General features: G+C 42.9%; 1 protein-coding gene across 1 annotated transcript; it reads left to right on the top strand.

The window, feature by feature from the left end:
- The first annotated feature begins 10,326 nt into the window (after positions 1-10,326).
- Positions 10,327-32,641, top strand: FASLG (Fas ligand). Its single transcript, XM_068239886.1, has 4 exons — positions 10,327-10,882; positions 23,588-23,639; positions 23,726-23,773; positions 32,200-32,641. Exons 1-4 carry the CDS (start codon positions 10,640-10,642, stop codon positions 32,595-32,597), a joined length of 741 nt encoding a protein of 246 aa, XP_068095987.1. The 5' UTR covers positions 10,327-10,639; the 3' UTR covers positions 32,598-32,641.
- The last annotated feature ends 28,307 nt before the right edge of the window (positions 32,642-60,948 follow it).

Below are 60,948 nucleotides of genomic sequence, written 5' to 3'. Positions count from 1 at the left end.
GGGCAAAGTAATAAATAAACCACCAACTCGGTTTGGCAGTTAACATAATGTTTTAAGGTGTGAAGTTTGCCATTGGGTAAGGTGACTGTCCTTCCCACCTTGATAAATTGACAATACGAGCAACCGCCGCAGGTGTAGGATCCCAAAATAATGCAGTGGCGTCTGGGGTTGACCCCTCCAAAGTGACTCTGCACTAAGATGTCTCGGAGGGATGTCGCCCTTTTAAATGTAACAATCAGGCGTTCTGGGAACACATGACCTACCGCTGGGTCGTTCTGCAACAGATACCAGTGTTTCTGTAGAATGTATCTCAAATTGGAATGTTGGGCACAGTACTTGGTCACAAAACGTAAGTCAGATCCTTGCTGTTTGATTTTATAATTAGGACGTTGAACAAGGAGACTTGAGCGATCCCTTTTCTTGACCCTATTAAATGCGTGTCGCAGCGTTACGTCAGAATAGCCTCGACTTCTGAATCTTGTTCGTAACGCCTTGGCCTGAGAGTAGAATGCTTCATCCGAAGAACAATTTCGTCTCACTCTCATATATTGGCCAGTGGGGATCCCTCTGATAGTATGGGATGGGTGGAAGCTAGAAGCATGTAACAGGGCGTTCGTCACGGTTTCCTTTCTGTACAGATCAGTGGAAAGGTGGCCATTCATATCAATGGATATGCATATGTCTAGAAAAGGGATCGCCTTCTGGTCACATGTCATAGTAAACATAAGATTGCGGGTGTTGTCATTAACCACCCTGGCGTTCTATTAAGATCGCCAGGGCGGCTGCGGGAGGGTTTTTTTTCAATAAAAAAAAAACTATTTCATGCAGCCAACTGAAAGTTGGCTGCATGAAAGCCCACTAGAGGGCGCTCCGGATGCGTTCTTCTGATCGCCTCCGGCGGCCAGAAGTAACACGGAAGGCCGCAATGAGCAGCCTTCCGTGTTTCGCTTACCTCGTCGCCATGGCGACGAGCGGAGTGACGTCATGGACGTCAGCCGACGTCCTGACGTCAGCCACCTCCGATCCAGCCCTTAGCGCTGGCCGGAACTTTTTGTTCCGGCTACGATGGGCTCAGGCGGCTGGGGGGACCCTCTTTCGCCGCTGCACGCGGTGGATCGCCGCGCTGCAGCGGCGATCAGGCAGCACACGCGGCTGGCAAAGTGCCGGCTGCGTGTGCTGCTTTTTATTTGATGAAAATCCGCCCAGCAGGGCCTGAGCGGCAGCCTCCGGCGGTGATGGACGAGCTGAGCTCGTCCAGACCGCTCAGCTGGTTAATGCTGGCAACAAAATTGTCCAACTCCAAAGCAGTGCCCGTCCACAGAACGAGAATGTCATCGATGTACCTGTGCCACGACAAGATGTGGCACAGGTACATCTCCAGACCCTCGTCTGCGAAGATGGCCCGCTCCCACTCCCCCAGGTACAGATTGGCGTAGGACGGAGCACACGTCGTGCCCATCGCTGTGCCCTGCACCTGGAGGTAGTGGGCGCCATCAAAAACAAAGATGTTATTGGTAAGAAGTAGCCTCAAAAGACCCAGCAAGAAATCATTGTGTCCCTTTTCCGTATATGCCCGCTCGCTTAAAAATGTGGCTACTGCCTTGATCCCTCCGTCGTGCGGGATGCTGGTATAGAGGGCCTCCACATCCAAAGACACCAAAAGGGTGCCAGGTGGTACCATCACTCCATCCAGCACGCACAATTATGTAATTTGGCTGCCAGCTATTGCTGGTGGCCTAATTACAGTAACTTCAACTCTGTCTTCTGGTGGCGCCAAAGTTACATACTGTGTGCGCTATAGCCATAATTCCTATTACGGTCTATGATGGCGCTGGCTGCGCCCAAATCTCCTGTGCTGTGTTCAACATGTTCGAACTGGAACTGCCTGGCAAACTAGCTTTTCCACAATGTATTGAGCATAATGATATTATGATTCACATGAATGGAGAATACAACCGGATGGTTGCAAGACAAAAGAGGCAAGAAGCAGCCAGGAGACAAGGTATGAGGTAGGGAAGCATAGGGGAGCAAGATAAGGCTTAAAATGTGTTGTTGTGGTCTTCCAGGATCTCCAAACCTTCCAGGAAGATAGAAAAACACAAAGACAAAAGTGGGAGCCCTTAACGTGTAGTGTATTCAGGCAATGGGCCTATGGATAGTGAGCAATGAAATAATACTCACAAAGGAGGGTTGCAAAACCAGCAACCACAGTATGAAGGCCTGTGAGGAAGTCCTGTCCTCGCTTGTGTTCGTTAGTAATTGGTAGTCAGGTCACATTTTAAAAAATAGGTGTTTTTCTAAAACGTTCAACGAAGTAGGACAAAAAATGTACAACCTCCATGCACTGGGGCTGTAAATGGTTACAATAGGAATAGAGGAGACACCCCAAAACTAATAATTTTGCCAAAATCTTTTGGCAATATTATTACTTTTGGGGCTCCTCCTACCCTATTCGAATAAGGCTTACTCAGTTCATTCTTACTAAACGTTGGAGCACAACTGATGCATTTTCAAGTACACTTTTAATTTATTTCACCTAAACATGCACAATAATTAACTGCTTCCCGACCGCCATATAGACAAATGGCGGCCGGGAAGCTGACGCCGCAAGGACCGCCGTATAGACAAAATGCGGCGGTCCTTGTATGGGCGTGGGCGGAGCGATCGCGTCATCCGTGACGCGATCCTCCGCCGGGAGTCGGAAGCCCGGCATTTTGCCTCTGCTCGCCGGCCACTTAGCAGCGCCGGCGAGCGGAGGGATCTCGGGGATCCGCCAATCAGAAGGTATAAGGCACTTTGTTAAGTAAACAAAGTGCCTTATACGTGCTTCCTCCTCGCCTCGTGGTCTCATTGTTGCAGAGACCACTAGCGAGGAGGAAGCACTTTGTGAGTATCACAGCACACACGTTTTTTTTTGCCTACAGCCCCCCTGATCTCCCACCCCAGGCCTCATACCCCCCCTGATCACCCCAGCAGACCCCTGCCAGCACCCTTGCACCCCTTTAAAAACCCCAACCCCCCCACCTATCACTAACTTTAAACGCTATCCCCTGCGTTAGGTCCCTAACTGCCTCCTAGTCACCCCTGATCCCCCCCCTACCTTTAGATCACCCCCAGACCCCATCCCAGACTACCCCCCTGTATACTGTATACATCTGTATACAGCTACCTTACCCTCTGATCCCCCTCTGATCACCTGTCTATCACCTGTCCATCACCCCTTGGCACCCCCACCCATCAGAGCAGACCCTAACTGCCCCGCGGGGGTAACCGATCACCTGCCCAGGCCCTCGATTGCCCTCATACCCCCCTTCTGATTACATCCCCTGCTCTTTGTTTACATCTGTCCTCCCCAGCAATCACTAACTGATCTGCGATCAGTAACCCCCTGTGTCTGCCTCTCATCAGATCAGGACTCAGTCTGCCCCGTGCAGGCTCCTGATCAACCCCCCACCCCCTCAAATCGCCCTCAGACCCCCCCCCCTAATCACCGTCCAAGTGCATTGTTTTTGACTGTGCTGCGCTTGTATTCGATTGTGCTGCGCTTGTATTTGATTGGGCTGCGATTGTATTTGATTGTCCCGTGATCTGCTTCGATTGTCCCGTGATTGTTTGATTGCCTGAGACCCCACTTCCCACCACACCCAACCCCACCCTCCCCCCCCCCCCACACCACACCCAACCCCACCCTCCCCCCACCACCTCCAACCACCACCTTCCGAGTGCATCAGATTTGCTTGTGCTGTGATTGGAGTCGATTGTGCTGTAATTGTATTTGATTGTCCCGTGATCGGCTTCGATTGCCCCGTGATTGTTTGATTGCCTGAGACCCCACTTCCCGCCACACCCAATCCCACCCTCCCCCCATCACCTTCCGAGTGCATCAGATTTGATTGGGCTGTGATTGGAGTCGATTGTGCTGTAATTGTATTTGATTGTCCCGTGATCGGCTTCGATTGCCCCGTGATTGTTTGATTGCCTGAGACCCCACTTCCCGCCACACCCAATCCCACCCTCCCCCCATCACCTTCCGAGTGCATCAGATTTGATTGTGCTGTGATTGGAGTCGATTGTGCTGTAATTGTATTTGATTGTCCTCTGAGACCCCACTTCCCACCAACCCCAATACCTCTCAAATACTCCCTTTTTGCTAGGTAGGTGCTCTTTTTTTCTGGGTAGTCTCGGAGGAAAACCCCATAAATTTAGCAATCCAAAATGGCAAGAAGGGGGCTTTCCGATGACGAGGTATACAGGTACATGGACCAGTCGGATGAGTTCTTTTGGGAAGAATCATCCGTCGAATCTTCCGGGTCCGAATTTGAACCTGTAGAAAGCAGTGGTTCCCTGACCGATAGTGATGACGAGGCTATGGTCCCGGCTAGAGCCAGGCGTACCAGACCCCAAGTCGATAGACCGCAGGTGGCGCAGGATCCGCCTCAAGGGCAGCAGGGTGGTGCTAGCGCTGTTGATAGTTTTCTTGGTGAGGCAGGCACCAGCAGCGCAGCATCTCCTGGACTTAGTGCCAGTGCTTCCGTAGACCCTGGCGAAGTGGTGAGCGTCAGCATGGAAGTGGAAACTGGTACGGTGGCAAGTGCAATAGTACCCCCGTCGCAGCCACCAAGAAGAAGACGGGCCCGTAGTACCCATAGACTCCCAGAGGTGCTGGCACAACCAGATTGGCAATCCCCTGATTCCGCCGCACCCGTAGTGCCCCCTTTCACCGCCCAGTCTGGAGTCCAGGTGGCGACAGCTCATCTAGGAACGGCCCTAGACTTTTTGCAGCTGTTCATCACCCAGGTTCCCCTGGACTTAATTGTGGTTGAGACCAATCGTAAAGCCACACAATTCATCACCGAGCACCCGGAGAGCATGTATGCCCAGCCTTTCGGGTGGAAACCAGTCCAAGTTTCCGACATTAAAATCTTTTTGGCCCTTATCCTTCACTTGGGACTAATGAAACAAAATGTATTGCGGTCGTATTGGTCTACGAACCCAGTACATCATGTTCCCTTGTACCCTGCTGCCATGTCCAGGACACGATTTGAGTCCATCCTGCGCTTCCTGCACTTCAACGACGACGAAACCTGTCTTGAAAGGGGAGACCCTGCTTATGACCGGCTCCACAAAATTCGGCCCCTCATAGACCACCTGTCCTCAACATTTGCAGATGCTTATATCCCTGAACAGAACATCTGCGTAGACGAGTCCCTCTTACGCTTTACCGGGCGCCTTGGCATCAAACAGTACATCCCAAGCAAGCGCGCCCGGTATGGGGTGAAACTGTATAAGCTCTGTGAAAGGGCCACAGGCTATACATGTCGTTTTAGGGTCTATGAGGGAAAAGACTCAAAATTGGAGCCGGTCGGATGCCCTGACTACCTGGGGAGCAGTGGAAAGGTTGTGTGGGACTTGGTGTCACCCTTGTTCCGGAAGGGGTACCATCTTTTTGTGGACAATTATTACACAAGTGTGGCCCTCTTTCAGCACTTAAAGTTAGAAGGAATCCGATGCTGTGGCACTGCGCGGCCTAGTCGCCAGGGCTTCCCCCAACGGCTCGTTACCACCAGACTTCAACGGGGGCAGAGGGCCGCCTTGCGTACTGAAGACCTGCTCGCGGTGAAATGGAAGGACAAGAGGGACGTTTACTTTCTGTCCACCATTCACACAGACACGACAGTCCAAATTCAACGGGCAACTAAGGTCATTGAAAAGCCCCTTGTCGTCCACGAATATAATGTCAACATGGGAGGGGTGGACTTCAATGACCAGAGGTTAGCGCCCTATTTAGTTACCCGGAAAACAAGACGCTGGTATAAGAAAGTGTCTTTTTATCTGATTCAATTGGCAGTTTACAACAGCTTTGTTCTCTACAGTAAGGCTGGGAGAACTGGATCTTTCCTCCAATTTCAGGAACAGATCATTCTGGACATCCTGTATCCAGGAGGTGCCAGGCCCCCCCCCCAGATGCAACTAGCCGACTGCATGGTAGGCATTACGCCTATCAGATTCCGTGTGCCCCAGGTCAACGCATCCGAAGAAAACGTTGTCGTGTCTGCAGCAGGACTGGAAGAAGGAATGACACCAGTTTTTATTGTCCCCGCTGTCCTGACCAGCCTGGCCTATGCGTAGGGCCGTGTTTTGAGAGGTACCACGAGCAGGTACACTATTAGAACCTAGGGAACTCCAGACACAGGAGTAGGCACACACTCAGTGGTCTTTTGCACATTGTCGCAGGGAGAGGAGAGGTAAGCTTGAAAACCAAACGGGTAAGCATAAAAGTCGGAAGAAGGATCGGTTTCCATGCTTGATATTGCTGATCTGTCCTGGGTTGGCGATATAAGACGGCATGTTTGAATTTCCCTTGAGTGTGGACACCCCCGGTTTATATGTGATTTGGGCCTATGATGATGCTTTAATGCCACACAGAGTCATCTCTATTGGCAGGCATATTGCTGTATCCTACAGGCATAATGCTGTACACTAAAGTTCTGAGGCCCAGTCACAAAAGTTGGTGGCTCACCCTGAGTGCAGGGTGGCACGGGGTGTCTCTCTCCTGAGGTTATCACTGCCATTGATGTGGAGCAAGGTATGTTTGCCGTTCATTTTTCCTTTCAGCCCAGAGTGCATTACTTGTATACCCAATATAAGGAGTATAGCAGAAACTCCTAATACTGGCCATACATGTAATGATTGCAGAGACCCTAAAATGCCAGGACAGACTCCACAAATGACCCCATTTTGGAAAGAGGACACCCTAAAGTATTATGTGAGGTGCACGGTGAGTTCATAAAAGATTTTAGTTTTTGTCACAAGTTAGCAGAATTTTTTTTTTATTTTTTTTTTTTAACAAAGTGTCATTTTCCGTTTACTTGTGACAAAAAATAAAATTTTCAATGACCTCACCATTACCCTCATGGAATACCTTGTTGTGTATTCTTTCCAAAATGGGGTCATTTGTGGGGTTTGTTAACTGTCCTGGCAAGTGGGCGGGGTGCTAAATTGTGAGCACCCCTGTAAAGCCTAAAGGTACTCATTGGACTCTGGGCCCCTTAGAGCAGTTAGGGTGCAAAAAAGTGCCACACATGTGGTATCGCCGTACTCGGGAGAAGTACTATAATGTGTTTTGGGGTGTATTTTTACACATACCCATGCTGGGTGGGAGAAATACCTCTGTAAATGACAATCTTTTGATTTTTTTACACACAATTGTCCATTTACAGAGATATTTCTCCCACCCAGCATGGGTATGTGTAAAAATTCACCCCAAAACACATTGTACTACTTCTCCCGAGTACGGTGATACCACATGTGTGGCACTTTTTTGCACCCTAACTGCGCTAAAGGGCCCAAAGTCCAATGAGCACCTTTAGGCTTTCACAGGTCATTTTGCGGAATTTGATTTCCAGACTACTCCTCACGGTTTAGGGCCCCTAAAATGCCAGGGCAGTATAGGAACCCCACAAATGACCCCATTTTAGAAAGAAGACACCCCAAGGTATTCCGTTAGTAGCATAGCGAGTTCATAGAAGATTTTATTTTTTGTCAAAAGTTAGTGGAAAATGACACTTTGTGAAAAAAAACAATAAAAATCAATTTTCCGCTAACTTTTGACAAAAAATAAAATCTTCTATGAACTCGCTATGCTACTAACGGAATACCTTGGGGTGTCTTCTTTCTAAAATGGGGTCATTTGTGGGGTTCCTATACTGCCCTGGCATTTTAGGGGCCCTAAACCGTGAGGAGTAGTCTGGAAATCAAATTCCGCAAAATGACCTGTGAAAGCCTAAAGGTGCTCATTGGACTTTGGGCCCTTTAGCGCAGTTAGGGTGCAAAAAAGTGCCACACATGTGGTATCACCGTACTCGGGAGAAGTAGTACAATGTGTTTTGGGGTGAATTTTTACACATACCCATGCTGGGTGGGAGAAATATCTCTGTAAATGGACAATTGTGTGTAAAAAAATCAAAAGATTGTCATTTACAGAGGTATTTCTCCCACCCAGCATAGGTATGTGTAAAAATACACCCCAAAACACATTGTACTACTTCTCCCGAGTACGGCGATACCACATGTGTGGCACTTTTTTGCACCCTAACTGCGCTAAAGGGCCCAAAGTCCAATGAGCACCTTTAGGCTTTCACAGGTCATTTTGCGGAATTTGATTTCCAGACTACTCCTCACGGTTTAGGGCCCCTAAAATGCCAGGGCAGTATAGGAACCCCACAAATGACCCCATTTTAGAAAGAAGACACCCCAAGGTATTCCGTTAGTAGCATAGCGAGTTCATAGAAGATTTTATTTTTTGTCAAAAGTTAGTGGAAAATGACACTTTGTGAAAAAAAACAATAAAAATCAATTTTCCGCTAACTTTTGACAAAAAATAAAATCTTCTATGAACTCGCTATGCTACTAACGGAATACCTTGGGGTGTCTTCTTTCTAAAATGGGGTCATTTGTGGGGTTCCTATACTGCCCTGGCATTTTAGGGGCCCTAAACCGTGAGGAGTAGTCTGGAAATCAAATTCCGCAAAATGACCTGTGAAAGCCTAAAGGTGCTCATTGGACTTTGGGCCCTTTAGCGCAGTTAGGGTGCAAAAAAGTGCCACACATGTGGTATCACCGTACTCGGGAGAAGTAGTACAATGTGTTTTGGGGTGTATTTTTACACATACCCATGCTGGGTGGGAGAAATAACTCTGTAAATGGACAATTGTGTGTAAAAAAAATTAAAAAATTGTCATTTACAGAGCTATTTCTCCCACCCAGCATGGGTATGTGTAAAAATACACCCCAAAACACATTATACTACTTCTCCTGAGTACGGCAATACCACATGTGTGGCACTTTTTTGCAGCCTAACTGCGCTAAGGGGTCCAAAGTCCAATGAGCACCTTTAGGCTTTACAGGGGTGCTTACAATTTAGCACCCCCCAAAATGTCAGGACAGTAAACACACCCCACAAATGACCCCATTTTGGAAAGTAGACCCTTCAAGGTATTCAGAGAGGGGCATGGTGAGTCGGTGGCAGATTTCATTTTTTTTTTGTCGCAAGTTAGAAGAAATGGAAACTTTTTTTTTTTTTTTTTTTTTCTCACAAAGTGTCATTTTCCGCTTACTTGTGACAAAAAATAATATCTTCTATGAACTCACTATGCCTCTCAGTGAATACTTTGGGATGTATTCTTTCCAAAATGGGGTCATTTGGGGGGTATTTATACTATCCTGGAATTCTAGCTCCTCATGAAACATGACACAGGGTCAGAAAAGTCATAGATGCGTGAAAATGGGAAAATTCACTTTTTGCACCATAGTTTGTAAACGCTATAACTTTTACCCAAACCAATACATATACGCTGAATGGGTTTTTTTTTTATCCAAAACATGTTTGTCCACATTTTTCGCGCTGCATGTATACAGAAATTTTACTTTATTTGAAAACTGTCAGCACAGAAAGTTAAAAAAATCATTTTTTTGCCAAAATTCATGTCTTTTTTGCTGAATTAAATAAAAAGTAAAAATCGCAGGAGCAATCAAATAGCACCAAAAGAAAGCTTTATTAGTGACAAGAAAAGGAGCCAAAATTCATTTAGGTGGTAGGTTGTATGAGCGAGCAATAAACCGTGAAAGCTGCAGTGGTCTGAATGGAAAAAAAGTGGCCGGTCCTTAAGGGGTAGAAAGCCCTAGGTCCTCAAGTGGTTAAACTTTTTTTTTGCAATTTGAAATTCAAATCAGACCAAATATTCTGAAATCCTTATGTTCTTTTGTCTCCTTCAGATCACCAAAAGCTCAACAAATCAAATAATAATAATCCGAACATTTATATAGTGCTTTTCTCCTTTCGGACTCAAAGCGCTTTAAGAGCTGCAGCCACTGGGACGCGCTCAGGAGCCCACCCTGCAGTGTTAGGGAGTCTTGCCTTGAGCTCCTTACTGAATAGGTACTGACCCTAGCCAGGATTCGAACCCTGGTCTCCCATGTCAAAGGCAGTGCCCTTAACCAGTACTCTATTCAGCCACTAATCCATTCTTTGAGAGACTAAACGGGTCACTCTGTAAGAGAAGTGAGGGCATTGCAGTAGTTTAGGAATGCGTTACACTGCAAATCGCATTTGCAAATGCAACTTTACAATGCGATTTTGATGCAATTGCATTTTGCGATTTTTACCAGTGGCTAGGAACACAAAGAGAAACGCAGAAGAAATGCCGCATGCAAGACATTTGCAATCATGCAAAATTGGATCGCAAATGGATCCCACCAGTGTAAAACATGCCCTGAATTTCTATTTCTTTTTTGCATTCTTGTAGGAAAGCGCAAATGAATGGCAAAACACAGTGTTTCTCCCTCAAGCGTTTCTTCCTCCAGCACACATCCCATCAAACACACAAGGCTGTGTGCTTAGTTTATTAATACAAATCAAACGGATGTTGCAGGTCTTCAGTTTTGTGTATGAAAGGAAACAAAGGCGGTGAGTTGGTGGAACAGAAAGGGAGGTGTGAGAAGGCAGGGAGAACGAAGACTAATACTTTATAGCTGTTAAAACTGAGAGCAAAGAACCACAACTTCTTCTTCTTCCTCTTGCGAAACATATATCACCTGAAGACTTGAGCTAGTGACACACTTTACATTTGCAGCAGCCAACATGCAGCAGAACATGGGCTACCCCGTCTTCTGGACAAACCAGCCTGAACGACCTCCAGTTTTGACCCGTATCCCCATGTACCCACCACCACCTTTTGTAGACTTCAAGAGGAAGAAACGCAAAGATGGGACTTGTGTTTACCTCCTCATCATGTTTCTTCTGGTTCTCCTGGCACTGACTGGAGTGGGAATGGGCACATATAAAATCTTCCTGCTCCAGAAAGAACTCAATCACGTCAAAGAGGTACAGAAAACTGTGTGTATTATTTTTAATGTGTGTATTTATTTTTAATGCATTGTCCATAGATTTTTTTTTTGTGTAAACTACTAAAGGTGCCCACTAATGGTACAATTTTTAGCAAAGAATCGCCCGAGTGATCAGATACATGCAATCATATTGACAGAAAATAAACCTCATTGATGTCCCAAATTGACTGTGAACTCTTGGTGATCGTTCAACGCCAATTTAGTCAATAGGAAAAACAGGTTTTAGAATCGGTTGTGATGTAGAAGTACAAATTGTTTGTAGATGGTGAAAAAAATCGTTGTATTATGACATTTTATTTCTGCATTTATCTGATCGCTTAGGTGATTCTTCGCTGATAATTGTACTATTAGTGGGCACAAGAAATTTAATTTTGTTTGAGGAGCTTGGGTTAGAATTCTGTCAAAAAGTGCTCGCCAGATCTGAGTAGTGCATTATGTTCTTTTCTGATATCTATGTTGTTTTTATTATTATGTTGTTTGTTAGTATGAAGAATATAATACTTGTAAGCTGGAATTTAAAGCACATCTGAACTAAAGAAAACATAATGACCATACCTGAGTATTCTTTGAGTATTAATTTATAACATTCAAATTTTGCTTTTAAGTCATCATTATTCATCCTTTACCAGTGCACAAAACGGAGTTTCTTTCATGCAGTGCAATATAGGACGATAATCAGAGAGTTTTCGTCTGAAATCAGTTGATATTTGAGTTGTATATATGCAGTTTCTACATAAGAGCCCACTGCTGATATACTGTTTCTCTTGTTTCTCCACTTGGGGAGATCTGGGAACCTTCCTGCTGTAAATGGTTTGTCCCATAGGGCTTGTGGTGCTGATGGACATCATGAGGTCTGATGGTCAGAACTGTGCTTCCTGCACCTCTTGTTTTAGGTTATTTGCTTTCTATTATAGTGTTCTACCGTTATAGATAAATCTCTAGTTATAGCAGTGGCCTATTTGCATTTCATTATTGATCTCATATGGTTAACACTTACAGCAGAACCAAAGTCTGTCACAACCTACTTTTAAGAGCATATTTCCCATTTTGACTGTATAGTTATCCTACTGCCTTCGAACCAGAGCAATGTCATCTGTGTGAAAATCACAACTCCTGATAGCAACAGCTATTATGGAAGCAGATATCGTAATAACCTAATATTCAGTTCAGCCTGTAAGCTATTTTCATAAAAAGTACAATTTTCTACCAATTTACATTGCACAAAGAAGCTCTCTGCTTGTCTCTTGCAGTCAGAGTGCTCACTGAAGTGCACTAATAAAAGCACTACTAAAGCTCTCAGCAGAAAATCCATTCAGGTACTTTGAGTTTGTTCTGAGAACTCCTAGTAGTGTGGCATATCTATTAGAGCAGCGGTGACATTTTGTAGTTTTGCAACTATGACTATGTTGTCATAAAAACCGATGTACATATAATTGTGCGAGATTATGCTTAGCACCTAAATGACATTTAGAATCATGCCATTATGCATTTATGAACTCATGTTTTTATTCACTGGATAGGTGAAAACTACATTTCATGTAATGACACCACAGTGTTCTCAAGACAGCTGGTTGTTAATGGTCATATCTGAATTGTGCTATGATTAATAGGCTTGGTGCATGCTTCATACAGCAGTGCAAGAATGAGAAAAAAAATAGCTTTAGCATATTGTATAGAATCAATATTGGCTGCGAAGACTTATCAATTAGCTTTGAAACATAGCTTCTTCAATTTGAGCAACACACAGTTTTTTTTTTAATGTCAACCTACTATTACTGCTATGACTAAGGCGCTATTGGAGCTCCGATATGCGTGAGCATATGATGCCTTGTCCTTGACTGGCTCAATAAAGATTGGACTTTTACATTCCAGTTTGAGCTGATTCTTTTCATTAGTATTTAACCATGTTGTGGCTGAAACCTTATCCTGTTACTGGTTCACTTAGCAGAGTGGTGAACAGCGTTACTTCCTTATTGCACTAATATAGCAGCAGTTTTCACAAATGCCAGAATTAGCACAATCATTACAATAACACACTGGGTGGTCCGTACCACTATCCCTGACATGTGCTCACTGTACTGTACTTTACTCTTGCCATACAAAAATCAAACACAAATAAAAAGCCAAAAGGTTGCTCCAGTCCAGAAAAAAAGCATCCAATTTGTTTTTGAGCAACTCCTTTTATTAATAAAATCATATAACCTAAATTGCATAAAAACAGAAAATGAATCACAAAATACAATTTAAATATAGGAAAGCCATAAAAATGGCAGCATAGCTCCCAATTGTCCATTGTTCAGAGGGACAGTTCCTCTTTGGGAACTAAATCTTTGTCCCTCTTTCTTCCTCATTTGTCCCTCTTTCAGGAATGATGTACAGATCCATGTAAATATATGTATTTTTCTACTGAAAAAATATGTTTAATAGACTCTAAATGGTATTTCTATCATTTAAATTGATATATTTGTATTCTTAAATGTTAAAATGAAGGAGAACTAATGATGATAGTGTGGTCTGAATTTTAAAACTTCGTCTTTTGCTTTGAAATTCTTTCTGGTATCAGTGACTAGGGGTGGGATGGGGACGTGATTGGGGGCGTGGCAAGGGTGTGTCTTAAAGTGTCCCTCTTTTTTATCTCAAAAAGTTGGGAGGTATGTAGCAGTGTGGCACTGGCCACAACTTAGGTCTCTTTTCCATGAGCAGCCGTTTGGTGCTTGTGAACTGCAACCGAGACATTGCGCACCATGACAAACTGATAGCTCATCCTCCTGTGGAATAGAGACCTTACTGTGATGGTTCTGACAAAGCCTTCTTTGGGATCACTACTGATCTCCCACACAGCAGGCTTTACTCCAAACCAGATTGGATGATATTTTTCTGCACTTTTTTCAGCCTGTTTTTGTCCCATCAGTATAATACACCTTATTACTTATTGCATATTTTTGAATAGCACCTTAGGGACATATGCATCAGTGCTTTGCTGCTTTAACATTGTAATTTAGTTAATTTATATGTTGTAGTGCATTTTTCATTTTATATACCTAATGAACAGTACTAGACTAAGTAGCAGATGTGTCCCTTACTTATTGTAAATTCGGCCTGCACTGGCGGGCAGAATTATAAAACGAAACGGTCCAGATATGGCCTGGGGACAATAGTTTGGCAATGCCTGAGCTAGACTAAACTCACCAATGCCGGAGGATATGGCATGTGTTCAGGTGCCCCTCAAGCTATGTTAGATCTTTAAATGATAGAGACTCCTGAGAGCATTGTTCCCCCCATTACAACGACTGCCAGAAGCTGTCATATGCTACGCCATCATCCCTTCTCCATAGAACCAAAAGCGCTGCTCTACTGTAGCTGTGGGACGCAGTACAGTGTTCCTACACTGCATTGTCACCTGCAAGATCAAGCTTGATTCTGATTAATGTATTTACTTTTTATTTATGTTTTAGTAACTATACTGTTCCTCTGAGTGGCTTCCAATCTACTACCCAACATAGTCTAATCCTTATTATTAAACTTTATGTATTAAGTGATATCAAGGCAAGATTTATACTTTTTGTGCCCCTAGACCAAGTATCTAGTCTAGGACCTAGGACCATGTTGTGGCTCCCCTTTTTTTATGTGCAGCAGTATCCCTCCCATCCCATGTACAGCCCTCTCTTCCATGTGTATCATCCATGTACAGCATCCCCTTTCTTTCATAAACAGTTCTCTAATGGCTCATACACACGGGGTACGGCTGTCGCTGCAACCACGTGGCACGCGCGTGTTGCGGTGACAGGTCGCCCGTGTGTATGACGCGCGCGTCCCGAACTGTCGCTACTCAGAGCTGTCGCCAGGCGATTGACTTGTTCAATCGCCGGCAACAGCTGTCGCCGCAACTTCGCCGCAACTGTCGCTAGTCCGCGTGTGTATGCCATTCACAGACAGCTTCCGCCGCGTCTCTGCCTTTCTGGCGAGACGTGTAGATAGCTGTCGCCGCCAGGGAGCTGTCGCTCCCTGGTCTCTTGTAGCCATGCAACGGGGGACAATTGTGCCCCATGTGTATGTAGCTTAAGGATCGCTTTTACACACTTTTGTACAATAGTTAGGCCAGACATTACAACATAAAGCAATGTTACCCCAACACATTCTAGTGTTCAACAATGGTACACAAAATAGTGAGATAACAATGTAATTCAATTTGGAAAACCAGCTAGTGATTGATAACCGGTGTGACCACGATATGCATTAACTTCTTGCCAACCGCGCCACACCAATTGGCGTGAATGCTGCGGCAGCCCCACAACCACTGCACGCCGATTGGCGTGAATGGCTCTGGGAGGTGATTGCAGGGGGTCGCGCCCGATGCACGCGCATCCCCGCTGGAATGACGGAGCTCTGCTCCGCCTTCAGTCTCCCAGCGGCGATTGCCATCTATTAAAGTGATCCTTAAGTCAAAAAAAAAAAATGACTTGTACTCACCTGGGGCTTCCAATAGCCCCCTGCAGCTTTCCGGTGCCCTCGCCGTGTCCCTCCAATCCTCATGTCCCCGCCGGCAGCCACTTCCGGTTTCGCCGTCAGGAGCCGACAGGCTGGGAGCGCGAGTGATTCTTTGTGTTCCCAGCCACAATTGCGCCCTCTATGCTGCTATATGCTTCATGCTGTATGCTATAGCAGCATAGAGGGTGCAATTGTGGCTGGGAACGCGAAGAATCATTCACGTTCCCGGCCTGTCAGCTCCTGACGGCGAAACCGGAAGTGGCTGCCGGCTTGGACACGAGGATCGGAGGGTCACGGCGAGGGCACCGGACAGCTGCAGGGGGCTATTGGAAGCCCCAGGTGAGTAAAAGTCATTTTTTTTTACTTAAGGATCATTTTAACATTGTACAGCGCTGCTATCTGAGGCATCGCTGTACAGGGGACAGCCGCGTCACTACACTATCCCCTCCATAGGCACAAAGGTGATCCGCTGTCATAGGCTGAAGCCTGTGAAGGGGGATTATAAAAAAAAAAATAGACACATTTATTTAAAAAATATTAATATAAATATTTATTAAAAAAATAAACATCCTGGCAGCAATCTTAGCCCACCAACAGAGAGCTCTGTTGGTGGGCAAAAAAAGGGGGGGGGAATCACTTGTGTGCTGAGTTGCGCGACCCTGCAGCGAGGCCTTAAAGCTGCAGTGGCCTATTTAGTATAAAATGGCCTTGTCACTAGGGGGGTTTAACACCACGGTCCTTAAGTGGTTAAGGACCCTCACGCTGTACAGTGGACCTCTCCCCACTATCCCACAATTGGTTTGCATGGTATCCACCTCAGGTGACATCTCTCATTCACAGGTTTACACTGCCATTGCATTGAGCCTCTGTTACCAGGTTTTTCAGGATCTACACATATTTATATTGCACATTATGATTACTGTGTTTATGATTGTCATAGCACTGGCAATTTTTTGAATTTACTGTTATTATTGCTGTTCTTCCTGAGGCATTCCATTTCATCCTCCTGTAGGAGTTCTCATTATCCCCTGTTGGGTAGGTCTACTTAGCATAAACATTGCATTTAACTCGTTACATCAATAGGCATTGACTCATATGGTCTTGTATGTTGTTTTTCAATGCTTTTAATATTATGTTGTGTCTCATTAATGGCTATTTTCATGAATAAAACTGTTTTTTGATACATTCTATACCATGGATGCTTGGGTTTGTTCAGGTGCTGCTACAGGAAAACTCACCCTCTTGATGTAACGATGTAGAGATAAATATTTGACCTCAATATTTTTTCAAGAGACACCCATTGCTGAACTGACAAAATTGGATGGCATATGATACTTCAATCACACCTTTTTCATTGTATGCTTATTACACTTGCATAGCTCCCAACTGAGTGTCCTTCTTTTTAGAGGGACAGTCCCTCTTTGGGCATCACATCCTTCTGTCCCTCTTTCAGGACTGAGGTGCAGATCTGTGTTAATATATGTATTTTTCTACTGAAAAATGTGTTCAGCTGACTGTAAACTTTATTCCAATCAATTAAATTGATACATTTCTTTTTTTCAAATGTTAAAATGAAGACTACCTAATGATGATAGAAAGGACCAGCATGGTATTGAATGATAAACTACTTGTTTTGGTTCTGAATTCTTTGTGATATGCATGATAAGGGGCTAGTGGGGGCGTGGTTAGAGGTAAGGCAGGGGTGTGTGTTAAAGTGTACTTTTTGCATATCTCAAAAAGTTGTGTATCTGCGCTGTAGCCTCATAAGCCATGCTACTAGAGGATGATGATTTCTCCAAATTCTGCATTATTTTTGGTGCTCCATGACATTCATTAGTAGTTTTCATGCCAGATGCTCACTGATTGAGCCCGTCTCTAGGGTGATAAGTGACTATTATCTTTATTTTAATGAATGGTTGCTGTAGCAGCGGTATTATTTATAATACTGTATAAAGCCAGTAGCCATCTCTCATGCAAAATGATGAAGATTTTCCTTTTACTCGGTTTGGATTGTACACCTTCAGGTGTGAGTACTTTGTGATAAGAAATGATGGCAATTGATAGTTGTGTGAAAAGAAGAAATAGAAAGACATTTCCCCCCCCTATCATGAATGTGCTTTTTATTTTTTTAAATGCATATTGTGTGGAGTATACCGCAGTGCACAAAATTTTGAATATTGCCCATAAACTATTTTTGCATTATTATTTTTGCAGTGGTCACCTACTTTGCGATGTCAGATACAGTTTATTTGGATTGAACAGCAGTCTGTGAGTTGTCTGACCTCCTCCTGTAATCCTATCATCACTCACAGGAAGTAGTCAGGAAGGAGGAGGGAGGGGGAACCAGCTAGTCATTTTCTCTGAACACAGAACTGACCCCGCCCATCTCCTTTCTGAGCTCTACAGGAAGCATCAGAGGGGGGAGGTCAGCATGGTCAGGAGATTGCCCTGTGCAGAAATGCCCACTCTACTGGCGTCTCTATTATTTATTCATAGATTTGGAGATCAGATGACTGACTTTTCTAAAGGACATATCTTTGAAACAGCTGCATCAGATATGAAAATTGTGTCAGTAGTTGCTACCTCTCCTATTCACCTTTACTACTTGACTTTCATGCTTGAAAATCCAACAAACTTTTTAAAATGCTTGTGGGAGTTACCAGGATTAAATATTACACTAAACAGTCATTTGTCCTTCAAAAATGCCAGGCTACTTTGAAGTTAGTTGTTGTTTTTTTATGTCAGAACATTTGTATAGCGCTTTTCTCCTGTTGGACTCAAAGCGCTCAAGAGCTGCAGCCACTGGGACGCGCTCAAGAGGCCACCCTGCAGTGTTAAGGAGTCTTGCCTTGAACTCCCTACTGAATAGGTACTTGACCTAGCCAGGATTCGAACCCTGGTCTCCCATGTCAAAGGCAGAGCCCTTAACCAGTACACTATCCAGCCACTACTGGTAAGTGTACTGGTTAAGGGCTCTGCCTTTGACATGGGAGACCAGGGTTCGAATCCTGGCTAGGTCAAGTACCTATTCAGTAGGGAGTTCAAGGCAAGACTCCTTAACACTGCAGGGTGGCCTCTTGAGCGCGTCCCAGTGGCTGCAGCTCTTGAGCGCTTTGAGTCCAACAGGAGAAAAGCGCTATACAAATGTTCGGGTTGTTTTTTTTTGTATCTTTGTGCTCTTATCATAGACAAAACAGATATACAGTAGATGGTCTCCTTAGCTTTTGAGATATTAATCATCCAGAACTGGCAAAAGGAAGAAACACCAATTTTTCAAGAATGGCCAAATACGGTATCAAGTCTACTGGAGCTAGAATGTGGGACAGTTATTCAATCTCCAACTTCTCCCCTGATGGGGGTGGCTGGCTTTCCATAACACATACATGGAAAGTAAAATCAAGAAGAAAAAAGTACAAACATACCGTGGTGTGGTGGGTGGGGAGATGAGTGGAAGAGGGAGGAGGGGGGTTAAAGGACACCTGAAGTGAGAGGGATATGGAGGCTGCCGTATTTAGCTCCTTTTATGCAAGACTAGTTGCCTGGCTGTCCTGCTAATCCTCTACCTCTAATACTTTTAGCCATAGGCCCTGAACAAGCATGCAGCAGATCAGGTGTTTCTGACATTATTGTTGGATCTGACAATATTAGCTGCATGCTTGTTTCTGGTGTGATTTAGACACTAGTGCAGCCAAATAGATCAGCAGGGCTGCCTGGCAACTGGTATTGTTTAAAAGGAAATAAATGTGGCAGCCTCCATATACTTCTTGCTTCAGGTCCTCTTTAACCTCCCTGGCAATATGATAATTTACAGATTTAGGGTCTAAAAGCTGTGGAATTTTTTTACACAAGCTTTTAGACCCTAAAAGCAAGAAAAAAACCACACGACAGAGAGATCTGCAGCAGTTCTTGGATATACCACACTCAGGCACGAGATTACTGCTCTGAGCTGCGGATTTCCATCCCAAGCCTGACTCGGGATTACTGCTAAGGAGGTTAAGGCTTTGGGGGCTTTGTATAATTTTGATATTATATATCTTGACAATTTTCAAAAACAGATTAGACAATGATGAAAACAGATAGTGTAGCCATAGTAACAAGTTTCTGAAGCGAATTATTCTCGGCCCTGTGAACTAAACTGATGTTTAAAAGGAAAATAAAAAAATCTTTGTACTCTTCTTCTATGATAGCACGTTCATATAAATGGTGGATGTAGCAATGCATCTGCCACTCACAGTGTTTCTTTGGTTGGTAACTACTTGCTCAATGGGGAGGGGGTGCTCACAGCATAGAGGCTCATGGAACTGCTTAGAAATCAATGCCCAAATGTGACATGGCACGGTCAGGCAGCCAGACTGCCACTTAGTGCCTCAGTGTGAGACAATTGACTAAATTCACTCAACTGTACTTAGTGGTTGTTAGGAATGCCTCTTTCAACCATCAATCGCAATGTGTCACATTTACTCTACAGACACATAGCTTACATCTTTGCCAAACAGACTGAAAATCTAGTGTGTTTACATAGATAAAGACTAGCCATTTACCATCAAATCTTTATTATACGGTACTGTGCAATCTTACCATATAAATGTAGTAAAAGGATTGAGAGATTGTCTATGAAAAGTTCATTGTGGTGCTGGTGGTTTGGTAAGCACTGTTAATAATACCATAATAAGTATAGCTGCTGCCTGAAAACAGCACATTGGATCCTGGTGCTCAGTGCCACAAAATCAGTGGTGGAGTGGTGGTAAGGTTGGGCATCAGCACTAAAACCCAAGTGAAGAATTAAAAATTAAGGTAATATTAATCAGGAACGTTGGGGTTATGAAATAGAGTACACAGGTAGGATAATTGTATTGGCCAATGTTAGGAGATTAAAATTAGGCATCAGGAAATGAGTTTTTCTTAAAGAAACCGTAACCAAGAATTGAACTTCATCCCAATGTGTAGCGGATACCCCCTTTCCCATGAGAAATATTTTCCTTTTCTCAAACAGATCATCAGGGGGCTCTGTATGCTGATATTGTGGTGAAACCCCTCCCACAGTGTGATGTCAGGACCATGGTTCTGACATTACACTGTGGGAGCCTTGTTGCATTGTGGGAAATAACAGCTGCTTACAGCTGTTTCCAACTGCCAAAAAGTAAGCAGCATCTCCTTCCACTGACATCACCTGCCAACAGTAAAAATGTCACCATGTGATAAATGTCAGAATGTAAATCAGGCAGAGGAAAGATTTTACAATGGGCAAACACTGACTTAATCATTTATACATAATTATTGTAAAAATGAAGCACTTTTTTATTACATTATTTTCACTGGAGTTCCTCTTTAAGGAGACTTGTTAGCTGAACAATAAAGAGGATAATTCTGAAACCAATGATTAGAAAAGCAATGAATAGCCAAAATGGGAAACAAGGAGAAACCATGTATTTTGGGATATGTATGGGTTCAGCAATATTGGATCTGTGGTATTGGCAAAATAAGAATATGGTGGAGTTTTTGTAAATTCTCCTCAATGATTGACCAAAACTAAGTGATCCCCATAGCAAAAAGACCACCCCTACTGTTAATATCTTATCCCTTCTAATGCCCAGCATTAACACCTTCCTACCGAACTTTGATACTCCCCCATTTTTAACCCTTTACTGATGTATAACCCTAACTCTCCCACCAATTTTAACTCCTTCCTGACCTTTAATGTTAATCTCCGCCTGACGCCTAACCTTAAAGAGGAGCTGTTAGGTATAGGGTCTCAGAGAAAAAAACCCACATATATCAGTAGCTAAATATTGGCTGTACTTACATTACATATGCATTTCACTGTCCACGTTTGGATTTCATAGAATTTTTATATAGTATTTGCCGAGAATGATGCTCCTAACAGCTCATGGCAGGTTCCATGTTTGTCTGACTCCTATGAAACCAATTGTGATGTCATATCCTCCCTGCTTCTTGATGATTCCACTCACAAAAAAGATCCTAATGGACAACACTACTGTGCAGGGAATATTAATTAGCCATGTGGCTAGGAACAATAGCGGACTCATGCAGTATACTCTAACGGAACATATGCCGTGATTTTTCAGTGCTTTGAGCTGGGCTGAGTTACAAGCTGGAAGCTGCTGTAACTTGAGCCTGTAACTTCTCACTAGCAGCCGAGGGGAGGACCCAAGGTGGGAAGAAGCAGCCCCAGAATGCTTTGCAGTATGTTATGCAGCCTCTTGTACTTTTAAGAGTTTGGGAATAACAGCCTTGCTGTTCAGCACACATCAAAAGTAAGAGAGATTTTTAACTTCAGTATTGCCTTTTTGGCTTCCTTCTAAACTGTTTAACACAGGAGAATAGAGGTTTAAATTAGCTTTTGCAGCCTGACAGTTACTCTTTAAAGAGAACATTTAACCCAGGATTGAAGTTCAACCCAATCCGAACTCAATACCATCTTTCCCACAAGAAATCTTTACTCTTTCTAAAATAGATTATTGGGGGGGGGGGGGGGTGTCTGTGTGGCTAATACTGTTGGGAAACCCCTCCCACAAAGTGTTTGGTGCTCTATCACTTTCTGTTTGTACATAAAACAATGGAAAGGTTTACAGATGGGGACAGAGGGCACAAAAAAAAATAAAAATGAAAAAGTTTTTTTAAAACCTTTGGCTTTGTTCCCTCACATGTGTTGCATTTCCGCAACACATATATAGTGTGCTTGTGTGTGCATAGACAGCACTAACTCCAACATATGCATTGCACAGTAGTGTTTATTGAAACCTTTTCTTTCTATCCTACTGCTAGAAGTAGAGAACAATTATTTTACATGATATGTAGGACCTGGAGTGGAGGGGGTGCATCTGGTACGGAGTTAGGTAGGTTTTGATGCTGCCTATAGGTGGTTTAATTTTTGTAGTTTACATTGAAGTTTTGCAAACATGAAAATTTTAACTTTACTGCTAATTGTCTTTGATATAGTGTTATCTGGAATATATTTGCGCTATGGTGAAATGATGTGCATTTGAGATGTTTTTGGATGTTTATTGTATATCTTGCTCAATTTTTGCAATAAACCTTTAGTAAACAAAAAGCATTTTTGTCTAATGCACAGGACTGTTCAATCTCATTCAAACAGTGAAAGGGATCAGTATTGCAACAGAGAGCATCACAGGTTTTTTGCATTGCTGTTTAAAGTGTGGCCAACTGCTTTGCATGGTTTATTATGCTATCTAAAACTAAAATGAAAACAGTATTCATTGGGCCTGATGCACTAACTATTGGTAAAATTGCAATATTACTGGCACTACCGTAGCAGTGTACCACAAGTTAAGCCATTAGCCTGATCCTCAGCACTTGAGTGACGCGAGCATCGCTATGGTAATGCACGTTACCATAGCAACACTTGTGGTACTTGAGTACCGCACGTCCCGCTAATAGATGCCCACTCTCTACTCCTGACCAGTTTCGGCTTTATGACTCCATCATGACAGGCAGCATAGAGCCAAAACCGGTCAGGAATAGAGATTGGCTACCTTAAAAAGGTTACACCTATTGGTATGCTGGCACTTGCCTCAAGGTGATTTCGTTTATTCTGGATCCCTTTTGATTTGTTTTACTCAATAAATAGCTTTTGCTTGGAATTGACACTAACAGTGTTTCAATCCATTTTGGTGATTTGACTGTTTATTTTTGGTGTGACTATTTGTGGAATAGAATACCTTGGCTGCAGCAGTGTTAATGCATGTTCATTGCTTTGGAAGCGCTTGTATCTGACTTTTTATCATTTAAACATTTGAGACCTGAGTGGTTGGTTTCTGGCAACTGCGCTACTTTTGTTTCAGTTTTCTTTGAATCTGTCTTGATAATTCAACCTAAGAGTGGGGCTGTCTGACAGTAAGGCTTTCCCCTTCCTTTTCCTAACTAGACAAAACCACCTCCCCACCTATCATGCTGGTCTGCCACTGGCTGGACTTATATTCCTCCTTAAGTGCTGCACTGTTAACCACATAAAAAACAACAACCACCCATTCCTGGTCAGCATACCCCATTGTGCTGTCCCCCCCATAGCCATAGACATCGGCAGGGCCATACCTAGGTAGCGAGAGAAGAGACATGCACAGAAAATTGTGTTGTGAGGTCTTAATGTACTGAACAAATATATTCATTAAAAAGATTTATGTATTAAACCTATATTATTTCTTTTTTGTCACAGTTTTCAAATGAAGCTTCCTCAATGCAATCTGGTTCCCCAGAAAAGTTAATAGGTAAGATATTTTAATATATGAATGGTGACACCTGACTGGTAAAGTCGTATCCTGTAAGCCTGATCATTCATTTCTATTCTCTGTAGGATTTCCAATGGAGAAAAAAATAAACAGACAAGCTGCTCATGTTACAGGTAAGTAGTATAGTTCAAACATCCAATGTATCAAAATAAAATAATCATTGTGATAGGAATGTATAGCCACATACATTATAAAACCTGAGGTATCTTAAAAAACAGAAGTTACTTACCTTAGAAGAGGGAAGCCTCCAGATCCTTCAAAGGCTTCCCACATCCTCTTTGTCTTTTAACACCACTGCTTGGAACCCTTCTTTAGTTCAGGGCCACGCTCTCCTTCATGCACAAGTATCTGGGCTTGCTGCACAGACTTCAGGTGACCCATATGCAATTCATTTTTTCTCCTGAGACTTCTCCAAGGAAATAGTTTTTAAACTTCTTTTTAAAATAACTTTTCAGTTTGTAATTGAAAAAGTAGGTACAAATTATTTAGAGTATTTTCTCACTTGTCGGTGGTTTAAAATGCATTTTATTGATAAGAGTCATATGCAATTAACTTTTTCTCCTGATTTTGAAATGAAAAAGTACCAAAAAGTAGGTGTAAAAGTACTATCAAAACTATTTTAAGTATTTTCTTACTTTCTGGCGATTTAAAGAGACACTATTACATCAAAAAGTTCCCCTGGGGGGTCCTCACCTCGGGAGGGGGAAGCCTCAGGGTCCCAATTAGTGTTGGGCGAACAGTGTTCGCCACTGTTCGGGTTCTGCAGAACATCACCCTGTTCGGGTGATGTTCGGGTTCGGCCGAACACCTGATGGTGTTCGGCCAAACTGTTCGGCCATATGGCCGAACTAAGAGCGCATGGCCGAACGTTACCCGAACGTTCGGCTAGCGCTGTGATTGGCCGAACGGGTCACGTGTAGTGTTGGGCGAACATCTAGATGTTCGGGTTCGGGCCGAACTCCGAACATAATGGAAGTCAATGGGGACCCGAACTTTCGTGCTTTGTAAAGCCTCATTACATGCTACATACCCCAAATTTACAGGGTATGTGCACCTTGGGAGTGGGTACAAGAGGAAAAAAAAAATTAGCAAAAAGAGCTTATAGTTTTTGAGAAAATCGATTTTAAAAGTTTCAAAGGGAAAACTGTCTTTTAAATGCGGGAAATGTCTGTTTTCTTTGCACAGGTAACATGCTTTTTGTCGGCATGCAGTCATAAATGTAATACATATAAGAGGTTCCAGGAAAAGGGACCGGTAACGCTAACCCAGCAGCAGCACACGTGATGGAACAAGAGGAGGGTGGCGCAGGAGGAGAAGGCCACGCTTTGAGACACAACAACCCAGGCCTTGCATGAGGACAAGAAGCGTGCGGATAGCAATTTGCATTTTGTCGCCATGCAGTCATAAATGTAATACAGATGAGAGGTTCAATAAACAGGGACCGGAAACGCTAACCCATCACAGATGTTCATTGTTCATGTTACTTGGTTGGGGTCCGGGAGTGTTGCGTAGTCGTTTCCAATCCAGGATTGATTCATTTTAATTTGAGTCAGACGGTCTGCATTTTCTGTGGAGAGGCGGATACGCCGCCGATCTGTGACGATGCCTCCGGCAGCACTGAAACAGCGTTCCGACATAACGCTGGCTGCCGGGCAAGCCAGCACCTCTATTGCGTACATTGCCAGTTTGTGCCAGGTGTCTAGCTTCGATACCCAATAGTTGAAGGGTGCAGATGGATTGTTCAACACAGCTACGCCATCTGACATGTAGTCCTTGACCATCTTCTCCAGGCGATCGGTGTTGGAGGTGGATCTGCACGCTTGCTGTTCTGTGTGCTGCTGCATGGGTGTCAGAAAATTTTCCCACTCCAAGGACACTGCCGATACCATTCCCTTTTGGGCACTAGCTGCGGCTTGTGTTGTTTGCTGCCCTCCTGGTTGTCCTGGGTTTGCGGAAGTCTGTCGGCGTACAACTGGCTAGAGGAGGGGGAGGATGTCAATCTCCTCTCTAAAGTCTCCACAAGGGCCTGCTGGTATTCTTCCATTTTGACCTGTCTGGCTCTTTCTTCAAGCAGTTTTGGAACATTGTGTTTGTACCGTGGATCCAGAAGGGTATAAACCCAGTAATTGGTGTTGTCCAGAATGCTCACAATGCGTGGGTCGCGTTTAATGCAGTCCTAGGCCGAAGAGGTCATAGCCTAGGGTCACAAAACCTGTTTATTGGGCAATTTCAATGGTGGCGAGTCTGACGTACATAAATCGCAGCAATGGCCGTTAGCAACGTCTGAATCTCACGAAATGTCTCATGCAGGTAGAAGACATATTGTTAGACTTGGGCTCCAAAGATGGGGTCCCTACATCTCTGCAAACCAGAGTTACAGGGGTCCAAAATTGGTAAAATCCCCCATAGGCTTTCATTGGGCCTCCTATTTACAGTTCCAAAATCTCACATCTTTTCAAAGGGCAATTACTCAGCAGTGGCAAATTTTCTAGCATTGTAGGGACCCTTAGGGGGAACATGACTGGTGAGTTTCGGGCCCCTAGACCAAAGAGGTCATAGCCTAGGGTCACAAAAACCTGTTTATTGGGGCTATTTCAATGGTAGTGATGGTGACGTACATAAATCGCAGCAATGGCCGTTAGCAAAGTCTGAATCTCACGAAATGTCTCATGCAGGTAGAAGACATATTGTTAGACTTGGATTCCAAAGATGGGGTCCCTACATCTCTGCAAACCAGAGTTACAGGGGTCCAAAATTGGTAAAATCCCCCATAGGATTTCATTGGCTCCCTATTTCACTTTCCAAAATCTCACATCTTTTCAAAGGGCAATGGCTCAGCAGTACCAAATTTTCTAGCATTGTAGGGACCCTTAGGGGGAACATGACTGGTGAGTTTCGGGCCCCTAGGCCGAAGAGGTCATAGCCTAGGGTCACAAAAACCTGTTTATTGGGGCTATTTCAATGGTAGTGATGGTGACGTACATAAATCGCAGCAATGGCCGTTAGCAAAGTCTGAATCTCACGAAATGTCTCATGCAGGTAGAAGACATATTGTTAGACTTGGATTCCAAAGATGGGGTCCCTACATCTCTGCAAACCAGAGTTACAGGGGTCCAAAATTGGTAAAATCCCCCATAGGATTTCATTGGCTCCCTATTTCACTTTCCAAAATCTCACATCTTTTCAAAGGGCAATGGCTCAGCAGTACCACATTTTCTAGCATTGTAGGGACCCTTAGGGGGAACATGACTGGTGAGTTTCGGGCCCCTAGGCCGAAGAGGTCATAGCCTAGGGTCACAAAAACCTGTTTATTGGGGCTATTTCAATGGTAGTGATGGTGACGTACATAAATCGCAGCCATGGCCGTTAGCAAAGTCTGAATCTCACGAAATGTCTCATGCAGGTAGAAGACATATTGTTAGACTTGGATTCCAAAGATGGGGTCCCTACATCTCTGCAAACCAGAGTTACAGGGGTCCAAAATTGGTAAAATCCCCCATAGGATTTCATTGGCTCCCTATTTCACTTTCCAAAATCTCACATCTTTTCAAAGGGCAATGGCTCAGCAGTACCAAATTTTCCAGCATTGTAGGGACCCTTAGGGGGAACATGACTGGTGAGTTTCGGGCCCCTAGGCCGAAGAGGTCATAGCCTAGGGTCACAAAAACCTGTTTATTTGGGCTATTTCAATGGTAGTGATGGTGGCGTACATAAATCTCAGCCATGGCCGTTAGCAACGTCTGAATCTCACGAAATGTCTCATGCAGGTAGAAGACATATTGTTAGACTTAGATTCCAAAGATGGGGTCCCTACATCTCTGCAAACCAGAGTTACAGGGGTCCAAAATTGGTAAAATCCCCCATAGGCTTTCATTGGGCCTCCTATTTACCGTTCCAAAATCTCACACCATTTCAAAGGGCAATGGCTCAGCAGTGGCAAAACTCACCAGTCATGATCCCCCTAAGGGTCCCTACAATGCTAGAAAATTTGGTACTGCTGAGCCATTGCCCTTTGAAAAGATGTGAGATTTTGGAAAGTGAAATAGGGAGCCAATGAAATCCTATGGGGGATTTTACCAATTTTGGACCCCTGTAACTCTGGTTTGCAGAGATGTAGGGACCCCATCTTTGGAATCCAAGTCTAACAATATGTCTTCTACCTGCATGAGACATTTCGTGAGATTCAGACTTTGCTAACGGCCATTGCTGCGATTTATGTACGTCACCATCACTACCATTGAAATAGCCCCAATAAACAGGTTTTTGTGACCCTAGGCTATGACCTCTTCGGCCTAGGGGCCCGAAACTCACCAGTCATGTTCCCCCTAAGGGTCCCTACAATGCTAGAAAATTTGGTACTGCTGAGCCATTGCCCTTTGAAAAGATGTGAGATTTTGGAAAGTGAAATAGGGAGCCAATGAAATCCTATGGGGGATTTTACCAATTTTGGACCCCTGTAACTCTGGTTTGCAGAGATGTAGGGACCCCATCTTTGGAATCCAAGTCTAACAATATGTCTTCTACCTGCATGAGACATTTCGTGAGATTCAGACTTTGCTAACGGCCATTGCTGCGATTTATGTACGTCACCATCACTACCATTGAAATAGCCCCAATAAACAGGTTTTTGTGACCCTAGGCTATGACCTCTTCGGCCTAGGGGCCCGAAACTCACCAGTCATGTTCCCCCTAAGGGTCCCTACAATGCTAGAAAATTTGGTACTGCTGAGCCATTGCCCTTTGAAAAGATGTGAGATTTTGGAAAGTGAAATAGGGAGCCAATGAAATCCTATGGGGGATTTTACCAATTTTGGACCCCTGTAACTCTGGTTTGCAGAGATGTAGGGACCCCATCTTTGGAATCCAAGTCTAACAATATGTCTTCTACCTGCATGAGACATTTCGTGAGATTCAGACTTTGCTAACGGCCATTGCTGCGATTTATGTACGTCACCATCACTACCATTGAAATAGCCCCAATAAACAGGTTTTTGTGACCCTAGGCTATGACCTCTTTGGCCTAGGGGCCCGAAACTCACCAGTCATGTTCCCCCTAAGGGTCCCTACAATGCTAGAAAATTTGCCACTGCTGAGTAATTGCCCTTTGAAAAGATGTGAGATTTTGGAACTGTAAATAAGAGGCCCAATGAAAGCCTATGGGGGATTTTACCAAATTTGGAGCCCTGTAACTCTGGTTTGCAGAGATGTAGGGAACCCATCTTTGGAGCCCAAGTCTAACAATATGTCTTCTACCTGCATGAGACATTTCATGAGATTCAGACGTTGCTAACGGCCATTGCTGCGATTTATGTACGTCAGACTCGCCACCATTGAAATTGCCCAATAAACAGGTTTTGTGACCCTAGGCTATGACCTCTTCGGCCTAGGACTGCATTGAACGTGACCCACGCATTGTGCGCATTCTGGACAACACCAATTACTGGGTTTATACCCTTCTGGATCCACGGTACAAACACAATGTTCCAAAACTGCTTGAAGAAAGAGCCAGACAGGTCAAAATGGAAGAATACCAGCAGGCCCTTGTGGAGACTTTAGAGAGGAGATTGACATCCTCCCCCTCCTCTAGCCAGTTGTACGCCGACAGACTGACTTCCGCAAACCCAGGACGACCAGGAGGGCAGCAAACAACACAAGCCGCAGCTAGTGCCCAAAAGGGAATGGTATCGGCAGTGTCCTTGGAGTGGGAAAATTTTCTGACACCCATGCAGCAGCACACAGAACAGCAAGCGTGCAGATCCACCTCCAACACCGATCGCCTGGAGAAGATGGTTAAGGACTACATGTCAGATGGCGTAGCTGTGTTGAACAATCCATCTTCACCCTTCAACTATTGGGTATCGAAGCTAGACACCTGGCACAAACTGGCAATGTACGCAATAGAGGTGCTGGCTTGCCCGGCAGCCAGCGTTATGTCGGAACGCTGTTTCAGTGCTGCCGGAGGCATCGTCACAGATCGGCGGCGTATCCGCCTCTCCACAGAAAATGCAGACCGTCTGACTCAAATTAAAATGAATCAATCCTGGATTGGAAACGACTACGCAACACTCCCGGACCCCAACCAAGTAACATGAACAATGAACATCTGTGATGGGTTAGCGTTTCCGGTCCCTGTTTATTGAACCTCTCATCTGTATTACATTTATGACTGCATGGCGACAAAATGCAAATTGCTATCCGCACGCTTCTTGTCCTCATGCAAGGCCTGGGTTGTTGTGTCTCAAAGCGTGGCCTTCTCCTCCTGCGCCACCCTCCTCTTGTTCCATCACGTGTGCTGCTGCTGGGTTAGCGTTACCGGTCCCTTTTCCTGGAACCTCTTATCTGTATTACATTTATGACTGCATGCCGACAAAAAGCATGTTACCTGTGCAAAGAAAACAGACATTTCCCGCATTTAAAAGACAGTTTTCCCTTTGAAACTTTAAAATAGATTTTCTCAAAAACTATAAGCTCTTTTTGCTAAAAAAATTTTTTCCTCTTGTACCCACTCCCAAGGTGCACATACCCTGTAAATTTGGGGTATGTAGCATGTAAGGAGGCTTTACAAAGCACAAAAGTTCGGGTCCCCATTGACTTCCATTATGTTCGGAGTTCGGGTCGAACACCCGAACATCGCGGCCATGTTCGGCCTGTTCGGCCCGAACCCGAACATCTAGATGTTCGCCCAACACTAGTCCCAATGAGGCTTTCCACTGGCATAACAGTAGTTATTCCAGTGGTAATCTTTCTTTTGTGAAACCATATATCACTGTTCTAGAAACTCTTCTCTCCACATACTACTCCATTTTGGCTTTTGGCTTGCTCCTACTTTTTTTTTGCAGACTTTTCAACTTTTTATGATGTTTTCCTATACATTATGTCTGCCACAAAGTTAATATTTTATGTTCTCATTGCTATTTGTCACCATTTTATATCATGGAGATAAAAAGGGTCAATTGATTATTAGAGATGTAGCGAACATATAATTTTCCATTCGTAAAAAATGTTTGCAAACATGCGAATGACCATAGACTTCAATGGCCAGGCACATTTTAAAACCTGGCCACAAAAGGAATGAAAACATTGTTTCAATGGGTCTAACAGCTGGAGGGGCATGCCAGATGGGGATCCCTGCCAAAAGTCCCATCAAAAATCACGTACTTGACACAAAGTCGTGTTTTAATCCCTAAAGGGCAGAAATCAAATTACATTCCTACAAATAATGCACTGGAGTGGTACTGTGCATGCAACTTAATGTAGCAACAATAACAGTAGCAGTAGTGTGCACAGCTCTGGGTGTCAGTGGGCTGTGGAGTGTCACACGCAGAGAAATGCAATAGTACTTTCGGACTACAGTGAAATAATAATGCACTGGAGTGGGTCTGTGCCTGCAACTTAATGAGGCAACTGCTGTAGTGTGCACACAACTCTGGGTGTCAGTGGGCTGTGGAGTGTCAAACACAAAAAAAAACACAGGAAACCGATGTGCTGGCCCTCAAAATGGCTGTTTCGGGTGGTTTCACAGCAAGTGAGGAACAAGAACATAGGCCTAGCTAATGCTTTCCCTACCTATCTGCAGCAAGTTCGACCCTGCTCTCACTAACAGACAGCAGCCAGCAGAGAATGAATCGATTATGGCCACCGCAACTACTTTTTAGTGGGGGGTTAGGGTCCAGGAGGGGGTGCTAGCTGATTGGCTTCCATGTGTCTGCTGACTGTGGGGTAAGGGGTCAAAGTTTTGCTCCATGATGATGTATAGGGGATGGGTCGAACACGCCATATGTTCGCAGTTCACTGAGAGCATGAGCAACAGAAATTTGCTGGGAACTGTCCACTGGTGAACTGTTTGGGCCAAACATAAATATCAATGTCGGCCACATTACATTTTATTTCAAAACATTTTTTTTTACTTTTGGGTACAGTGGAAATTTTTTATATCTGCCGGAGCCCATACTCTGGGTCTTTTCCATACTTCCTTTATAAGCAATAAGAGGTAAGGCTCAGTTCTCTCTTGCAACATAAAACTTACCAGGTAAAGTTTTCTGCAGTGCAGCAAAACGCAGCAAATGGATCCTATATAAAAAAAAAATAAGATCTGCTTATACTTGCATTTTAAAACAAATTAGTTTGCTGCATAGCAATAAATTGAACCAAAAGTTCCAACCTGCTGAATTTTTACTGGATAGCGGATGCGTTTCCCATAGAAACCTATAGTGGAAACGCATCTGGACCTTAACCCAATGAGAAAATGGAGCCAAACTGTCTGCTCTGAATCAAGCAGATCCGTTGCAGTGGGAACCGAGCCTAACAGATACAGCATTGCAGAGTAAGGATAAGTACAAGCATTGTAGGTTTTTTATTACTGTCCTCCTCTTCCTTTTCCATTGGCTTCCTGGGCTCACGGTAGTGTTTTGAAGACATAGGCAGCAGTACTAGGTTCTAATCCTTTCTTTCCCAGTCCAAAGCAAAACAAAATGAGTTTGGATTTAGAGGCTTACATGAAGACCGTTGATTGAACAAGTTTGTTTTTTTTTCTTTTCAGCAAAGCAAAGTGAAAATCTGCCCTTAGTTTGGGATGACAAGACAGGACGTGCATTTACTTCTGGCATTCGGTACAAGGAGAGAGGGCTAGTAATAAATGAAAGTGGCCTCCACTTCCTGTATTCCTCCATCTACTTTACGGATGAGCGTTGCATTAAAGATCGTCTGGAACTCGTACATGTGGTCTACAAAAAGCCATTACGGTATCCAGCTTTTATGAAACTCATGGAGAACTCAGAGTTTCATAGCTGTAGGTCCTCAGGCATGTGGGGAAGACACAGTTACCTTGGAGCAGTATTTAACCTCACTCATAATGATATCTTATATGTCAACGTCTCTGATGTCAAACTAGTGAGTCACGATGAAACAAAGACATTTTTCGGCCTTTACAAATTATGAAACTTTATGGACTCAAGTGAGATATCGCACTGAAGAAATTTTTGTCTGGCATTTTCTGAAGGTAACCTTCAGATAAACGTATTCTTCTTTGAAGGAAATAATGTTTCTATCTCTTGAGACACGAGGTATATTGTGGCAATTCGAAATCCAGTCATCATTTCGTAGATGCATTACAGTATTCCTAAAATCATCTTGTTCTAGAATTATTTTTACTGTTTTCCATGTTTTAATGGAATTAAAAAAACAAGATTTTCTTACCTTTGAAAAATATGAAAACCGTTGCATGGAAATTTGTAACTTCTGCATCAACAGCACTTTATTTAATTATTAAATCTTTAACTGCTGGAATTGTTGACAAAAATAACTGACAAGACACTGTTCATTAATTATTAAATAAGGAAATCAAATGACTACAGGACACCTACATTTGCTGTTAAAAGGACAAGAGGACTGACCTTTTGTATGATACTTATAAGTTGCTTTCTTAGTATGTGATCAATTATTGAGTCTAAAATGATATATTCTTGGGGTATGAAACTAGTGTTGTGAATAGTGAGCAGAAGATAAAGTAATTGATAACTGGAAATGAAAATACAAATACTTTAATTGTAATTGCCAGATGTCCCAAAAATACTAAGTTATTAAAAAAATAAAAGTGGGAGGAGAAAAGAAACCAAACAAAAAAGTGGAAAAACTCAGCTACGTATAACGATTATATAATGTGTCATGTATGTATGTATGTATAGTCACATTGGACTTCCCCACATCCTTTATTGCTGTAGAGAAAAAATTAGATTGCAAATTCAGTTTAAATTCAGTTCAGTGTCATATGTACAGCAGGTTAATGTCAGTTTCCCATCATTTCAACTTCATTTTGATATCAGTTGATCAGTTGAATCTCAGTTCACTTTTATAGCTTGAACAAGCGCTGTAGGTAGAGATGAGCGTAATGACCTAATTACGATTTCGCAAAATTTCGCGTAATTAGTGTAATTACGATTATGGCCGTAAGTACATAATCGTAATGAAGAAGGATTTCGCGAAATTTCGCGTAAGCGTAATTTTCGCATTACAGTCGTATCGTGCCGTAATTTCGCATTAAACGCTACCGTAATTTCGCGCTAAACCGTAACGCTCCGTATAATATAAAAAAGCCGCCGACTTTAAGGGTTAATAGCAAAGCCCCCTTAAATGCTAAGAGCCTCAAATTTGGAGAATATATTAAGGAGATCAGGAGGAATAAGAGGAAAATTTTTTTTTTCAAAAAGACCTTATAGTTTTTGAGAAAATCGATGTTAAAGTTTCAAAGGAAAAATGTAAACATTTAAAAACCCGCCGACTTTAACGGTTAATAGCAAAGCCTGCTTAAAGTTTAGGAACACCAAATTCCCAGGGTATATTAAGGGGATCAGTGGGAATAAGAGGAAATTTTTTTTTTCAAAAAGACCTTATAGTTTTTGAGAAAATCGATTTTTAAGTTTCAAGGGCGAAAATGTCTTTTAAATGCGGAAAATGTCAGTTTTTTTTGCACAGGTAACAATAGTGTATTATTTTCATAGATTCCCCCAAGTGGGAAGAGTTTTACTTACTTCATTCTGAGTGTGGGAAATATAAAAAAAAACGACGTAGGGTCCCCCCTCCCAGACCTCTTTAACCCCTTGTCCCCCATGCAGGCTGGGATAGCCAGAATGCGGAGCACCGGCCGCGTGGGGCTCCACACCCTGACTATACCAGCCCGCATGGTCCATGGATTGGGGGGTCTCGGAAGGGGAGGGGCAGCCAAGCTTTCCCCTCCCCCTCCGAGCCCTTGTCCAATCCAAGGACAAGGGGCTCTTCTCCACCTCCGATGGGCGGTGGAGGTGGAGGCCGCGATTTCCTGGGGGGGAGGTTCATGGTGGAATCTGGGAGTCCCCTTTAAAAAGGGGTCCCCAGATGCCCACCCCCCCTCCCAGGAGAAATGAGTATAGAGGTACTTGTACCCCTTACCCATTTCCTTTAAGAGTTAAAGTAAATAAACACACAGACACTTAGAAAAAGTATTTTAATTGAACAAAAAACATAACCACGAAAAAAGTCCTTTAATATTCTTAATTAACCATTAATACTTACCTGTCCCTTTAAATAAATGATCCCTCGCAATATCCTCGGAAATGTTCTATCAGTTACAATGTAACAAAGTTATTACAATGTAACAACTTTGTTACATTGTAACTACGCCGCACCCGACGTCACTCACCGCCGCAGCCGCGTCTGTGCTGCAGGACCCGACAGAGCTCTGAGCTATAGCTCAGAGCTCTCTAAGCATCTTTGTATTTGGGCTCCAAGGAGCCCCATTGGTCCTTTAAATCAGAAGGAACCCCATTGGTCTGCTAAGGACCAATGGGGCTCCTTGGAGCCCAAATACAAAGATGCTTAGAGAGCTCTGAGCTATAGCTCAGAGCTCTGTCGGGTCCTGCAGCACAGACGCGGCGGCGGCGGCGGCGGTGAGTGACGTCGGGTGCGGCGTAGTTACAATGTAACAAAGTTGTTACATTGTAATAACTTTGTTACATTGTAACTGATAGAACATTTCCGAGGATATTGCGAGGGATCATTTATTTAAAGGGACAGGTAAGTATTAATGGTTAATTAAGAATATTAAAGGACTTTTTTCGTGGTTATGTTTTTTGTTCAATTAAAATACTTTTTCTAAGTGTCTGTGTGTTTATTTACTTTAACTCTTAAAGGAAATGGGTAAGGGGTACAAGTACCTCTATACTCATTTCTCCTGGGAGGGGGGGTGGGCATCTGGGGGACCCCTTTTTAAAGGGGACTCCCAGATTCCACCATGAACCTCCCCCCCAGGAAATCGCGGCCTCCACCTCCACCGCCCATCGGAGGTGGAGAAGAGCCCCTTGTCCTTGGATTGGACAAGGGCTCGGAGGGGGAGGGGAAAGCTTGGCTGCCCCTCCCCTTCCGAGACCCCCCAATCCATGGACCATGCGGGCTGGTATAGTCAGGGTGTGGAGCCCCACGCGGCCGGTGCTCCGCATTCTGGCTATCCCAGCCTGCATGGGGGACAAGGGGTTAAAGAGGTCTGGGAGGGGGGACCCCACGTCGTTTTTTTTTTATATTTCCCACACTCAGAACGAAGTAAGTAAAACTCTTCCCACTTGGGGGAATCTATGAAAATAATACACTATTGTTACCTGTGCAAAAAAAACTGACATTTTCCGCATTTAAAAGACATTTTCGCCCTTGAAATTTAAAAATCGATTTTCTCAAAAACTATAAGGTCTTTTTGAAAAAAAATGTTTTCCTCTTATTCCCACTGATCCCCTTAATATACCCTGGGAATTTGGTGTTCCTAAACTCTAAGCAGGCTTTGCTATTAACCGTTAAAGTCGGCGGGTTTTTAACTGTATACATTTTTACTTTGAAACTATAACATCGATTTTCTCAAAAACTATAAGGTCTTTTTGAAAAAAAAATTTTCCTCTTATTCCTCCTGATCTCCTTAATATATTCTCCAAATTTGAGGCTCTTAGCATTTAAGGGGGCTTTGCTATTAACCCTTAAAGTCGGCGGCTTTTTTATATTATACGGAGCGTTACGGTTTAACGCGAAATTACGGTAGCGTTTAATGCGAAATTACGGCATGAACGAAACGCAAAATTACGCTTTGAAAATTACGCTTACGGTATTTTCAATTACGATTTTAATGGCAATTACGCTACCGTAATTTCGCATCGTAATCGCAAATTTCGCATGCGTAATTTTAGTAATGCGAAATTACGAAAATTTCGGCTCAACACTAGCTGTAGGTTAACGGAATGTAAATTGAAAAAAAACAAACAAACGTATTTTAGATGTCTAAATGAATTAAGCCTTAAAGGACCACTTTCGTGAACAATTATAAAATTTAAAATACATGCGTATGCATAAGTCTAAAATTTGTTCCAATGCAGAATGCACAATACCTTTCTTTTTACCCACATCACTGTATCTTACAATAGATTGTAAAAATCTGACAGATCTGTCAGGTTTTGGTCAAGTCCATCTCATCATGGGGATTCTCAGTGTTTTTTTTTTTCAAAGCACTTACTGAACAGCAGTTGCTTAGTCTAACTGCCAAATCTGTGTGCAAGGAGTAGGGAGGACAGCTAGCATATGTGTATAGATCCTTTGCAGAGAGTGCTTTTGTAAAGAATAAAGAAAATAATAAAAATCCCCCTTGAGGAGTTGGACTAGTCCACGGCATGTCAGATTTGTCAGATTTTTACTGCCTTTTGTAAGCGACAGCAACATAGGAGAAAAGTAATTTAAAGTGCATTTTACTATGAGAAATGTACTTCTTATTGTTATCTGTACACGTGTAGTTTAAATTTTAGGCGATAATGGTCCTTTAAGGTTGGCAGATAAAGAACAGGAAAATATGGATCTTGTTACTAAAATCCCTTAAAAATGTAAGTTTCTGCCAGGTGTTTCAGGCAAAGAAACTCTGCATATGACTGAAATATCACTTTTAGATCTATTTATATCCAATAAGTAAATAAATATTAAAACGGTGGTATTAGTAAAACTTATCCCATATGCTCTTAATTGAATAAGCTACGGAATCATGTACATTATAAGGTATTTTGTATTTAAAGTTAAAGTTTATAGAAAAGCTTGTAAGCATACAAGTAGATCAAGCTGTAAAACTACATATACCGTCGACAGGCAATATTAACAACTGTAGACAGAATAACTACATGTGAGACATCACTAGGGTTGGCAATGCTTAGGAGAACTCATGAAGAAACATGTGATCAGTTTGATCAGCTGACAGATTTGTAAGGTTCTGATTTGCTGTGATGACTTCCTGGTTTAACACATGATCATGACCAGCAAATCAGAGCCTTACAAATCTACCAGCTGATCAAACTGATCACATGCCTCTCCATGAGTTCTCCTAAGCATTGCCATCCCTAGACATCACCTGACCATCAATATAATATTGCCAATATTGAATATGGAGGACATGGGTTCATCATCCCTTCTTACTCCACATCTAGATGACTCACATTCCCTGGTACAACAGACCTGCATTTCAATATTTCCCCAGAGTATAACAACAAAAGACCAGAATACAGTATAAGGAATTAACTGAAGCAGACATTAATGTATGTTGATGCATTTCTGAAGTACATTATGTTTGTATCTTACATTTGCTGAGGATGTGTCTAGTAGTTGAATGTATTCTATTGTATTATGTTCAGTTAAATAAATTATTTATTTTAGGATGGCATTAAATGATTCTTCTGTCTATTTAATTAATTACAGTTCACAGTAAAAGGTAAATTCCACATAAATAAATACAGTAACACCTAGATCATATACACATGACATGACACCTTAGAAGGAAACTCAAGCCACAACATCCCATTTCTGCCTTGGCTAGGGAAGAGAAGCGTAAGTGCAATAAGTTCTCACAGATAGGCGCAAGGGTGAGTGAGTGTGGGGAACTAGAGCACCTGTCCCAGCAAAGATATCCAACTACCATTGTTATTGGGAATGCCACTTATAATTACCCAGCACAATCAGTCACTTTGAAGCCATGCCTTCCTATTAGAGACTGGCAGCCACTGCATTCATGAATGTCTAATATTCACCAGGGAGGGGTGACTTCATTCTTCCCTTTGCATGTTCATGTGACTAAAGGGGGAGTGGTTCGGACTGACTGTGTGTGGTGTGAGTAAGTAGTTGGAGGTCACTGAGGAAGAGATGAGGATGTAAGAATTAGAGCAAAAGGCTTTTTCCTTTTTTTCTGCTGCAAAAACTTTTTTATGCATAATTAATGTAAAAAATGTTCTGTTAAATACCTGTTTAAAACAGTTGTGCTTGAATTGGGGCTTAAAAATAAATGCCTAAAGTGTATCTCTGGTCACTGAAAAAGGACGTTACTGCTATTTGGCCAGTTGAAAATCCAACTTTATTATTTATTATTAATATTATCATTAGAAACCATTTGGAGTTTATCCTGAAATGCTAACGCACAGATTGCTGTACATGTAATTTTTCCCCTGGCCTGATCTACTTTCTTCTACTTTTCCTTCTTCGTTCAAAATCATGAGAAATTCTTATCTAGTTTCATCTCCTTCTCTGGCCTAAACAATTCTTGTCTAAACAATTCCCTTTATTTCTTTTTATTTCTCATCACTAATAAAGCCTGTAGCATCAGTTGATGTAAAGTTAGGTCAGTGAGTAGTGAGAAACAGCAGATAAACAGTTGGAACAATGATGGAAAAATGGAAAGATCTACTGTAAATTCACCTGCAATATAAATTTTGCTGGCATGTTTTTGCTTTGGATAAAATCACACAATTCTAATTTCCAGGAACATAAAATGGTATTTTAGCTTTTTTTACATTTTAAATATAATAGAAAAAATGTAATGTAGGGAGGAGAAAAAAACAAGGAAGTTAAAACGAGGAACATTTTTATACATTTTAAAGTACATCTGAACTTAAAGTCTACCTGAGACAGGGGATATAAAAAATATATACATACCTGGTTGCTTAAAAACAAGAAGAGAATCGAGAGCCCAATATGGTGCAGTATTGTCAGGTAAAATGAAGAGTTCAATACAATTTTATGTATATATTATACTCACAAACACGGGTTACCAATAGGCAACCACTTTAAATGCAGGTGGGGAGCATTAGGACCTGACCCCACTCAGGTTAAAAAGTCGCTCTCTGTAGATAGTAGATAGGGATGCACCCCTCCACCCAGGGTGGACTAGAAGATCAGCAAAAACTCAGTATACAGAGGCGCCAGAGTAGAGTAAAACGTTTTAAAAACCGCTTAAAAGGAGAGGGGGATGTTAAGGTGGACTCACCTCCCTCTTACAAAAAAAGAAAACTCACTTGAGTCTCAATAAAATAGAATTGTCAAGTAATTTATTCAACTCCACAAATGCAACGCGTTTCGCGGGCGTGACCCCGCTTCCTCAGGCAAAAATGGGAGCACAACTGGAATAAAAACAAAATATACACAAAATAACTACCCACAGAATTGCAACAATTGGCGCAGCAGATAATTGGTAGAGAACACATAAAATAATTGCTACATAAAGCATTGCTACAAAAAAAAAAAAAAAAAAAACATTTTCCGCCCACATAAACACAGGGCTATGCAAACAAGCTTAGATGTCAGAAATCAAATAGCTAAGGCTTAATGCTCCCAGATTAAAGGAATCATATTGTATGTCTCAAAGTGAAACAGTTACATGGTAGAGCTGGGTATAGGCCACGGTCTATTCCCAGATAGCATATAGAGCTTTATATGGACACAAAAAGGATTAAAATAAACTGCAAGCATAAAGTATAAGATAACTTACCTCAGTGGGTCAAGCAATACGTTTGAGCGCCTCTGTGTCAGTATGAAGTGAGGCTTGCTTTAAATGGGAAGAGAGGTTAAACTGACAGGACTGAAGTCCAATCAGGAATGTTTGGTAACAGGAAGTATTTGGTAACAGGAGGTGTGAACAACTTTGCACAGGAAGTGAATCTCTCCAGTGGAATAGTTACGAAATCCCCAGCAGTGGCTGGGACATGGGATAACCAGCAATGGCTGGATAGAGTAATGGTCAAGGGCTCTGCCTCTGACACAGGCGACCCGGGTTCAAAACCCGGCTCCACCAGTTCAGCAATTTTTTGTGGCAGCTAGACAATTCATGTAACTTTTAGCCATGGATGTTCGTATAAAGATGTCACTGGGTGTGCACATGTATACATACGGATTCAGGTGTAAAACGGTAAAAATGGTAAAATATAACAGTATGAGTGTTTTTTAAAAACCATATAAACATGCCAACAGTATATAATAAAAGTATACATGAGATAGAGCATAAGAGGCTGCCAATGATAAAAATGTGAACACAATGTTATTATAAAAATGTGGGTAATGATGATATAAAATAAATAAAAAAAAATAATAAATAAATATATACACATACACATATATATATGTATATACATACATACATACATACACATAAAAACGTAGACGTATAAAAGTAACATCTATAAATTTTGACATCATAAAAGGGGTCAAGAGTAAGAAAGATATAAAAGAGAGGACCATTAAAAGCATAAAACCCGGGTCGCCTGTGTCAGAGGCAGAGCCCTTGACCATTACTCTATCCAGCCATTGCTGGTTATCCCATGTCCCAGCCACTGCTGGGGATTTCGTAACTATTCCACTGGAGAGATTCACTTCCTGTGCAAAGTTGTTCACACCTCCTGTTACCAAATACTTCCTGTTACCAAACATTCCTGATTGGACTTCAGTCCTGTCAGTTTAACCTCTCTTCCCATTTAAAGCAAGCCTCACTTCATACTGACACAGAGGCGCTCAAACGTATTGCTTGACCCACTGAGGTAAGTTATCTTATACTTTATGCTTGCAGTTTATTTTAATCCTTTTTGTGTCCATATAAAGCTCTATATGCTATCTGGGAATAGACCGTGGCCTATACCCAGCTCTACCATGTAACTGTTTCACTTTGAGACATACAATATGATTCCTTTAATCTGGGAGCATTAAGCCTTAGCTATTTGATTTCTGACATCTAAGCTTGTTTGCATAGCCCTGTGTTTATGTGGGCGGAAAATGTTTTTTTTTTTTTTTTTTTTTGTAGCAATGCTTTATGTAGCAATTATTTTATGTGTTCTCTACCAATTATCTGCTGCGCCAATTGTTGCAATTCTGTGGGTAGTTATTTTGTGTATATTTTGTTTTTATTCCAGTTGTGCTCCCATTTTTGCCTGAGGAAGCGGGGTCACGCCCGCGAAACGCGTTGCATTTGTGGAGTTGAATAAATTACTTGACAATTCTATTTTATTGAGACTCAAGTGAGTTTTCTTTTTTTGTAAGAGGGAGGTGAGTCCACCTTAACATCCCCCTCTCCTTTTAAGCGGTTTTTAAAACGTTTTACTCTACTCTGGCGCCTCTGTATACTGAGTTTTTGCTGATATACATACCTGGGGCTTCCTTCAGCCCCCTCTGCCCTGATTTCTCCCACGCCGTCCTTCGGTGCCTGCAGCCTCCACAACTGGCTTCGGTAAATCTTCCAGTTAGGGCCAGTCGGCGCAGGCACAGTCTGGCTGTGCACACTCCCTTGTCTTGCTCCAGTGGCCGGTAGCGTTCTTGCAGAACTTGCCACAGAAGCGAGATAAAGGAGCCCGGGACCGACTACGCCTGCGCAGTATGCCCTGGACCGGAGCACTTTCCAGGCCAATTTGTGGTGGATGCAGACAGCGGAGGATGGCGGTGTGGTAGCGATCAAGCTGGAGGAGGCTGAAGGTAGCCCCAGGTATGTATACATTTTTTAAATCCCCCCCGTTTCAGGTTTACTTTAAAGAGGTATGGAGGTTGCCATATTTATTTCCGTTTAAACTTGCTTGGCAGTCCTGCTGATCTCTTTGGCTCCAGTAGTGGCTGAAATACACATTACATTTGAGGAATAAAAAACTATCAACACGTTTCAGGGGTATGGTTCTAGACAATAACGCTGGTGGAGGCGCCTGGTATATATGTTTCTGATGAACAACTGTGCATATGAGAGGCAGCTCATGCTGACATAGCCCCTGATACAGGCACTGTATTAAACTGAAGAAGCGTGCCAGCACCCGTAAAAACGCATTGTCCCTTTTAGTGCTTAAACAAATAAATGCATTTCTTTCCAATAATATTGGCTCTTCCTTCAAGAGAGGTAATATTTATACTGCCTCTCATATGCACAGTTGTACATCAGAAACATATATACCAAGGCACATCCACCAGTATTATTGCTTAAGGGAAAGCATTCCACAGGGTGGGACATTTATATGGATACACCTTAATATGGCCATTTATATGGATACACCATTTTATGTGAATGGAGAAGTTAACAAACAAAACCACCGCTATTGGTCTGACACTAACTCCCATTGGATAGATCCCTCTAAGACTGTTGGAACAAAAAAATTGATGGTATGGTGTGGTATATGGGGTGTATCCATAGATAAGCTGTATCCATCTAAATGGCCCACCCTAAACTATATTTTACGACAGTGCCTCTGTAAGAGCTTTAATTTGAATCCGGGAGAGGTTCTAATTTTTCTCCATTCTACAAAATTGTTGTATCTATGTTTCTGTCACTATTGGACAAATGTGGCCACTTCCTGCCAAGAAGGGACTTGAGATCAAGTCTTTAAAATTGGATCTCAGGCCAGAAACCCACTAGGAGCGATTTCTAATCGCTAGTGGTTTGAAAAAGCTCTTTCTAATGCAATGCTATGGGAGATTTTATAAAATCACATCGCTCAAGTGGGATCACACCCATAGCATTACATTAGCATGAACTTTTCAAATCGAAAAGCGCTAAGAAAATCGCTCCTAGTTGGTTTCTGGCCTCAGACAGCAATTAAAATCCATATAAAAGTTTCTAACCCTTAAACACATTATCCCAAAGCAAAGTAAAAATGGCTGGAGATGATTAGGAATTTAAATTATATCATGTCTGCATTATTTTCCATTATGTTTTTAGGTTTCAGTGATGATGGCTATATTATTAGCAGAGCTTCTACAAATAAAATGTGTTATAAGGTTTTGTTTTATTTTTATGTAGTAGTGAATCATGATGTGGTATATCAGGTACATCTCACACTTTACTACGGCCTCTTCTCTTAGCCCACTCCTCCCACTCATTCTCTCGTGTGGGCTGAGTGATGCTGATCTGTAATTGCAAAACTGTTGGAGGGAAGCTCTGTTTTCACTTTAAAGAGATTTACAGTATATCAGTACTGCACAAAACGTGTTCAATGTAATCTCATTAAAATGCACCTTTTCATTTCAGTCTGCAGCTGGGTATAGGTTACCAAAACTGCCAAAAATATAAAATTGAGTTTGCAATAAAATTAGCCTTTTATTTGTGGGGGTAAATTTAAAGAGGCACTGAAGATGTATCTACCTAGAAGTCAAGGAAAACCCTGTTCTTTGGATTCTGACTAAGGAAAAAAAAAACTTTTTTTTTTTTTGTAAAAAAATAAATGTGGATTGCTGTTCTTGGAAAAATAAGACATCCTTTACAAGTAAGCCCATAAAAGTATGACATCTTTTGGAGCATAAATTAATATAAGATCCTGTCTGGGGAAACATGGTACCTGCCTACTACTCTCATTTTTATTTTATTTCTTACATTTTCCATCCTTTTTTCGCGACTGGCATTTTTGTTTTTGTAACTTTTTATTAATTATCTTTTTATTGAAAGTAAAAAGATAGCATACAGAAGCACAAACAGAATAAGACAAGATATGAGATATAAGCTACACCATATAGCGAACTGGATAATAATCCTAACATTTGTATAGCACTTTTCTCCTGTTGGACTCAAAGCGCTCAAGAGCTGCAGCCACTTCCCAAAGACTTCTTACTGAATAGGTACTGAGTAAGCTACACGATCAATCCTGTAGAGTCAATAGGTTCACTATGGAGAAGAAAAAAAGTAGTCCAATGGTCATATCAATGTACCACAGCATGCTAAGAATACTAAGCATCTTAGGTACTTTGATACGGTTTTTGTAACTATTGACCTTGGAGCGCAAAGTTAGTTGATTTCCAAGAATTCATTATATTGAACAGAAGCTGAGCACAAATCTCCAAATGAGGTACATTCCAGTGACAACTGCCAAAGGAAAGCCTCCCTCTTTATTTTGAGAAGTATTTCTCTAGCTTTCTCTTGTATGGATGGGTACCACAGGCTGACATTCTCGATCAAAGTTACAGACAGCAGTAAAACCTGACTGAGATTCTAAACCTCTTGTACTTTTGGCCTATGCCAATAGCAAGGTTTTAGGCAGGCGTGAAAATATGCTGTGTACCAGGAATACTTTCACAAATAGAGATGTTAATTGCTTTTTTAACACTTCTCAATGTAACATTAATCACCACTAATTTTGAAGGAAGTGTAGTCTATAGTCTAAAGAATTTGAACAGCACATATGGAGACACCAATCTCCTTTGAAATCTTTGCCTGGGAGAGACCTTGCTCATACATAGAATAACTACCTTCGGTCTTGTTGCTGTGCTCAGCCTTGCCATGGTGTATGACCTGTGACATGGTGGTACTGTCTTCCACAGCCTCACCTTGGTAGCATATATTGGCTGTTCCTCATCAACTTTTAAGCCTCCTTCTTTTTGTTTATAATTCTACAAAATTCCTGGCTTTGTGCTAGTGTATCTACAGAGCGAGGGTGTAAAAATTGCACCCCCCCCCCATTGGCTTGCGTACGCTATTTGCGCTGCAGTATTTTGCAGCCCCAGTATGGGTTAGCCAGAGGTGGCCCCAGTATTTGGCAACCAGATTTACCCCCACATATAGGTAACCAGGTGTAAGTGCCCTCAGTACAGGTAGCCAGGTATTGGTGCCCCCAGCATATGCAGCCAGGTATAGGTGTCTCCAGTAAAGGTAGTGAGTTATAGCTGCCCCTGGTATAGGTAGGCTGGTATAGGTGCAGGGAGGGAGTAGCAGGCACACTAACACAGCCATGGGGAGGGTAACCCAACTCCTCCCTCCCTCTCCTTGGACCCCCCTTCTGTGCTCCCCCCTCCCACTGTAGAGTCTCAAGAGTGGGCATGAGTGACAGGGAACACTGACTTAACTCTTCCATGCTCCATGCGATAGAGCTCCATGCGCCTCTGATCTCCTCTGTCTCCAGCACCGCTCATTCTACTTCTGCTAATCAGGAACTAGAGTAAGCCGTGCTGGAGACGGAGAAGTTCAGCAGCATGTGGAGCTCTATCACATAGAGAATGGCCAAGTATGGCAATTATCACTGGAGGGTAACACTCGCTGGCTCACGAGTGTCCTCCGGTCCCCGCCATGGCTTAGTTTCGTTTTCGGCCGACTGAGAGTCGGCTCCCAGGAACGCAAATTGTTCTTCGCCTTCCAGCCATCATGCGCATCCTGCGCAGGTGCAGACGTACTGCGTGCGCCTGTGCAGGATGCTCTTGATGGCTGGAAGTCAGCCGAAAACAAAACTAAGCCATGGCGGGGACCGGAGGACACTGGTGAGCCGGGTAGGGCACAGGACGGCTGCAGAGGGCTTTTGGGAAGCCCCAGGTAAGTGGAACATTGTTTATTTAACAAGGTTAAGGTTCCCTTTAAATAATGCACATTGCTTGACTGTCCTGCTGATCTTCTGCCTCTAATACTTTGAGCCATAGACCTGGAACAAGTATGTAGATCAGATGTCTATGACAAATCTGACAAGATTAGCTGAATGCTTGTTTCAGGTGTGTGATTTAAAACTTACTGATCAGAAAGATCAGCAGGACAGGCATTGTTTAAAAGGAAATAAATATGGCAGCTTCCATAGGTATCACACCTCGGGTTCCTTTTAACAATCAAAATGACCAATATTGAACTTTAACCTCCTGAGCGTTACGCCACTCAGGAGTGTTTGCAGCTGAGAGTCCCCCAGTATAATTTTTAGAGATTGCATAGTTGTAATAGCTTCAGCTAGCACTAGGCTAGCTAGCAGTGGTGGCCGGCATCCCCCGATTACTTTTGATCCCCCCGATCGCCCGCTAAATACATTACCCAGCCTGGATCCAGCGATCAGCACAGCCTCCCCGCTCTTCTTTATGGGGAGGATCGAACATGATGTCATGCGCAGACCCGATCCTCCCCATAGAGAGGACCAGAGAAGTGCAAGGAGGCTGCATGATCGCTGGATCCAGGGGGGTGATGTATTTAGCGGGCGGTCGGGGGGATCAAAAGTAATCGGGGGATGCCGGCCACCACTGCTAGCTAGTCTAGTGCTAGCTGAAGCAATTACAGCTATACAAGCTCTAAAAATTATACTGGGGGACTCCTGGGGACAGCCGGCGGTATGCCCCACACAGTGTCGGGCATACCGCTAAGGAGGTTAAACACTTTATTAAACTTTAAACACAGTTTCATGAAATGAAGTTCTTTATATTACAGGGTGAAATGAAAACTATCATACTGCATCAACTACATAATATCATTCCATATATGTGGTCTGTGCAATGTCTGAGCTCAGTGTCCCTGCACGCTATGCACGGAGGATGTGGTCACTAGGGCCGACACTTTTAAATATCAATCTGTCAACACAAACATCATTTCCTTCCTTAGAACAAATAGAGTTTCCATTACTAGTGTTTCACACTGACACCTGAAATGTAACATCTATCTATCTATCTATCTATCTATCTATCTTTCTATCTATCTATCGACTGTCCTTTCCTCTATGGAATGTTGATTCTCCAAGACAATTATTAGTAAAAAACAATGCTTAAATACATGTTGTTTGCAGGTGTTTCATATGTAAGAAGAACAGCACCAAAGGCAAACATTCACTGCACCTTGACTGTGTGTGTGTGTGTGTGTTGGGGGGGGGGAGGAGTGGTTGTAGGCTTAAAGGATACCTAAGCCAAAATGGGGAAAAAATTGACACTATACGTGTGGGTGGGGAGGTATGTGGATTCTTACCACACCTCCTGTGTGCCTGCGTCCCTTTTTGTTTATCTTTAAAAATGCCTCATTTCGTCTGGTAAGTTGGCACGGTCAGTGCCCTTTGGCCATGGCTATGACAGTTTCCTGGCTGTTTTAGCCTAGGCTATGGCAGTTTTCTGGCTGTTAATCTCGTTGCATTGTTGGAGTCAACGTGCTGTTGCCAAACAAGCAGTACCTCCATCTGTGCATATAAAAGAAAACCTTTTAGTCAATCACATTGATAGACATTGTAATGCTGGGAGTACATGATGAGTATTTTTGGCAGATTTACTTTCCGAATGATTTTACGATCGATTTTCTGGTAATTTTTCTGATCGCTTTCCATTCATTCTATGAGAAAATCGATCAAAAAACCATCAAAATCAGATCGGACCTGTCGGAAATGATCTATCGAGCCATCTATCTGCCAAAAAAAACCATGGTGTATTCCCAGCATTAATGGACATTTTTGTAGATTGGAGCAAAATGTGCTGTTTGTTTTTTCATGCCTACCAGCACGAAAGATGCTGACCTGCAGGCTCACAGGCTCAAACAACATGAACATATTACATGGCGAGTACCAGTCATTTATTGATGTATCTTCTATTTTTTAACTTCTCACTTTGCTTTGTCATGATTTGTTTCTCCTACTACTATCCATTTGTAAAGTTGCTTTTTAAAGGGAACCTTAAGCGACATGTGACATTATGGTTGATTCACTAAATTGCGCTGCTGTAGCAGCGCGAGTTAAAATATAACTTGGAAGCTCTACGCATGCTACATGCGGTCATGCTGCATAGCATGCTTTCCTGAGTTACGCGTTTACATAGTAACGCATGCTCCTTTAACTGCCGGGTGCTGTGAAGTATCGCGACCGCGATACTCCACTAGCGTAGCCACTATTACATTAATTAAGATAGTAGCGGCCGCGATACTTCTCAGCACCCGGCAGTTAAAGGAGTGCGCATTACTATGTAAACAGCGCACATAACTAAGGAAGGCACGCTATGCAGCGAGACCGCGCCTATCGCTCCCAAGTTGTTTTTTAACTCGCACTGTTTAGTGAATTGATCCAATTATGCTATAGATGTGTATGTACACTGCCAAGCACACAAATAACTATGCTGTGTTGCTTTAAATCTTCCTCTGCCTGAAAGAGTTAATATTCAGCTATGCAACTAACTATGTCTCCAGTTGGGACCCAGTCAAACTATAATATCCCTCACTGATAAGGAATTACATCCACAAAATACTTTCCTGGCACAGAACTGGGCTTGTTTATGTGGGATATGTAAAAGTCATGTTTCATTGTTCATGGCCGCGCTCCCCTCCATGTAGAAGCGCAGTCGCAGTGCATGGTACGACCTGTGCCAGCGCACTAGCATGGAGCCACTCGTGCATGGCTTGTTCCTCTGTGCAAGAGCGGTTCCTACTGTGCAAGTACAAACCCTACTGGTGTCGGGCACAGCTCAGATGGAGGAGAGCGTGACTGAAGAGAAAAATTGACCCAGCTGGGAGTGGTCATTGACATGGGACAGCCTCCACAGCATCCAGAGGCTTCCATCTAAAGTGGCAAGTATCTAGCTTTTTTAACCCTACCAGTTTGCTTTAATGCTCTGCAAAATTATAATTCCCTTGACTCTTCACTGCCTGCTGTACAAATATGTACAGCTACATCCAACTTCTTGAGATGAGAAAGAGGGACACCATAGTTATATGCTCCACCCACACTCCAGTCTTACCCCTGGGACACACCCCTGTATGATCCCTAATCAAACACAACAAGGAATTCATGGAAAAGAAACATATTTTCATCATTTAACCTCAGTGACCCTTTCGATAATCACTACTTTTCCTTCCCACTGTCAGTTAAAAATAAGCAATACGTCAATTTAGAGAACAGAAACAAAGTTTAGAGTCACAGACACTCTTTTTTTTAGTCTGTGAGAAATACATATATTTATACATATCTTACATCCGCCCTGAAAGAGGGACAAATGAGGAAGAAAGAGGGACAGAGGGATTTGGTTCCTAAAGAGGGACTGTCCCTCCATTTGGAAGCTATTTCACTCAAATTTCAAGATGTTGTTCAGGACAGCAGCCTACTGAGTAGAGAAAAGAAAAAAAAAACAACTTTTAAAATATTTCTAATTTTGGAAGATATACAGTATTGTAAATAAGTAATTTTAAATTAAGTGTTTTTTTTCTCTGTATTCCTGATCTTGGATGTATGAGCTCTAAAGTGGGCATCAGTCAGCATGTGAGCTTAAAGGATGCCTTAGCACTGGTAAATTTTTAAAACAGGGAAACGAGCATGTGTAGGAAGCAGTCCTCTTGCCTACTGCTCTGCCTGTTCTTCTCCACTATCTTCTAAAGGCCTCCCGAAGCTACTTCCAGGTCGGCCAGGTCGGTGAATAGAGCGCAGATGCTGCCCCATGATGCGCGTCCTTGGTTGGATGCACTCTGCGCATGCCCACTATATAGTGACTTTGTGCACATGCACAGAGCGCTCCCGACCACGCGATCAAGAATGTCCGTCACCGGGCAATGCCTGTGCACTACTCACCGGCCTGGCCGACCTGGAAGTAGCTTCAGGGGGCCTTACGAAAATAACGGTGCGGGATGGAGGAGAATGGGGGAGCAGTGGGCATGATGAGTATTTCTTACACATGCCGGCTACCCCCTTTTTAAAATTTTTACCTACACCTTTTCCTAAGAGCAGTTTCTTATTTCAGGAATAATAGAAGGATAAAAGATTGCATATATATCACATTTGCAGAGTGAGCTGGTAATGCTTTATTGTTGTACAGCTGAGCAGTAAGCTGGAATACATTGCAGAAGTCACCTGGATAAAGGAATAATGGAAATCCATCCCTAATGCAGCCTTCTTAATTGACTTCAATACATTCGGCTTGAAAGTGTACCTGCAGTAAAAAAAAAGTTAAATTAGATAATCAGCTCAATATGGAGGCTTCCTAGATCCTCTTACAGCCAGGATTCCAGTACTGGGTTCCTCTAAACCTGATGTGCCCATTAAGTAAATCATGATCTACTGGTAGATCACAAGGACTTCATGATAGATCCCGACCGCACTACATTATCCATTCTGTATATACAATAGTGCTCCTAAAATTGTCCAAAGGTAGATCATTTTAACTTGCTAATTTTTAAAGTAGCTCACAAGCCGAAAAAGTGTGGGCACCACTGCTTCAAACTGATTCAACATGAGCTTGTTGAATAGTTTTTTTGTGGCTACGCTTCTGTTGTGACCAGACACATCCAGACTAGGCATGCGCAAGTAAGGTCCGTGCATGTCCACTAAAATGAAGCACATGTACACGAAGGAAAGAACTCACGCACATGTGGCTACGATCTTCTGGGAATGTGTGAACCTTACTGGGGCATGATCATCCCAGATGTACTTGTCCATGGCCAGGTGGGTGTCCAGAAAAAAAGAGGGTCCTGTGCTGGGATCACAAAGAGGAGTTGGGAAGCCTCAGGATTCCCAATGCTGATGTATGTATCTAAATTTTACTCGCCCTCCCCATCACAGGTTGGCTTTAAAGCTCAAATGCTAAGGCTGGTCTCTGCAGCTGAGGTCGTAGTGATGTCTCCAGGTCTCCTTATCCACTACTCTGAATCAATCCATCTTGGCTTCTTCCTGGCTCCAGGATACAAAATAGCTTAGGCAGACAGCTGTGGCTCCTCACATCTTTGAGCTACTCTGGGGACCAGACGATAGTATCAACTTCTAGTTACATCACAGGTTTAACCCTTGAGTACACAACTACTAGAACGCCATCACAATTGTTATCACTGATTATATACATACGAATGGAAACCAGTTCTACCATTCCCATGTATGATAAATGCCATCAAACAGTTACCCGTACTGGTCTATGGAGCAGCACCTAAAAGCAGCTGGGGCTATTTTAAGGGCACACATGCAAAAATATATTTTCACAAATGCATTGAAGACACTGGGCATGAGAAAGTGCATTTTTACATAGCTGAGTATATATGTGAAAATGTATGGGTAATAGTTAATAACTGCGAATTTCGCAGTATAAATACTACTATGTGAATTTTGAGCTCATCACTAATGGTTAGGCATAAGTAAGGGGTTTGCCATAGGAGTGGTGTATAGAGTTATGAAGAAGAAGCTGATCATTGACTGATAGTTGAGGGACAGAGAATCACAAAATTCCCACCAAAAGCTCATTTGCAAGGCCTACAATAGAATATCAGTGTACATACTTCACCAATATGCTACCTATTGGCTTTTGATCAAACCCAACTGATGACATTTTACCCATAAGAACACAGGGAAATAATGACTAGTCAAACACATTTAGTAGTTGTTAATAACGTCTCAAGCTATGTTCACCTTACATGTCTTCATTCTTAATCCCATTTTCAATTCCTTTATTGTGTTTCAGTCTGCTTCCTCTTCCCACAACCCAGGCTATAAATTCTTTAAGAGGAAACTAGAATATATTGAGTAAGATCCATGGAACAGTAAAATGTAACCAAGTGGAACATTTTCACCCACAATGTTCTTCCTACTGTGGTTAAGCAGGGGTTTCAGAAATATCATTTATATCTCTAGGAGGTAGAAATGAATGAATCAATTTTCCAGAACCAAAATAATATTGATACAATTTTGTTTAAAAGGAATTAAATATGTCAGCCTCCATATCCCTCGTACCCTTTAATTACTTCAATATCATCTAATCCTGTATTCTACAAACAAGACCTTTCTCTTTATAGTCTTCAGTCAATCACCATGCAACCAAATGTATCCATCTTTCTTTCCACAGCCCTCCTATCACCCCTCTCTTCACATTTCTCACAGGCTGCCAGTTCACTACAGACACAGATTTGAGAGCAGTGCTTTACTTCTAAAATGTCCCACATCTTCTGTTCCACGTATATTAATGATTTCACTCATAATAGTTTTAGGACTTCTGTTCATTCTCCCACTTCAAGGAATTCCTTCCCTTAGCCTGCCAATATATCTTCATTTACTAAGAAACCACACTTCCATCATCTATTCCTCCTCTCATCTCTTCATCCTTTAATATCCTACTCCATCATCCTAGATCAGGGATCTGATCCAGTCCTCAATGGTCAAGGTCCTCACCCATTTTTGCCACAGCTCAAATTAATTAATGTGAATGATTCAGAAAAGGTGTGGTTCATCAAACAGAACATATTTCTTCATTACACAGTCTCCTAAACACTGGCATGGATATAGCCCTCGATGACTGGAGTTGGACATCCCTGCGCTAGATGGCCACCTTGCCTGGACAAAGTAGTCTTCTCCATCTGTGTCATATTTTGCACTTGTTATGCATAGGGGTTTGCAATTTGCTTTTCTTATGTATAATACGTTGACTTCTCATCCCACTCTGCACATAGATTTTCCAGTGTCCAGGACAACAAACTAAAGAGGAACTGTAACCAGGAACTGAACTTCATCGCAATCAGTAGCTGATATCCCTTTTCCCATGAGAAATATTTACCTTTTCCTGAATAGATCATCAGGGGCACTGTATGGTTGATATTGTGGTGAAACCCCTCCCACAGTGTGATGTCAGGGCCATGGTGATGACAGTTTCCTGTCTGTGAACCTCCTTACATTGTGGGAAATAACAGCTGTTCCCAACTGCCAAGCAACCAGTATCTCCCTCTGTGGTTATTTATATCTATAAAAAACAACCTTTTAGTCTATCACATTGTTAGGGAGTGTGGTTATATATAGGCAGTTGGTGCTGGCTGTTTTTTTTTTTGTCATATTTCCCGGTAGTAAAGATGGTTACTTTCAGGCCGATTGTGTATCAAACAATATGAACAAATTACACAGCGAATATCATTTCTTGATCTTTCTTCTATTTTTCAACTTGTCACTTTTCAATGTATTGATTTATTGTATTCCCATTTTCCCTAACGTTTCTCTTTAGTGCCAGCAACCTGAGAGGAAAGTCACAGACAATGTGGTGTAAATGGACAACCCTTGTCCCAGATATCTACCACCATGTGCCTTATTTACCTGTGGACATAACTTGGACACCATTTCTGTGTGAATCAACTTTACATTCAGTGCTTTATTCTAAGCAAGGTCTATGTCAGCTCTGTTGTACTGCTAAAGACTATCATACAGTTGCACACACACTATTTCTGTGGAAGCACATACTGTAGAGGCATATTCATACTCAGACCGCGGAGCTTCAATTATCTTTTTAATCATTTATTACAGGAAAAATGTGCACTGAAGATAACAGAAAAAATACAAAAACACTAACAAATAAATATTATAACCCACAGTAAAATAAAAAGGAATACACAGTGGAAGACATTTGGGTTGTTGTTGGTTTGATCTACTACTTTAGTTGCTGAACTATTCTATGGGAGTGAGGCCCCATTTACACTTAATCAGTTGGTATGCCTTAGTGTGCGTTAGTATGCGTTAGTGCGCATTGGTATGCGTTTTTTCCATAGCAGTGCATTGGAAAGAAGATTTCAGTTAAAATGCGTTAAGTGTGAACAGTGCCATAGGAAAACATGGGCATTACTTTGAAAATCAGTTTTCTTTTCTTTCAGTTATAACTGAGAGCAACTGATTACGTGTAAAAGGGGCCTGAAAGTTTGGCTGGGCACTTCCTAACAGCTCTATGTCAGTAATTAAGCTATGGAATACAATAGATAGATATGAAGGTGGCCATAGGGGTGCAGCAGATTCAACCATCAGATAGATCTCTGTCAGATGCCTGTCAAGTCGATTCTGACAGAAATCTATCTGATGTGTGCCACACACTAGGAACAGATTTCCAATATATTTCAGAATTAAATTTATTGGAAATCTATCTAAGTGCATTATTGGACCATTAGATCCAATGCAACTCTACGGGCTATGGATCTGCTACCAGCAGCAGATCAACCTAGATCTTCCATCCTGTCAGACAGATCAAGTCCATCGAAATCGGCCCCAAATCGTTCGATCGGTAGATTTAAAAGAATCGATTTCTATCGATCGATCAATCGATGGCTGAAATTGACTAGTGTATGTGCCCCTTTAGCATAGATTATAGCATACAGGTGAAAGGAATGAATATTTAGCACTCCACATTGGCTACTGAGGGATTTATTTCTCAGAAAGCTAATAAAATCATTGGTCAGCTGAGACATACACAAACATCACTGAAATCTTTGTTTATAGAATCCAAGAATTCTACTACTCTTGCAGCTGCTGTTCACCCCTATTCCAGTTTATGGACGGTTTGTGAATGCCTATGGATCCTTCCTATCGGAAGTTTTCTAGTTTCAAACGTTTTATTAATGAATATAATGAATATTAATAGCACTTGAATAGACCCTTAATCAAGGGCAATATTACATTATATAATCAGTTTTTAACTAACAAAGAAACAAGATTAACGAACATACAGGTCAGATAATTATTCATATAGACGTATCATGTATACATAATTCTTTGGATGACAAGTTAATATATAGTGTTGCTCCTAGAAGGAGAGAGCACTGGATCTTAGGCCTAAAGCTGGGGAGGCCGAAAGCCATGGTTGCCAAGTTCGCGTGAAGGATAGGGTAGCATAATTAATTATAGCTAGTAGCCTTTCGGATATTAGGATCTCTATAATAATGGAGTCTGTCATTTCAAGTGACAAAGTTGGTTTCAACCATTGGCGAGCAATGTGGAGTCTGCCCGCTTTGGCTATATTTTGTGCAAGCCTATGTTGTGGGTATTTCCACTTTTGCGGCTTATGCCCAAGAAGTAGTTGAAGTGGATCCGGTGAGAGGGATATTGCAAGGGCTGTGCCTATAGCGGTGGCTACCTGAGCCCAGTATTTCTGAGCTATAGGACAGAACCACCATATATGAGCCATATCACCTAATTGTCCACATTGCCTAAAACAGCAAGAAGATTTATCGTTAGACATGTAATTTCTGAGGGGTAAGATATGTGCGATGAAGAATTTTAAAGTTTGTTTCTATATGTGAAAAGTAGCTACTCCCTTTAGCCAAGGTGAGGCAACATTTGGTCCATTGTTTAAAGGAGTACTATCGATTGAAACTACTTTTTTTTTTTTAATACTGTATATTAGTGTACACATTACCACTAGTGCTAGGGGCACTTTATTTATTCACCCAGGTCTCTCTCTCACTATCCCTGCTTACAAATTCATTTCTCACACAGCTCATAGTAGTTTGGGTCACCCTGAGCTGCTTGGTTACTCTGTCACACAGCTCACAAATATATTTCACTGTGTCACTCACAGCATGCAGCAGACATGAGGAGAAATAGGCTGATCTGAGGTGGTAACAGGTAAGTAAATGAGCTGGAATATTGCTGGAATATAACTAGCTAGTGATGCTCAAATACCCCTTTTTAAAATTCGAGTTTGGTCGAATTCGAATAGTAAATTATTCGAGGTCAGTCGAATATTCGAGTCGAATAATTTTTACTATTCGATTCGACCTCGGACTTCGAGCTCACTATTCGAGTCGGTATTCGAGCTAACTATTCGAGCTGACTATTCGAATTGGCCTTAAATAGCTTCCAACACTTGTTTTGAGGGTGAATGATGCAAGAAACCTCTTTTTTTCCAAGTAACAACAGCAAGTGATTATGTGGGGATGTTCCTTTAAAAAAAAATGTGGAAAGAGAAGTTGTGTCCTTAATTTTGTTCAGTAGTGTTACTGTATATACTTCTTCTTCTTCTTCTTCTTCTTCTTCTTCTTCTTCTTCTTCTTCTTCTTCTTCTTCTTCTTCTTCTTCTTCTTCTTCTTCTTCTTCTTCTTCTTCTTCATCTTCTTCTTCATCTTCTTTTTCATCTTCTTCTTCATCTTCTTTTTCATCATCTTCTTCATCTTCTTTTTCATCATCTTCTTCATCTTCTTCTTCATCTTCTTCTTCTTCTTCATCTTCATCTTCTCCTTCCTTTTCAATATCGTCTTCTTCTTCTTCACGTATTTCTCTTTTCAATTTTTTTTTTAAAGAAATGCAGCTATTTTTGAGCGTAACAAATAGCTGGTGGGCGCACGCATGTTGGAAGCGCCATTGTATGTGCTCCCTGGCAGTGGAAACACAAAGACAGCAGGAGGTAAATTCAGCAGCAGGAGGAGGAGGATGAGTGTGTGGCAGCAGGCAGTCAATGAGGCAGGCAGCTCGCCGTGACATAATAGCCCTGGTACCTAGCGGTGATACCAGGGCTGTAAATAAACACAACAGGAGGTCCCAGACAGCGGTCGTGCAGCCCACATTGTGTCCAATACACAACTGGGACAACACAGTTTTCAACCCGGGCACCTCAGAAAAATTAAACCTTTTTTTTTTTTTTAATGGTTTGTTTGGTTTTGGTTTTGCAACCAATATAGCTATTGTTTGACGTAATAGCTGGTGGCAGAGTGGCAGCAGAAGGTAATTCTGTGTACCCTGGCAGTGGGAAACACAGACAGACAGCAGCAGCAGGAGGAGGAATGGAGGAGTAGGCGAGCAGCTATTGTTTGACGTAATAGCTGGTGGCAGAGTGGCAGCAGAAGGTAAATCATCTGTGTACCCTGGCAGTGGGAAACACAGACAGACAGCAGCAGCAGGAGGAGGAATGGAGGAGTAGGCGAGCAGCTATTGTTTGACGTAATAGCTGGTGGCAGAGTGGCAGCAGAAGGTAAATCATCTGTGTACCCTGGCAGTGGGAAACACAGACAGACAGCAGCAGCAGCAGCAGGAGGAGGTATGGAGGAGCAGTGTGAGTGTGGCAGCAGGTAGGCAGCGTGACATAATAGCCCTGGTACCTAGCGGTGATACCAGGGCTGTAAATAAACACAACAGGAGGTCCCAGACAGCGGTCGTGCAGCCCACATTGTGTCCAATACACAACTGGGACAACACAGTTTTCAACCCGGGCACCTCAGAAAAATTAAACCTTTTTTTTTTTTTTTAATGGTTTGTTTGGTTTTGGTTTTGCAACCAATATAGCTATTGTTTGACGTAATAGCTGGTGGCAGAGTGGCAGCAGAAGTTAATTCTGTGTACCCTGGCAGTGGGAAACACAGACAGACAGCAGCAGCAGGAGGAGGAATGGAGGAGTAGGCGAGCAGCTATTGTTTGACGTAATAGCTGGTGGCAGAGTGGCAGCAGAAGGTAAATCATCTGTGTACCCTGGCAGTGGGAAACACAGACAGACAGCAGCAGCAGGAGGAGGAATGGAGGAGTAGGCGAGCAGCTATTGTTTGACGTAATAGCTGGTGGCAGAGTGGCAGCAGAAGGTAAATCATCTGTGTACCCTGGCAGTGGGAAACACAGACAGACAGCAGCAGCAGCAGCAGGAGGAGGTATGGAGGAGCAGTGTGAGTGTGGCAGCAGGTAGGCAGCGTGACATAATAGCCCTGGTACCTAGCGGTGATACCAGGGCTGTAAATAAACACAACAGGAGGTCCCAGACAGCGGTCGTGCAGCCCACATTGTGTCCAATACACAACTGGGACAACACAGTTTTCAACCCGGGCACCTCAGAAAAATTAAACCTTTTTTTTTTTTTTATGGTTTTTTGGTTTTTGGTTTTGCAACCAATATAGCTATTGTTTGACGTAATAGCTGGTGGCAGAGTGGCAGCAGAAGGTAAATCATCTGTGTACCCTGGCAGTGGGAAACACAGACAGACAGCAGCAGCAGGAGGAGGAATGAAGGAGTAGGCGAGCAGCTATTGTTTGACGTAATAGCTGGTGGCAGAGTGGCAGCAGAAGGTAAATCATCTGTGTACCCTGGCAGTGGGAAACACAGACAGACAGCAGCAGCAGCAGCAGGAGGAGGTATGGAGGAGCAGTGTGAGTGTGGCAGCAGGTAGGCAGCGTGACATAATAGCCCTGGTACCTAGCGGTGATACCAGGGCTGTAAATAAACACAACAGGAGGTCCCAGACAGCGGTCGTGCAGCCCACATTGTGTCCAATACACAACTGGGACAACACAGTTTTCAACCCGGGCACCTCAGAAAAATTAAACCTTTTTTTTTTTTTTTAATGGTTTGTTTGGTTTTGGTTTTGCAACCAATATAGCTATTGTTTGACGTAATAGCTGGTGGCAGAGTGGCAGCAGAAGTTAATTCTGTGTACCCTGGCAGTGGGAAACACAGACAGACAGCAGCAGCAGGAGGAGGAATGGAGGAGTAGGCGAGCAGCTATTGTTTGACGTAATAGCTGGTGGCAGAGTGGCAGCAGAAGGTAAATCATCTGTGTACCCTGGCAGTGGGAAACACAGACAGACAGCAGCAGCAGGAGGAGGAATGGAGGAGTAGGCGAGCAGCTATTGTTTGACGTAATAGCTGGTGGCAGAGTGGCAGCAGAAGGTAAATCATCTGTGTACCCTGGCAGTGGGAAACACAGACAGACAGCAGCAGCAGCAGCAGGAGGAGGTATGGAGGAGCAGTGTGAGTGTGGCAGCAGGTAGGCAGCGTGACATAATAGCCCTGGTACCTAGCGGTGATACCAGGGCTGTAAATAAACACAACAGGAGGTCCCAGACAGCGGTCGTGCAGCCCACATTGTGTCCAATACACAACTGGGACAACACAGTTTTCAACCCGGGCACCTCAGAAAAATTAAACCTTTTTTTTTTTTTTAATGGTTTGTTTGGTTTTGGTTTTGCAACCAATATAGCTATTGTTTGACGTAATAGCTGGTGGCAGAGTGGCAGCAGAAGTTAATTCTGTGTACCCTGGCAGTGGGAAACACAGACAGACAGCAGCAGCAGGAGGAGGAATGGAGGAGTAGGCGAGCAGCTATTGTTTGACGTAATAGCTGGTGGCAGAGTGGCAGCAGAAGGTAAATCATCTGTGTACCCTGGCAGTGGGAAACACAGACAGACAGCAGCAGCAGGAGGAGGAATGGAGGAGTAGGCGAGCAGCTATTGTTTGACGTAATAGCTGGTGGCAGAGTGGCAGCAGAAGGTAAATCATCTGTGTACCCTGGCAGTGGGAAACACAGACAGACAGACAGCAGCAGCAGCAGCAGCAGGAGGAGGTATGGAGGAGCAGTGTGAGTGTGGCAGCAGGTAGGCAGCGTGACATAATAGCCCTGGTACCTAGCGGTGATACCAGGGCTGTAAATAAACACAACAGGAGGTCCCAGACAGCGGTCGTGCAGCCCACATTGTGTCCAATACACAACTGGGACAACACAGTTTTCAACCCGGGCACCTCAGAAAAATTAAACCTTTTTTTTTTTTTTATGGTTTTTTTGGTTTTTGGTTTTGCAACCAATATAGCTATTGTTTGACGTAATAGCTGGTGGCAGAGTGGCAGCAGAAGGTAAATCATCTGTGTACCCTGGCAGTGGGAAACACAGACAGACAGCAGCAGCAGGAGGAGGAATGGAGGAGTAGGCGAGCAGCTATTGTTTGACGTAATAGCTGGTGGCAGAGTGGCAGCAGAAGGTAAATCATCTGTGTACCCTGGCAGTGGGAAACACAGACAGACAGCAGCAGCAGCAGCAGGAGGAGGTATGGAGGAGCAGTGTGAGTGTGGCAGCAGGTAGGCAGCGTGACATAATAGCCCTGGTACCTAGCGGTGATACCAGGGCTGTAAATAAACACAACAGGAGGTCCCAGACAGCGGTCGTGCAGCCCACATTGTGTCCAATACACAACTGGGACAACACAGTTTTCAACCCGGGCACCTCAGAAAAATTAAACCTTTTTTTTTTTTTTTTAATGGTTTGTTTGGTTTTGGTTTTGCAACCAATATAGCTATTGTTTGACGTAATAGCTGGTGGCAGAGTGGCAGCAGAAGTTAATTCTGTGTACCCTGGCAGTGGGAAACACAGACAGACAGCAGCAGCAGGAGGAGGAATGGAGGAGTAGGCGAGCAGCTATTGTTTGACGTAATAGCTGGTGGCAGAGTGGCAGCAGAAGGTAAATCATCTGTGTACCCTGGCAGTGGGAAACACAGACAGACAGCAGCAGCAGGAGGAGGAATGGAGGAGTAGGCGAGCAGCTATTGTTTGACGTAATAGCTGGTGGCAGAGTGGCAGCAGAAGGTAAATCATCTGTGTACCCTGGCAGTGGGAAACACAGACAGACAGCAGCAGCAGCAGCAGGAGGAGGTATGGAGGAGCAGTGTGAGTGTGGCAGCAGGTAGGCAGCGTGACATAATAGCCCTGGTACCTAGCGGTGATACCAGGGCTGTAAATAAACACAACAGGAGGTCCCAGACAGCGGTCGTGCAGCCCACATTGTGTCCAATACACAACTGGGACAACACAGTTTTCAACCCGGGCACCTCAGAAAAATTAAACCTTTTTTTTTTTTTATGGTTTTTTGGTTTTTGGTTTTGCAACCAATATAGCTATTGTTTGACGTAATAGCTGGTGGCAGAGTGGCAGCAGAAGGTAATTCTGTGTACCCTGGCAGTGGGAAACACAGACAGACAACAGCAGCAGGAGGAGGAATGGAGGAGTAGGCGAGCAGCTATTGTTTGACGTAATAGCTGGTGGCAGAGTGGCAGCAGAAGGTAAATCATCTGTGTACCCTGGCAGTGGGAAACACAGACAGACAGCAGCAGCAGCAGCAGGAGGAGGTATGGAGGAGCAGTGTGAGTGTGGCAGCAGGTAGGCAGCGTGACATAATAGCCCTGGTACCTAGCGGTGATACCAGGGCTGTAAATAAACACAACAGGAGGTCCCAGACAGCGGTCGTGCAGCCCACATTGTGTCCAATACACAACTGGGACAACACAGTTTTCAACCCGGGCACCTCAGAAAAATTAAACCTTTTTTTTTTTTTATGGTTTTTTGGTTTTTGGTTTTGCAA

The sequence above is a fragment of the Hyperolius riggenbachi genome, chromosome 6 (assembly GCF_040937935.1).
Source record: "Hyperolius riggenbachi isolate aHypRig1 chromosome 6, aHypRig1.pri, whole genome shotgun sequence".
Lineage (NCBI taxonomy): Eukaryota > Metazoa > Chordata > Amphibia > Anura > Hyperoliidae > Hyperolius > Hyperolius riggenbachi.
This window is presented reverse-complemented; position numbering and strand designations above follow the sequence as displayed.

Coding starts and splice junctions, on each gene's coding strand:
- FASLG (XM_068239886.1), top strand. CDS start 10,640: ATGCAGCAGAACATGGGCTACCCCGTCTTCTGGACAAACCAGCCTGAA. Junction 10,883..23,587: donor AACTCAATCACGTCAAAGAG/GTACAGAAAACT, acceptor TTTTTGTCACAG/TTTTCAAATGAAGCTTCCTC. Junction 23,640..23,725: donor TTCCCCAGAAAAGTTAATAG/GTAAGATATTTT, acceptor TATTCTCTGTAG/GATTTCCAATGGAGAAAAAA.